This window comes from Protopterus annectens, chromosome 1.part2 (assembly GCF_019279795.1).
Source record: "Protopterus annectens isolate FY-2018-M chromosome 1.part2, PAN1.0, whole genome shotgun sequence".
NCBI lineage: Eukaryota > Metazoa > Chordata > Ceratodontiformes > Protopteridae > Protopterus > Protopterus annectens.
The window spans coordinates 780,079,677-780,151,765 of record NC_056727.1 but is presented as its reverse complement, the minus strand read 5'-3'; positions in this window follow the sequence as shown (position 1 = coordinate 780,151,765).

Below are 72,089 nucleotides of genomic sequence, written 5' to 3'. Positions count from 1 at the left end.
ACAACCTTAAAATACTAAAAGCTGAATTTCTAAGGTACATAAAACTTCAGATCCATTTAAATCCCACTCAGCACAGACTGTGCACAGAACATAATCATGGATCTCTGACTAAGCGTATAGGTAAATCCAGAGATGACACTGGATACATTTCATTCCATTTGTCACTAATGTATATCCCACTCTCTTCACACAAACTTGAATCATAGACTGTACTGTAACGATAATGTCAGCCTCTGTATGTGCATTTTAAAGTATTTGGTTTGGCGTTATATAATACATATAGGTTCATACATCCATAGGTGTCAAATAGGCTAATGACCACAAAGGCCATTTTAAGTCTAGTCATGCATCCCAAATCTCTGACAAGTTCTGATACCCTTGGTAAGTGTAAGCAGAGGCTTGGTAGATGAAACATTTACAGGTTACCTTTGTCCATTAGCGACACAGGTGCCAGACCAGGGATGAATTTCTGGTTTCCCATCCAGTTGTCCAAGTTGCACTTGAATTGGGTTAGGGAGGAACTCTGCTTCACATGGATGGGGAGCCTGTTCCATAGATGGGGTAGCCTCTGGAATGCATACCTATCTCTACAGCAGGTTCTATTTATATCACAGGCATGGTTTAAGTCTTTAAAATGGGTAATTCTAGTGCTGTTTGTTTTGTGGATATGCAGGAGGTTCATCAGAGTGGGGTCTGACAATGCCCTGTATGCCAGGCACAGATCTCCCCTCAAAAGCCTATAGGAGACAGAATACAGGGATAGGGCCTTGAGGCGGTCTGCATAGGACATTTTACTTACAACCTGTATTCTTTTAATGAGGAACCTCTGTGGACATTCCAATTGTTGTATATACTTGGTTAGGTACATACCAAAGGGGGCATTGTACTCAATGATAGGTTTGATGAATGCCAAAAACAGTGGAATGATGACTTCCTTGGACTTAGATGCCATACCTTTGTTTATAAGTTGCTCAACATAGAATGATTTCCTCACCACTGTAGATACATGATGGGCAAAGGCTAGATTGCTATCTATATGTGTCCCTAAGTCCATGACTACTGGGTCAACTCTAAGGGGTGTGTTGCCAATATGATAGTTACCAGGGATGGATGACTTCCCAAAGGATACTATTATGCATTTCTTGGCATTTAGTTTTAGTTCATAGCTCTGACACCAGTTGTTTGTCTGTGTCAGCCCCTCCTGGAGAACATCTGTGTCAGTCTGAGATTCAACAAAAGCTCCTAACTTGCAATCATCTGGAAATTTAGTCAGCCAGAGACCATTGATATTGGCCTTGACTTCTGAGAAGTAAATGCCAAAATGGAGCAGTCCAAGGACTGATCCCTGAAGGACTCCACTTGTGACTGTCCTCTTTGTAGAGGTGGACTCCCCAGTTCTAACTTCCTGGGTCCTGCCTGTGAGCCAGTTGTGATTCTGCACTTTTTAAATGTTAGCAAGCATGATAAACACACTGAAATTGCCCAATCTACCAGTACAAACAATTTCCTATATTTTCAATTCTCCCTGCTAAAATGCTGAACATTTATATTTTAACTATTAAAAGCAGCAAAGACCCTTAATGTCACTAATTCTCAACAGTTTCACAATGAAATTGTCAACATACCATATGTAAGTAATTGCATAAAGTATGCAGCTAGCATTGCACAGTTGTCTCTAAAAATATGTGGCTTTTTCAGTTTGTGAAACTGCATTTTTGAACAAAACCATACAATACCATTTGCTAAGAGCTGGGGACTTGTAGGTGGTACACTGAAAACTGGTGTAAGATGTTAAAGTGTGAAGTATATTGCTGCACTTCTCAGGCATCTTTGTTTTACATTGTAGTGCACCACTGGATGTGCCCAGATATCAGAATTTTTCTTTTAGTATGTCAAAAACACTCTCATTGCTGGTTTGTGCTGCAGAGTGTGCTTTCTTGTATGAATCCTTGGCAGCGGTTAATGGGGGCTCTGTGTGGTGTCATTAGCCAGGGCTACAGTGGATAATCACAGTCACCTGTTTGCAGGAAGGAGTTAATATATATTTAGTCCTTGTGTTTAATGCTGACAGGTCTAGATTCTGCTTACATCATAGGTGTGGTCATGTACTTACCAAAGTGTAGTCTGTTAGGTATTACACCATGTTGGAAGGTGGCTGCCAGACCACTTTCCCTTCATATTGCAGCATCATGAACACTACTGTGGTGTGCTGCTTTGATATTAGTAATGAGGCCATCTGCTGAGTACACCACCTGACAGCTAACCGATGGCCACCACTTTTTCTTGATGTTTCATTTAGCATCAGGTACATCTGGGGTTTTATTTGGGACTTGGGTGCAGTCTATTGCACCAAACACATGTGGAAGTTGGCTTTGGCGTAGAACAACATGACAGTTCTGTGCTCCATAGCAGTTGTTGGGAAGTGCACATTGCTGCCAGGAAATGCGAGAGGGTACAACTGGCAGCTGTCTGAGACACTCCTACTGCATCTCTCTTGTGATGCTGAAATGTCCCAGAGGTCAATATACCTACACTCAGGCACACTTTTGTTCCTAACAATTAGGGGTATACCAGCAGTGATGTCCCAGACAGCTGCTAGTTGTCTAGTAAGGCAGTTCCTAGCAGTTATGTGCCACAATACAGTCAAATTCATCCACTTCCCAGAAACATCCAGGAAACCTCAGTATGCCATGGAGCAGTTCTGTGCAGCTGCTAACTTCCCATATGTCGATGCACCAGTAACAACCCCCTCCCCAGTAGATGTGGTGTGTACATCAACAGAAAGGGTTGGCCATCACTCAATCATCAGCCAGTATGCTCTACAGATGGATAACTAGCTGGCTCACTGATAGGACCCAGAAGGTTAGACTCAGTGAGGTCACCTCCACAAACAGGCCAGTCACCAGTGGAGTCTCCCAGAGGTCTGTGCTAGGCCCACCCCTCTTTAGCATCTACATTTGGATGTCAAAGCCAATGTCAAAGGCCTCTCTAGCCAAGTTCACAGATGACTGCAAACTAGGAGCAGTCATTGAGTCTCCCAAGATGAGAACACCATTTAGGAATGTCTAACCTATACAAAGGGCCAGTTTGCAGAAGGTATTTGTGGATGGTGCAGCACGCCAAAGGAAGACTCCAGCACACCTGCTGTGGACACAATTCCAGAAGACATGCTGAAGGCAGACTGGCTACTTAAGTATTCAGCACAGGATAATTAGGGAATTTGTGCACATCAGTGTTATTCCAAAAGATGTTGTGCACACACAACACAACTCAAATGTGACAAATAGGCACATCAATTCAATTTCTGAAATTGTCGGTGCATGCATTATTGACACCAAGGATTTCAGGTGAATACTATGGATTATAGCAAAATCCATAGGAAAACTGAAAAAATATATAATAATGAAACCTGTTGTTAATATACTGCAACAAGCAGGAGTGATGCAAGCTATAAATGAGGATGTGGGTGTGCATCCTACAAGGCAGCTAACTAGAGTAAGAGCAAGGCTGTAGCTACAGCTAAACCAGTTGTTAAACTAGCAAATAATCAATAGATAACATCTAGACAGACAAATGGTACAAGCTGTCTGTAACATGTGTGTTCCACACATATCTGTGCAGACCCTGCGAGGAATTCCCACCCCCCTTGAAACCAGATTGTGTCTCAGCCTGGGTATACTCACATCTGGGACATTCTAGAGATACAAGGGGGATGCTGTGGGAGTATCACAGACAGCTGCCAGTCATATCCTGCTAAATTCATGGAAACTGTGCAGCAAGGTGGATGACTACCTACACTTTCCATCCACCCCCTTGGAGAGCAGAACTGTAACTCAACAGTTTTATAACATTGCAAACTTCTTACTTGGTGCAATAGATTACACATATATACCTATCAAGACACCAGTACATCCAGAAATAGACCAATACATAAAAAGAAAGGGATGGCCATCCATCAACTGCCAAGTTGTGTTTGCAGCAGATGGCACCAAAACAAACATCACAGAAACACACTCTGGAAGTCTCCATGATGCAGCCATTTGAAAGGAAAGTGGACTCAGGGATGCATTCCAGCAAGGTGAAATTCTGGAGGGCTTTCTGTTGGCTAAGTACAGGAACACAGATAAGATGTAACTGAAGGATCCCCGTTAACAATATCCAGTCTGAACAAAAGGGTTTTAACTCACCCAAGAGGTGACTGTGGTTATCCTCCTTAGCAATGGCTAATGACCCTGTACCATGATCCATCCAACCCTGAACAGGAGGTTTACAATAGAGCTGGACAATCCAGTGGTGCAGTGCAATGCACACTGAAAAAGGCAGCACAGATGATAATGTTGTGTGCCATACTTCACAGCATGCTAACCTGAGCACATGACAGTCTTCCAGCTGCAAACATGGATGAACTACGTCAAGAACCACAAATGTCTGAAGAGGGCATCCTCCAGTTATTGGAGGAGGAACAGGACATCATAGGGGATAGAACTCACAGGCATAGGCAGCATAGGGTGTGACCACAAATGCAGGTCCTTCTACACACCAGTGTCTGACCCAGATATTTGAGTCATGACAAGCCACATGTACATGTGTACACAGGTTAAACATTGATGTTCAGGTGATGCCCCACAAAACCAGTGCACATTGCATCTAATGGAAAGTGCTCACTAGATGTACACACTGAGCATCACACATAACATGAGCTTAACCTTTTCCAACATGAGCATGTACAAATGTGTCAAAAATAAAAAAATCAATACAGGGCACAAGTGACACAGATATGCATATACACTCACTGGATGTTCAACAATATAGGGCACACATCACTTCTGTAGTTACATATTTGTACAATATCATAACATGAAAAAACCAGAAGTCATGCACAGCATCAAGGAGACATTTTCATTTTAGAAACACATATTACAACACAGTTATATCAAACTAGTATGAGTCAACTATGTGCATTACACTGTTAAACACACTCTAACACAGTCTTGGTCACCTTCGCTGATGTCTCACACTAGGGTTCACCCTGCCACGACCATGCACAGACACATCCTGTTTGCTCCACAGAGGAGATAGATGGGTGTATGACACCATGTTCAGGAGCATGACTTCAAGTTGAAGGCTTTGTGACTGGCAGGACCTCAGCAGTTGAAATCTGTGCAAGTTGGACCATGGATACGGATTCCCAATGGCCAATGTTGGTTCATTGGACAGGTGGCCTGCCTCTCACAGGCTGCTATCTTCTGTTCATCCGTGCATAGTCATTGAACTCAGAACCCTGTTAGTAGTATGACACTGCTGCATTACCATGCAGGACAGGTTTGCTTCTGACCATGCCACAGCTAGCAGACTCTCATTCTGAGCACCCAATGCTGTCATAATCTCACTATGGCTGCCCTCTTATCTTGCATACATGACATGTAGTTGGTGTGCCACAATATGTGGAATGGGCAAGTGCATGGACATCTGAAAGATGGTGTAACTGTGCACATTTATTTACCTGCAGCAGAAGGTACACACACTCTGGCACCTGGCCATGTCCAATATCTTGTCGTCTACATCTAAGACAATGAACGGTGTCTGGCTGTTATTTAGATCTACCAGAAGCAGTTCTCTTAACTGTGATGTGTTGATCAACAGCATCACCCTGTTTAATGTACACTGTGTCATCATCCTCTGATTCCATAGACAACTGGGCCTGCACATCTGAGGATATATATGGTGCAACATCCATGTCAACTACACAGATGGACACACCAAAAACAATCAGTCATATTTGTGAGTAGCCATACCACCATGCTGAGACACATCATGAACAATATCATGGCTGCTTGATGGGCTGTTAGATGATAAAGACAGTTGATGTGCTACAAGATACAAAGGCACAGATCAGTACAATGTGCCTACAGCACATGATGAATATAAAATACAATTTGCATATATATATATATATATATATATATATATATATATAATATATATAAATTACTGCAATGTCACAAATGACACTGACTTCATTTGCAGTCTAATGTATGTATGTTTCACAAATTGTACATACCATAAACACATACTCTATTAACATGGACAACATACGTGACATATGTGATTCATAAAAACATAGCAACACACCTGGCAAACACTCATGGGATGTTGTTGTTGCACTGTGCAGGAGTTCTGCCACAAGGCCCTATACCTACAAATTTACTGAGAATTTTGTCAGTGTTTAACAGCCTACTGTCACTACATCTAACTTTGATATTCACCTACAAGTTACTGAGAATTTTGCAAGTGTTTAATAGCCTGCAATCACTACATTTGGCCTTGATATTGCAGGAGCTCTGCCACAAGACCCTACACCTACAAGTTTACTGAGAATTTTGCTAGTTATAAATTGACCTGACAATAGGAAGTTTGCTACACTTGAGTTCACTATGCTCCCTTTTGCTACCCCCGATTCTCACCCACCTCCTCTTACTCTAAAATTATATTTCCTGCATATACATTTCACTTATGACTCGTATTCCAAAACTCTTGCCAAATGACCTTACTACTTTTATATATACATTTCTGTTTCTTGTTTCCTATTTCACAATCTCTAATTTTTAGCCTGATTCCCAATTATCTTTCTCCCTCCCATATTGCTTTGCACTATATCCATTTATAATCACACCCCTCCCTAATAGTACGTGGGAGGAATTTAATAAACCCTACACTTTTTTTTCCATGTAGGTATCATGCAACGCTGTTAACATGGTCGCAAACATTTTTAGATTCACTAAGCACTGCTGAGCGATGAGCATGAGAGTGCCAACTCGGAAACTTCTGTGGCACACAAATCAACTCATAAGCAGGTGAATCTCATGCAAATGAGGCAGGTAAAGTGATCCAGCAAGCAGATAGGCAGCCCTGCAGACCCTGTGTCAGTGTCCATAGAGTACATGGAAAAATTCCATGTACAGGACTGTAGACAGACAATAGGGGCTGTAAAAATGTAGGTAGATAGAAATGGCATAGCACACACAGATATGAGCAAAACTATCCTTTGCGTGTTCCAAAAGTTGCAGTAAATATGTTAAAATAATTTTTTTTAATAATCTTGGCATGTTTGTGCATTTGCCGCAATGTGGAAATTTGCCTTATAAAGAATGTGTAAAAATCAAATATTAATATCATGAGATAGAAATATATTAAAGGACCCTGCGTGCAGTATCTACAATGGTGCATGGGTGCTGTTGCTAACATGGTAGGGCTTGGAAGCATGAGGTATCCCTATGCAAATGAGGTGGAATTACTGAATACCATAATGGGGAAATCGTATCCACAGATCCCATCCGTGTATGCAGAGAACCATGTTGATGTCCACAGAGAAGGTAGCTGACATCTGGAGAGGGTGTGTCCACTAACTTCTGAGCTAATTAGAGCATAGCTGCTCCTGTTTGCGTGGTGCACTGCCATGCTGAGCTTGCAAGTTTGGGGAGTGTGCACTGACTGCTAAGCAGTGTTTACCTACGGGGCATGCATTTGCATGGTGCGCTGCAGTGCTCAGAGTATCTAAAAGGCCAATGATGTATTTATTAGTGTTGATCCTTGCTTAACTTAAACTAGGGCCATTAAATGATGCCACTGATATATTAGGCAGGTGCAATGCATGACAGGTAGCCAAGCACTTCAGTAGCTACAGTAGAATACTATAAATATGCATACAATCTATAATCTGATTTTCCCCCCATATTCTGCACCATTGGAGTACAGACTTGGAAATTTTAACTGAAAGAATGCTAGGTGTTGCTGCAAGTCTGCTACATTTATATGTGTTAGATGCTAAAGTCGGTGCTGTTGCTGCTGCTGCTGCTGTGCGTTTATATCGCGGTATCAAAAGATGAAAATAGCAAATGCTATTCCATTGGCCCCAAAACATCTAAATATAAAAATATCGAACATTCAGAACAGCAAATTTTTTCCCATGGAAAAAATGTGCTGCTCCGAAACACATACACACAACACAAGCACATGAAACAAACAGCAACCACACACATACACTTAAATTCCTACATCTAACGCTACACTACACTAAATATACACTACTATCTACCCACTTATCTTAACCCAAACCCTAACCCTAAGGTCAGTCACTATCGCACACTCAGCTAACCCGCACCCTAACCCTAACTCACTTAACCCGCCCGAACCCTAACAGACAAACAATCACACACTTACCTGAACCCAACCCGTAACTTTCCACCACAGCACTAAGAATAGCAAAGCCACAGAAACAGCCAACCAAATTCTTTCCCGAGGAAAGAATTCGCTGTTCTGCAGCTTTGCTATTCTTAGCATTCACTGAATAGTGTTCGATATCAGAACAGTCGAAGTTTTAATACTTCAATGTTCTGATATAGACCCACTGCTGCTGACAATAGGCACATGCAGAGAAGGAGAAAAGTGTTCAGGCCCAGGGTAACCTTCCAAGGAAAAAAGTGTTCAGGCCCAAGGTAACCTTCCAGGAGCTACATGAGCTGGAGATTGTAGAGGACTACAGGGTGGACAGGGACATACTACAAGAACTCACAAAGCTCTGCCACCTTCAACTCAGGCCCAGAGCTAGCAGAGGGGAACCTATCCCAGTGGAAACAAAGGTATGTGTAGCCCTTAAGGTAATAGCCACAGGTACCCTCCAAAGACCAACCGGGGACACTATGGTTGTCTCACAGGCATGAGCATCCAGTGTACTCTACCATTTCCTGGATGCCATGCTACCACATGCCAATGAGCACATATCTTTTTCCCCTCACCCCTAAGGCAGGGGCCAGCAATGTGCAATACTCCTACCATGTAGGACACTACCCTGAGGTACTGGGTGCCATAGACTGCTCTCATGTACACATCAAGGCACCACCCGGTGAGGAGGCTAGAATCTACATCAACCACAAGGAGTACCACTCCATCAACTGCCAGGTTGTGTGCAATGCCCAGGGCATTATCATGAATGTGCGTACTGGCAGCCCTGGCAGCTATCATGTCTCTCATATCTGGCATGCATCACAGCTGTATCAGTGTTTGGTGGGGGGGCATCCCACACGGCCATTTAGTGGGGGATGCTGGCTATGCACTGGAACCGTGGATGATGACACCCATCAGAAATGCACACACACCCATGGAAGAACACCATAATGAGGCACATGCACAACCTAGGAACATCATAGAGTATGTGTTTGGGTTGCTGAAGTTCCGGTTCCGGTGCCTCAATCTATCTGGTGGAGCCTTGCAGTACTCTTCAGCCACATATGCACATGTACTCACAGTATGTGCCATGCTACACAATATGATCCTGTGGAAGCAGCTGCAGCAGGATCAGCATAGGGAAGGGATACACAGCCCACCTCCACTGCCTAGGTTACCACAGCCACACTTAGAGGAGGACTTGGAGGAGGAGCCCCCAATGATGTCCCTGTAGACAGATGTAGATGTGGCCAGTATGCCCTAGCATTGGCTAAGAGACAACGCATAGCACATTAACTGGCAACCTAAGGCCCTAGGGACTGAAACCTTACCCCTGCTCATATACATATATTAAAATAGCTGATGCTAGGCAACCCACACAACTTGTACCTATCCATGTATTGGCTGTGTGCTGCTTGCATCACACAGAGTCATCCCTGAACTACAGTTCTATCAACTGCTGCATTCTCAAGGTAAGTCTCTAACCTGCACACTAACAGTAAGGATTACTATAATAAGGTGTCATATTTATTTATTTAACATTTGTTTACTGGGAAAGTCCAACTTGGAACAAAGCCAATTTTCAGCAGAGGACTGGGGATAAACACTCCAGATGTATGTCTTTATAACATGGGTAGAAACCGAAGCACCCAGAGAAAACCCACATGAATGCAGGGAGGACATGCAGACTCCACACAGAAGGCACCCCAGCTGAGAACCAAACTGGGGAACCTCTTGCTGTGAGATGACAACACTACCGCTGCACCACTGCTCCATCAACATATGTATGGATCTGCTGCTGTCATGCAAGGAAATATAGTGGGCTATTTGGTCAGTCTTAACATCCAGATGGGACAACTGATTCCCACTCCAATAGTATGTGTTCCTTAATTTTCACTAGGCTTCATGCTGGAATATTCATGACATCAGGCAAGGGAGATGTAAAACAGTGGACACACATGATATTTGGACTTCTGTTTACCCAAACTGATCATGGGCTGTTGTTCCACCATTCCCAACACCACAGTATACCATATAACCACTTTAACAGAAACTCAACTATGGTATATCAGTGGACCAGGCAATCTCAGGGCTGTAACATAGATAGTGCTCGCACATTATATGTCTCTCTCTTCACACAGGATAACAAAGTACATATGTATGCTGTTGATTGTGTGATGAATAATCCCTGTCTGTCTAGTGACCTGTATTAATGGACTAGGAAAGCTAGCACAGGTGATGATGTTGATGGTTCTAATCTGGAATTACTCACATCTTTTGCATGTGAGGTAGTAGTATGTTCGTGTTTTCACAGAAATCCATACCTCCCAACTTCTTAGTGCAAGAAATCTGGACAGAGCCAGAAACACTGGGGAGACAAAGTCCCAAACATAAGGACAGAGTTTAAATACTGCTCACATAAATCTAGACAGTTGCTGGAATTAAAGGTGTTGCAGTAGTACATATTCTCTGGTGAATATAAAGTCTGACACACAGTTGTTTGTCTGTAGTTAGTAGAATGTATTGATGTCAACATTCAATAAAGCACCAGAAGACTACAAATGTGTGAGGAATCGACCAAACATATGAAGCAAAACTCTGGACATTCTGTTTAAATCAGGACAGTTGAGAGGCATGCAGACTGTCAGTCTGTTGGTGGTGTAACATTACCAACCTCATTCACATATAAAGTACAGCAGACAGCTGGGGAATGCTGTGGATATTTTAAGTGAAGTGCAGCACTACAGAAATGAGGGCAGATGTTAATGTCTGCAACATACAAAATCCTGGACTGGAATACAGGTAGGTGTGGCCTGGAGTCACATTATAAGTACTGACAGTCTCACTGGGCATGCCCATACACTTAGTAAAAATAAACACAATTCTGTTGGCCCTTCATTGAAATTACCTGTTATGTATAAATGTCTACACATGTAGACATATATGTATACATATCCATCTGTCAGTATCTCTCTCTCACATGCATAGTATATCTATCGCTATGTAGTCTCAAAAAGATATATACTGATATATATAGCTATATATATTAAAATGATACATAGACTCCCCCCATATATCTACATAACACATATACATGTCATACATATACACACACACACCTCCCCCCATATATCTACATAACACATATACATATCATACAAACACACACACACACACACACACACACACACACACACACACACACACAAACACAACTACATTTATATATGCATCCCTGTTATATACAGAAATATGTGTGTGGATGTCTGTATTGTCTGACATACCCTAATAATGGTGAGTAAACTGCACTATCACACAGCCATAATGCTGATCAAAGGATCCAAACTAAGGGCTCAACACTACAAAATCCACTTACCTACAGACCTCTATGCCTGCTAGATGTCACCACATAGGCAGACACAGGTGAGCAGGTGGTGTAATGTATAATGGTGCCAACGTAGGTATGGACAGGGCACATTGTCCCTGCCACAGTGTTACCTATCTATCCACATATGGCCATACTGGTAACTGTACACACATAGCTAGGATAACAATAGTTATCTCACTGCTAGTTTACTAGATGTAGATAACAGTACAAACCAATATCACTCTGCAGGCCACAGATGCTGTTCAACACAAGCCTAGTTTGTATAATGCACAAGTACTGTGCCTCCAATCACATGTACAACAGACTTAATCTGTGGTACATGCAATAAGTACTGTGATCTATAGTGTATAAACCTAGATAGGTATGGGTTCTAATCTCACTGCAGCCCACATGGTGTGTGTGTGTGTGTGTGTGTGTGTGTGTGTGTGTGTGTGTGTGTGTGTGTGTGTATATACCCCTGAAAAACAATAGACATGCCATCATGAGCTATCCAGCAGCAATGTTTATGCACTTTTTGGGCCCTTAACATGCTCCTGGCTTCCAAACTGCCCTCTTCTACAAGGCCTGATGATGCCAGCCACCTTAAGACTACCAGCTGACAATGCAGAATCAGACATAAGCCATAGTGCCTGTACTGTGATCTATAGTGTATAAACCTGGATAGATAGGGGTTCTGCTCTCACTCTGCCTAGCATGGTGCCTGTGAATATCCATATGGCATATGTATAATAACCTTTGTAACTTAGACGTAGTTAGGGTTTTGCATCATTTTATTTGTAGCAGGTGATGTGACCCACCAAATGACTGACCACAAGAAGGTTAGCTAATGTTCTAAACTGATAGTATTAGCAGACATGAGTTGTATTGCATGCATCAGGTACTATGTTCTGTAGTGTGTACCAGTACATAGTTAAGTGTTCTAATCTACATACAGTCAACTTGCAGTATGTGTGTGCCTTGGCTTGTCCTGTACACAGTGAGTAAAAGTGGTGCTAGCCTGAATGTGGCCATGTTTATGTGTGAGGCTGTTACAGCAGTATACATCATGTTGTGGAGCCATAATACATGTGAAATTAACAAGCATAATGGCCATACAGCCCTCACAATCAGAGACATTTGTATACTCCCGGTACAAGACCAGCACATGTTGCCCATCCAAGAGAGACTCAGGCAGGTGCTGTGTATTGAGATTATGGCTGCCCAGCCAATCAAACAGATAGCATGTGCTGTGGTGCACTGATGTGCTCTGTGTACCATTAAGCAGGGTCTGTTTCAAGGCTGTGCTCATGTCTGCTAGATAAATGTCTCCAACAAGCATGTAGTACTAATGTCACATGGTAGGTTAATGTCTTTCGAGTGAGTCATCCATTTACAGTGCTCCCTACAGATAAGCAACATATGCACTCCAAACAAGGTCACACCTTGCTCTGTAGCAGACCTTATCACAAATTATGAATGCATGAGCATGCTGACTACTGCCATTGTTCTTGGTAGACTATCATACAGAGGTGAACCTATGCAGCCATGCAGGTATACTGCTGTACCTTGCTGAAGTCTTATTTCTGTTGGGCAGCTATGCTATGCTGTGCTGCTTCACTGCCACTGTGTACCCATAGGTCATCCCCTCAGACTCCTGGAACAAAAACATACACAGGTCCATGACATACCTGTCATTGTGTAACAATACCGCCAGTACATCATCATACAACATAAGGTCCACAAAAGTATGTTGCATACTCATGACACATGCCAGCATACAGTGTATGTTGGTGACCACTACAAGTGGCATGGCAAAACAATACTGCATTACACAGGTACATGTCAAGTAATATATTCACCCTGTACATCAGACACATAGCTTCATTCCCCTGCATCGATGGGAAGGATGACAAGGATGTGGCACAGGCATTGTCACTTGCTCAGGGTGATGTGTGGGGGTGCTGGAGGCTTAGGCTGGCTAAAACAGGTGACAGCATGTGTATGAGTCAGGAAGGGGAGCGGGTTAAATGGACCATGGAGAGGTGCCATGTGTGTATGTGGGCGACTTGCATGTGACAGTGGTGTGTGAGTGTACACATCAAGCTCAGTGTTAGCCCTACATATGTGTATGTTGGACAGCTTTGGACCATACATGGTAGATTTGACAGTTCACCATCTCTGGCCCTGAACACGGAAACTGGCTAAGTCAGGAGTTGCACTGGCACCACCGTGTCCAAGGTCAGACATGGTGCTAGTACCTCACTGTGACTGCGGTCTGCTGGGACCGTGTCCCCCATGCGACCATCCAGAACCACATGCCCATGGCCTGCCATGTCATGGTGTGGACAGCACACTCCCCTCTGTAGCAGTGGATGTACTGCCACTACAGGAGTGTAACTGTGCACTGTCACATGAGCAGATAGTGTTGCTGACCTATGTCCATGGGTCCGATCCCCAACTCCAACCACACGTTCCAGCACAGAAAATGTGCAGTCCAAGACAGACATTGTCTCAGCCCATCATCTGTCCAGTGTGTCAGTGAACCGGTCCAGGGTGTTCCCAATGCAGTGGAGGCACTCACGGATGTCAGACTGTGCTGCATCCATAACACTAAGCATACATCTGGTCTTCATTCAGAACATGCCTGTGCCTCCATGATGGCCTGAAACATGTGCCAAGTGACCTGTGATGTGACACCTGCAACAGATGGTGGGCAGACAGTAATACTCCTATGAGCACCTCTATCAATCCACCTGTGTGGGACCTCACCAGCTGTCTGACTATGGCCACTGTCTACACTCACTGAAACCATAATTGCCACTCTGGCCTGTTCAATGTCTCAACTCTCTGACTGTCCAGTATTTGAGGCCTGCGGGGACTGGGTATGTGTGGGCATACTAACTGTGTGCAGTGGCAATGGGGGCAGAAGAGGGATGTCAACCTCTGGGACAGATTCAGCCCCTGACAATGCCAGCTGTGCCTCACTGTGACCACCATCATCAGAGTCCAAAGAGACACTGACATCAGGTTATGTGGGAGAGAGACCCCAACCCCCTGGTTACCTGTGGAAACCAAGACAAAAGCAGTACATTACAACCTACCCTATTATGTATTGAAAATCCACAAAAAGTCATAATAATGAGGCTCCACAATGGCATTACCAGTCTCACATCTTCTCATCTCGGCTTTCATGCACAACAGACTTTCTCACAACAAAATACACATTCAACTCAAGGGTTTTATAACAAACACGTCAGGTAAATCACGTGATACTTGACCAGTACAATGCACCTTTTAGGTATGCAAGTTTCAATGCCTAAAGTATGTACCATCAACCTTTCGGTTTTTACAAGGCATGTCAGATTAATTGCCTCATGTACAGCAGGAAGCTTATTCGATCTGAACTATAACTGCAAAAGTGTTTCTGCTCACTCAACAACACTCCTGTGATTACCCACTCTAGGGAACTTAGGTAACTGTTCCAGAATGGGATATACAAGCATTCTACTCTGGTTATACACAACAGTAAGTGTACATAGGGAATTATCCTGGCCCTTAACCTTAATAGCATATATATGTTCCATAACAAAGCATTATCAAGCTTACCAGGAGCAGGGCCATGGCCTTGGACAACTCCTGATGGAACTGTAAAAAAGTGAGGGTGAGGTAATTTTAGTACCACCACATGTTGCAGCACAATTTAATACCTGCATATATCTCACATGTACAATAGCTACTGTGTTACTTTATGTACTGGTGACATTCTGAGTATGAGTGTACAACTGAGCTTAAACCCCTCCCACAGCACATAGATCTAATACCCACAAAAAGGTATGTACAGCCCTGACAGAATGGCTGCTACAGTATTATAGTTGTGACCACAGTAAGCTTACCTGCACGCTCCTCTGCTGTGGACACTGTGGTACCCACTCCACAATGTATGGTGTGATGGATGCCAGGGAGCTGTTGTGTATCCCTAGGTTCACCAGGAATTCCTCACTGGTCATGAGTGGTTATTCCATTGCAGATCCTCCACCGGTGATGACGCAATCCCTGGCTACATTAGCTGCCCTTCATTGTGCAGCATTCGCCATGTCTGTAGCACAGTGTCGAACCTGCTCATATGTCCTGTCCTAGTGGCCAGTGTCATTCACATCCCGGACAAGATCTGCCCACAATGGAGCCCCCTGTTCCCTGTTAGGCCTCCCCCTGGATAGTAGGATGTGATGATGCTGCCATAGTCCTTGAAGTATTAGTTCATTCTCAGCATCTGAGATGGGGGCATGCCATCTATGATACATTAGTTCTGAAACACACCAAAAGGCAAACACATGAGAGGATCAAATACATGGATGTCCAATATGTACAGATACAGCAAGAACAAAATGGCTGGCACAATCCACTGCTTGCTCACACATGTCATACCACACAGTGTGACAACTTACTATGTGTGTGAATACAACCAAGATAGCATCATTGCTGAAGTAGTTCCCTGTGTGCCATGAGAGATTCTACTGTATGATCATATACCCAACACTCCAGTCCACTGTGGTGTGTCCCCTAAGGCCTGCCACCCAATAATATGTCATAAGACCAGTGCCAGATAAATAGTATTGTGCTATTATGACCACTATATAGGGACAGTCCAACAACACCAGTGTGCCACAATGACAAAAGACAATGCAACCCTGATATATTGTACTTTACCGTGTATGTGTAAGTAAGACAGCAGGGCTTCAATGACATGTCATTACCACAGGTCTAAGAGAGGCTTACTGCTGTATTCCCTATTCCTCATACCTCTATCCTCCCATCTGCATTATGTTATACACAAAAAACAGTCACATACCTGGTGGAGTGCAGTACTCCTCTGTTGAAATGTGCTAATAGTAATGTTTCACAAAGGTGTTCACTGTGTGAGGAAAGTCTCATATAGAATGTTTCCCCATAGCCAGCTGCTTGCATTTTAATATGCTTCTCATTAGCAGGTAATTGACTCTAAACCAATCTGTGACTCTGATATGCTAATTGCAGCCAAAACAGCTGAACAGCTCAGTTGCACTATCATTAGCCAATGACATGCAACCACTGTGCAATATATAAGGCCTTTATGTAGAACAGGGCCCCTTTCTTAGCTCTTGAGATGGACATTACTAAGGTGAGAAGACTACATCATCACAAGTGTAGGTCTGTAGCAGAAACTTTTACATAGAGCTGTGTGTACACAGGCTGCAGCTGCTGCTGCAGGTAATAGACATAGGCAATGAGTGTGGACACTTTGGAGGACAACAAGCTGTAGGTGTATCTTGTGTTAGCTGTGTCAGCCCTGTTGTAGAGGCAGTGCCAGGGCGAGGGTACCCTTTGTACTCCAATTACTGAATGTGTTTAAGGTACATATGATAGGCAACTCTGTCAATAACAACGTACTAGACAGCATACAGTAATCCTATATGGATATATGAAATGTGTCCCTACCTGCAGGCCTGTGACTTCTAGCACTGAAAAGCAGTTATTTAACTTGCAATGCTTTGTGTGGATAATGACTATGAGTCATTCATTAACTGTTGCCTTCACAATAATGTAACTGGAATGCAACACAACACTGGATTTGAACCCAGGACTCTGTGTGGCAAAATGTACTGCATGCAAGGCATTTAACAGATTGAGCTACTGAGTCACTAATACAGCAGGTGTATTTGCAGGATATATGTGCACACATACAGGCTGTGACAAGCATTTTCGACATCCATCAGTATGTGCTTGGCTTTATATGGATGTATTTCTGCACCAGAGTCCCAGTTGAGTATGTATTTTGCCATGAATGCCTTAGCAGGTGACTTTCTAAATGTTGCTGATAAAAGGGCACATTTACCTGCTATCACAAGCCTCAGTTACATCAATTATCATGTCTTTGGCTGTCTAGTGGTGTACTATTGCGCCAGAGTACAAACCCTCATATTTTCCATTACTTTTTATTCCAGTTTGTGTGGTGCGGTGAGGGGTGCAGCTCCTCTGCAACACACCTAATGACTGTAATTAGGTTGGTATTAGGCTATCGGCTCTAGGGCCTATACAAGCCTAACCATAACAATTCCCTGGCTATTTATTCCCACACTATTTACTTCCCTGGACCCATGTCTAGTAGGACGACTGACGTGATCCCCGGGTGAATTTCCTTTCTCCCATCCAATCGTCAAGGTTCCTTTTGAAGAGGAAAAAAGTAAAAACAAACCTCCAACGAGCTTAAATAGGAAGCCTTCACAGACAATAGAACAAAGTAGCAAAAAATGAATGAAATCCCAGTGGCAAGGCTGAAGTAAAGTCCTTTAATAAAACCACACAATGACAAGTATAAAACAGGTGAGCACTTTCGCACAAAGTGCTTCTTCAGACAAACATTTCAAGTAACAGAACCACATTATATACAATTTAAAACTAACAATTAGCCTATGAAATAAAGGCAGTAATTATCTAGGCAAATCATTGGACTTCAACACAGGTTTTAAAGAAACCTTACCATTTAGTTCAGGTTTCTTGTCAGCCAAAAATTTTAAAATCCAATGTAACTCTCTCTCCTCAGTAAAAATCCTGAGGTACTCCCCCCTCCCGTGAGTCCTCTGATATAACTTCTACTGCTTTGAAACCAAAACTATGTATAAAGCCAGACTCTAGTACATGTTTTGCCAAAGCATTAGTGGAATCACCTTTCCTAATTGTATAAATGTGTTCCCTGATCCTTTCATAGAACATCCTATTGGTTTTACCCAGATAAAAACTGGTGCATTCTTTGCAAGTAGCAAGGTAAAACAAGTTCTTAGTTCTACAATCCGCAGTAACTCTAAAAGAAAAAAATCTGTTTAGAGACTGGATGTTTAAATTCATGTGATGTATCTATGTGACTACAAAACTTACAATGCCCACAGGGGCGAGTCCCCATGGGGACCTGTCTAGTAACTACGGCCTTACTATGATCCTTGTAGCACAGACATTGCTTTAAAGACGTTTTATTTTTGTAACTAAATGTGGGACTGTCACCCACTAGATATTTTATACGATCATCTGAGGTCAGGATACCCAAGTTAGAAAAAATGACATCTTTAATATGTCTAATGCCACTAGCATAGGAAAGCATCAGAGGAGTCCACCTCCTACTAGACACAGGGGTCCTGCAACATGTCTATCGTCTGAGAAGTATGGAACAGCTATATCTCTCCTAAGTATCTTGACGTATCTAGTCATTCCCTCTACTTCTTTATGGCAATAATCCCGCTCCAAAAAATCATTGGAGAGTGTCTCAAGGTCACCCAAGAACCCTTCATCTGTGTTGTTTAACCATGACATCCTCATATCTTGACCTCTCAAAATATTGTTGGAAACATGCGATGGATGCATGCTGCTGCACTCCAATACTGCATTCTTCCTACATGGTTTCCTGTAAAGCCTGGTTACCAAGTCACCCAATGCATTCTTAACAATCTTCACATCTAAAAACATCACCTCATTAACTGATGTAAAAGATCTGAACCTTAAAAAAAGAGGTAGTAGTGTTCACATACTCAAGGAACTCACCCAAAGCTAATGCATCCCCACCCCCAAATTAATATCACGTCATCCACAAATCTCCTGTAGAACAAGACAAATTTTGCATGATGACTATTAAATATAAATTGTTCTTCCCAATGAGCCAGAACCATGTTGGCGTAGCTATTGGCACATGAAGTGCCCAAAGCTACGCCTTTTTGCTGCAAAGAATACATGTCCTGAAACATAAAAATGTTTTCTAGAATTACTTCAATGAATAAACAAATCAAATCAACTTGTTTCAAATCATAACCACTATGAACAATCAAGTATTGTTTCACCATGCTTATACCCTCAACATTCGGTATACAGGTGAAGAGGGACTCCACATCCAGTGTTATTAAAAAACAGTCTTTGAAAACATTACTATTCTGTTGTACAAAAATGAACAAATCATACAATAAATGTTTAGTGTCTTCTAATACAGTGTTTGCTCTCAATAATACAGGACATAATTGCGTATCAACATATATGGAAAACGGTTCAGTCAGCCATTTCCTGCCAGACACTATGGGTCTAAACGGGGGGTTAAATGCATCCTTATGAACCTTGGGGAGTCCTTGAAAAATAGGAATTACCAGATGTTCTACATTCAAATAATTAGACAACTCTTCAGTTGTCAAAAAGTTTTGTAGACAATCACGTATAGTGAAATAAATAGTACATTGTGTGTCCCAAATAAAGTCATGTTCATAAACTGTGGCATCCTGTAACATAGACATCAAAGAATTGACATAAAATTCACGATCTAGCACCACAATCCCTCCCCCTTTGTCAGCGCTTTTGATGACTATACTGCCATCATCCTGCAAGCTCTTAAGTGCACATTTCTCCTCATTACTTAAGTTGTGAAAAACACGCCCCTCAATAGTGCCTGACACATTTGAAAATAACTTAGACACATCCTCTGGGGAGTCTCTGGGTCAGGAACCTATCCCTCCAGCATGTTTTATTTATTGTGATGACAAAGTTTAGACCCCTGGAGTGTGTGTCTCTGAGGGATTGGGATTTATTTAAGTGTAGCATGTCTAACAGCTCTGGGTTTGACATGACCTTGCATGTTAAGCAGAGGTCACCTCTGAGTAGACGATATGCGACAGAGTATAGCTGGAGTTTTTTAAGGCGGTCAGCATACGGCATCTGCTTTAGGCCTGTGATAATTTTAGTGAGGTATTTCTGCAGCCTTTCCAGTTGTTGCAGATGTCTTGAGAGGTACATACCAAAAGGGGCATTGTATTCTATAATGGGTCTAATGAGGGAGGAGTACAGTGGGACAATGACCTCCTTTTTTCTGGATGAAAAGCCCTTAGTGATGAGGTGTGCCACATAGAAGGATTTCCTGACTGTTGTGGTGATGTGGTTATCAAAGGTGAGACCACTGTCCACCTTTGTTGCTATGCTTTGTTTAAACCACCTGCTTTAAGTACGAGTTGTGTGGTGTGGTGGTTTAATGCAGTGTGCTGCAGGTGTGATGGGCTCAGTTTGAAACATGGCGGAGGTGTTTATTTTGTACATGTGTCTTACAATGTTAGAAACACATATAGTCATTATATCTCTATTTAGCTGAGCTGATCATCACCAACATAGGGGATCAGTGTTTCACACCAGAGGTAAACCCCTCGCTGGTAAGATCAGACCATAAACTAATCACACTGGACTTCCACATCTTGACCCCACCCCCAGTCAAGGAAACCACTGTAAAAAACTTTTCAAAAGCAAACTTCACACTTCTCAAGACTGAGGTGGAAAGTTTCAAAGCCCTCTTGCTAAAGGATAATGCTGCCCAAACCACAGAATCCTTTACAAATGCATTCTATGAGCACCTACAGGAATGCATGGATCGAGCCATCCCAAGTAAAACCAAGACTCACTCCTCCAAAAAGTGGAAACCAGTCTGGTGATCCCCAGCCATAAATAAGCTATACAACAGAAAGAGGAAACTATTACATGATAGAGCAAAATCCCAAAAAGGAAAGGCATCTCTGATCAGTATTAGCAAGAAACTATGATCCCTCGTAAAATCATCCAAGGCCAGTTTCGAAAGAAAAATTGCCAAAGACTCTAAAGATAATCACAAAGCCTTCTTTAGCTATGTCAAGAATCTAGGTGGCAACTCTCAGATCTGCTCTGAGCTAGTGCAAAATGGCAAAAAATGCACTGAACCAACTGACATTGCCAACATCCTGGCTGACAGGTTCAGTGCAAACTTTACCCCCCACCCCAAAAGGGCCCATGCCCATCCCAGAAGAATGTAGAGCCCCAGACATCACAGACACACAGGTGAAAACAGCCATCTCCAAAGCCAAAAACACAGCACCAATGGGACCGGATGGTATCCCAGGCTGTGTCTTACACGAGCTCCAAAATGAACTAAACCCTCACCTAAATTCACTGTTCAAACTCAGCCTTACCACAGGCTATGTACCCAAAGAATGGTGTACAGAAACAATTATCCCACTCCACAAAGGTTTTTCCACAACAGATCCTTGGAACTATCACCCTATAAGCCTGACTAGTCTGGTCTGAAAAGCTATGGAGTGCATCGTCATGGAACTCATTAACAAAGACATTGGGAACCTCCAGACACTGGACCCTACCCAATTTGGCTTTGTTAAAGGCAGATCTTGCCTCCTAAACCTAGTTGACTTCTTTAAAACAGTTACCAAGGCCATATATGAGGGAAAGGTAGTCCACACAGCCTACCTGGACCTCACAAAGGCCTTCAACACCATTCCCCACTCTGGCATTATAGATAAGCTTACCAGCTTGAACATTAACCCCTATGTCATGAGATGGGTTGCCAACTGGCTCATGGATAGAACTCACATGTCAAATTTGCAGGTGCCATGTCTGACTCTAAACCAGTTACAAGTGGCGTCCCACAGGGCTCAGTCCTGGGACCCCTCCTATTCGGTATATACTTCTCTGAGGTACAGGCAAGCACTAGAGGACTATGGTTGACCAAGTTCACAGATGATTGCAAACTGGGGGCCATAATCAACTCTCCGGCTGACACAGACATCCTCCAGAAGGGTCTCATGGAGACAAATATCTGGTATCAGAACCATGTCCTCAAGCTAAATGCCAAAAAGTGCATAGTCATCCCCTTTGGGAAAAATAAAGTGCCAACGTGCTATCACATAGGTGGTAATCAACTAAGTACGGAAGATGTAATTAAACCTCTCCTTTGGTAATCACATTGCCAAAGTGGTTAGAAAATCCTTCTATGTAGCCCACCTAATCACAAAAGGGTTCACATCTAGATCAAGAGAAGTCATTGTGCCCCTTTACTCATCACTCATCAGGCCCATAATAGAGTACAATGCCCCATTTGGAATGTACTTTACTTGTCACCTGCAACAGCTGGAAAGACCACCAGCGGTACCTCACCAAGAGGATTGTGGGCCTCAAACAGATGCCCTATACAGCTTGACTAAAGAAACTCCAGCTTTACTCAGTTGCTTACCACCTACTCAGAGGTGATCTCTGCCTGACGTACAAGGCCATGTCCAACCCGGAATTAATGGACATGCTCCACCTCAAGAAAACCAAATCTCTTAGAGCCACACGCTCCAGGGATTTAAACCTCAGCACAGCAATAAACAGGACATGCTGAAGGAATAGATTCCAGTCCCAGAGACTTCCCTTACTCTGGAATAGAATCCCAATTTATGTTAGGCAGAGCCCCTCATTGACTCTCTTCAAGAGAAATCTTGATGAGTGGATGGGAACCTGTAAATTTACCCCTGGGATCACTTCAATGGCCCTGCTGGACAGAGGCCTAGGATTTAAAAGGGAGGCGAAAGCCAACACATTCTGGCTAGGCTTATAAATGCCCTTGGGCAGATAGCCTAGTACCTACCTATGAACTTATGAACCTGAGTGAAGCTGTGTGACATGGCGCATTACTCAGCACGGTGCTAAAAATATAAAGAAAAGAAAAACAGGGGAGATATGAAAGTGGTGAAATGGGGCCAAGCAGAGGGAAAAATATAGTGAAAGGCAGGGAGGGATGTGCAGGAAGGGTATAGGCTAGAACTGTAGCTATCCATTTCTTATACAGCAACAACTGTAACTTTCACATAATTTGTAGATAAATTTGGATTCTCAAACCCGAGAGAGAGGGGGGAGGATAACATAACTGTGTTGTCACCCCAACTGGGCCAAATTACATGTGTCCAGTGGACATGTGTGCGAAATGGAGAGCTATGTATGAGGCGAAATTTTTTTTATTTTTTTAAGTTGAGAGTGGAATGTTGGGGAAGGGACATAGGTACATATAGTGGAGGTAAGTTGAGTAGGTGAGGATGCATTTGCAAACAGACAAGACAGCAGACAGAGGTGGTGTGTGACATATGAGGGGTTGAACACCTTGAATAGGGAGAGTGTTGTGAAATTAAGTCCCATGAGCCTCTGGACAGCAGCAGCATGACTCACATCCCCACCCATGGGACTGATGGCACTGATCCTTCACTACCCTGGGTGTGGCAGTGCTGGAGGCTGGGCACCGGGGTGAGGCATCCCCATCAGGTTTGCCACCATATCCTCATTGTGGCACAGGTGGCAGTCATGGCCACAGTGGACTATTCTGCACACCAAGACTGGCAGCTCAGTCCAGGTGACAACTCCCTTTCTACCAACACTCCCAGAAGACGGCCCATCCCTTTCCCATTGGGTGGCACTACCCAACTAGACGAAAATTGCCAGCATCAAGTTCAGTGTAAAGCATCAACAAAACATCCAAAGGCTGATGTATAAAGTATATAAACTTTTAATAATAAACACCCAGACCGGTTTCAGCCAGCAGGCTTTCCTCAGTGGGATAAAAAAGCATTACCTGTAAAGTGACACACACATATTTATATATATATATATATATATATATATATATATATATATATATATATATAGTATGAGTCATCCAGTAGAATTCTTCCCAATGTGTTCCTCCCACATTCAAATTGTTTCCTATATGAGAGGCAAAGAGAAAATGAAAAGTTATACAATAAAATGAAATAAAATAACACATGCTCATTAAAGTGAAACACATAAGTTTATAAATGATCATTCAAACCTGGTGAGAACAAAGCTCCCAGTTTAATGATCCAATACTTCTCTTTTTTAGTGAGAATAGAATGCCATCCCTGTTTGTTGGATCTGTTCCCAAGGATTCTGATGGTAAACTGGAACCTGGCTGAATTATGTTGTGTACTGTGTTGAAATAAGGCATTAGTCTCCCTCTTAGTTCATATGTCACTGTGATGTTCAGACATATGTAATCGAAGTGGTCGTGAAGTCTGTCCAACATCGAACGAACCACATGTGTATGTAGCAAGGTATACCACCCAATCACTGTTACAATTGCCAAAAAATTTGATATCAAATATTCTGTCGGTATTTTTATTGGTAAAATGTTTTGATCTGAAAATGAAAGGACATGATGAACAATGACCACAATGGTATGTACCCCAATAGTTTGTCACCTGTCATGGTTAATTGGTGGTGTATTGCTCCGGCTGAACTGACCCTTTTGTAATGTGAAAAAAATGATCCCAATGTCCTGCCCCTTCTATATCCATACCTGCATATATCACCAATCCATGGTTTGATCTCCTCATTGGCAATGAGAATATTCCAATGCTTGGATATAACATTCCTCATAAGGTTAATGTTACGTCCAAATGTGGTGATGAACCGGATAGGTTCATCCTATTCAGTGTGAACCTTGTCAGAATATTGGAGAAGAGAGGTTCTGGTGGAATTAAGAGCAACTTGTTGAGCACCCCGGATGACAAGCTCCTGGTAGCCCCTGGCTCTAAATCTGTTAGCTAAATCTTGTTGAGATGCATCATAGTCATTATTTGAGGAACAGATTCTGTGAATCCTGAGAAACTGAAACTTGGGTATGTTTCGGATAATGTGGTTGGGATGCATACTAGTTGCATGTAATAGACTGTTATACTGGGGTTAGTTACGAAATGTTTTACTATGTAAAGTGTCATCAGAATTCCTGGTTATAGTTACATCCAGGAAATTGATCTCATTTTTATCATAAGCAGATGAAAACTCAATACCCCATTTGTTATGATTGAGATATTAGACAAATTCTGCTAAATATTGTTCATCAGAACACCAAACCAACCAACAATCATCCAAATATCGATGCCATATGTCCAGTTCATCTAAATACAAATTATGTGAGGTGTCATAAATAAGTTGTTCCTCAACATATCCCATGAATAGGTCTGCATATATGGGGGCAAAAGATGCCCCCATTGCAGTGCCCTTAAGCTGCCAATAACATTCTCCTTAAAAATAGAAAACATTTTTGTTGAGAACATGTTCAGCCATGCAGACCAAGAGTGTGTTGAAACCTACTGGATATAGTTGTGATTTGTCCAACCAAAATTTAAGGGCTTCCAATCCAGCCCAACGTGGAATGTTTGCATATAGCGCCTTGACATCCAAGGTGCAAAGTAACCAATCTGGTTCCAGTTGGTTCTCAGCAATGATTTGCAAAAATTGTGTGGTATCCTGTAATCTGGCATGAATCAAGCCCAATAATGGTTTGAGATATAAAGTAAGGAATTCTGATAATGGTTCTGTTAGGGATCCCATGCCAGATAGAATTGGTCTTCCAGGGGGTTTATTAAGACATTTGTGTATCTTGGATAACAGATAAAGTGTTTGTTTCTGTGGGTCCTGCACCATAAGATGTGCCTTTACTGTGTCAGATATGATACCCTCAGAGACTGCTAAATCCAGAAAGTTGTCAATCTCTTGTTTGAAATTAACGGTGGGGTCAATGGGCATCTTCATGTAATGGGAAGGGTTGGAAAGTTGGCCATTTCCCTCCCCCAAGTTAATAATCTGTATCCATGATGACTACCGCTCCACCCTTGTCGGCCTGTGTAATGACAATATTTGTGTTGTCCCTAAGTTTCTGCAATGCTAGTTGTTCAGTATTGGTTAAATTGTGTTTCAAGGGTGAAAATTGATCCAACTTGAAATGTATGTCTCTAAGAAGTGCTTGTTGAATGACTGCTACATTTTGATTCATAGGTGGTACAAAATTAAATTTGTGAAATTTAAATTCGTTGGATCTTTGAGAGTCAGTTTTAGACCCAAAAAATAGCTTGAGATTGATCCTGTGACAAAAATCATTGATGTCATTCACTAAATCAGACTCATCAACAAAAAACCTTGGGACAAAATTCAAACCTTTATTTAAAAGTTTCTTTTGATCTTCAGTTAAAGTAGTTTGAGAGATGTTCAATATATTGCCATCTATTGTCTCATAAGTGTTTGAATGAGGCCCTCGATTGACTCTATTTCTGTATTTCCTATGTTTTCTCCCAACCCTCCTCCTGATATGTTTAAAGGGTGGACCTGGCTTTTAGCTTTTTTTTAGGAACCGGGGATTCTCCAGTGTTAGTCCCTTCAGTGTCTGTAGTGGAGGAATCATCAACTGATGTACTGCTGTATGTGTGCAACCCTTTCAATATAGATCTGGGTCTCTTTTTGAAATTCCTGCCAGGATTCTGTCTGGTATCTATAAATCTAACATTTTTGGTGGTATCAAAGGGTCGTCCCCTCTGATAGTCAGTTAAATCCCTATTAAATTTCTTTCTTTTTTTATCATTTGTCTGTTTTTCAAAAACTAACAATTCTTTTGACAACTTGTTGAGACATATGGAGAATTGTGAATGTCCCTCACAGTTTTTAACTTCACTACGCAGGTCACCAACCTCCTTAATGTTTGTCTCAATAGTTCGTTCATAATATGAACTCAATATCCGGACAAAGTTCATGGATGCCTGTTGTTGGGCTAGATACCATTCTTTGGACAGTGTTTCATCAATTTTGCTTACAAGTGGTTGAGTTTTAATTCTCAAACCCCTAGGGGTTATTTCCTTGTTCAAATAAGCTTTAAAAAGCCTCAAATGCCAAATATTGGATCTCAAACTTTTCATGCTTTTACCAAGTTTCTGAAAAGCACTGTTACAGCCGTCAACTGGATCTATAGATTGTATAATACCATTCTCATCTGGTATACCAAAGACACCAATATCATTCTTATCAGCACAAAGCCATTGAAGAATTTTTTCAAGATCCATGACAATAAGCTGTAAGTAGGTGGGTTTGAACAGACCAATCAAAAATAGTGTTATAAGTTGTCAGAAGAACTGGTCAACACTTGTTATGTATTCAGTCTGGGAAAACAACTGCTTATCAGAGGGGGCGATCCCTATGTCCATCAAAAGGTAGTAACAATATCCAATTCTGAATGTTCATAAAAATTAACTATATTGGGGAACTTAACTACAGTTAGAATCCTGATAGGAAACGATATCAATGTAGTTGTACATTATGCTGTAAATTGTTAATATAGTAACCCATAAGGCTACAAAATAGGGCCTTGTGTGTATTGAAGCCCTCTAAAAATGTGATGGTCAATAATGTATTTAAAACAATAATCCAGGTATAGTAACTTGGCCCTGTAAACATAAGTCACACTAATAGAATGTTACAGTATAACAATGACTGTATCACCATTGTATGTTCAACTTATAAAAGTTGTATGCAGAACAAATAGAGATAGAAATGAATAGATCTCAGGACAACCATCAAGATTCAAAAACCTGTTTGGCTAGTCTACCAATTAGTTGGTCCCAGCTTGATAAAAGCACTACCCAACACCATAGGTATTACAGGGGCAGCAGAGAGGGCACTACCAGTCTGGATCCCAGTCGCGCTGGGACCCAGTGCCATGGTCAGTTGAGGCAAGGTGGGGAGATCAGATGGGAGCGGCCTGCCTTGATGTGCTGTGGTAATTGATATATAGCAATAAGTTGAGGTTAGTTATGAACAAATCATTGTTAGTATTAACAGCATGGAACATCATATTAATTAATCCAAATACATAGCAATGTATATTATGTATGACACAACATGAAGTAACAGAACAGTCAGTATGTTAACAGTATGCCAGTAAAATGTAAAGCATAAGGGCAATCACATGGTTAATTTAACAAGATATGTTAATATGACAACATAACAACACATAACAATAATAAACCACATAAGGCAAACAAAATGGTTAATTTAACAAGATTGTCAATATGAAACCATAATAACACATAACAATAATAAACCACATTTCCCAAAATATAGTTATTTTAACAAAATATGTTAATAGTAAACCATAATAATACATACAAATATTAAATACATGCAAATAAGGAATGAAGAGAGAGAGAAAAACAGTCCATTAGTGACATTTCAGATTATATCCCAGAAAACAGTGGTAATATTAACTCTACAGGTGTGTATTGTCAGTTTTGTGTACAGTAACTACAAGTCTGCTATAGGTGATGTAGCTTGTACATACCTCTCAAGCTGTTTCATGGGACAGTATGGGCCTTGTGTGTTTTGAAGCCCTCTAAAAATGTGATGGTCAATAATGTATTTAAAACAATAATCCAGGTATAGTAACTTGGGCCTGTAAACATAAGTCACACTAATAGAATGTTACAGTATAACAATGACTGTATCACCATTGTATGTTCAACCTATAAAAGTTGTATGCAGAACAAATAGAGATAGAAATGAATAGATCTCAGAACAATCATCAAGATTCAAAAACCTGTTTGGCTAGTCTACCAATTAGTTGGTCCCAGCTTGATAAAAGCACTACCCAACACCATAGGTATTACAGGGGCAGCAGAGAGGGCACTACCAGTCTGGATCCCAGTCGCGCTGGGACCCAGTGCCATGGTCAGTTGAGGCAAGGTGGGGGGATCAGACGGGAGTGGCCTGCCCTGATGTGCTGTGGTAATTGATATATAGCAATAAGTTGAGGTTAGTTATGAACAAATCATTGTTAGTATTAACAGCATGAAACATCATATTAATTAATCCAAATACATAGCAATGTATATTATGTATGACACAACATGAAATAACAGAACAGTCAGTATGTTAACAGTATGCCAGTAAAATGTAAAGCATAAGGGCAATCACATAGTTAATTTAACAAGATATGTTAATATGACAACATAACAACACATAACAATAATAAACCACATAAGGCAAACAAAATGGTTAATTTAACAAGATATGTCAATATGAAACCATAATAACACATAACAATAATAAACCACATTTCCCAAAATATAGTTATTTTAACAAAATATGTTAATAGTAAACCATAACAATACATACAAATATTAAATACATGCAAATAAGGAATGAGGAGAGAGAGAAAAACATTCCATTAGTGACATTTCAGATTATTTCCCAGAAGACAGTGGTAATATTAACTCTACAGGTGTGTATTGTCAGTTTTGTGTACAGTGACTACAAGTCTGCTATAGGTGATGTAGCTAGTACATACCTCTCAAGCTGTTTCATGGGACAGTATGGGCCAAGCAGTTACACAACTAGACAGAACACTTGCACACCAAATGGACTTATATAAATACCAAGGTGTTCTGTAAGCAGATTTGGTAAGACTTTGTGTTCCAAGTAATAATGTCTGTGATAATCCTGTGACAGATGGATTATGGAATATTAATTACAGTATGAGATATGGTGACACTTGAGAGGCATGTTTGTGTACAGTTCATAAACTAGATAGCCGTCATGACTGCAGGGGACATATGTAAATAATATAATAAGTGACTGCAGCAACTTAGTGCAGACATGCAAGGAATACAGCCATACTGGAAGCTTGACAGATTTATTTATGAATCAACAATGCTGATGAACATGTTATTCTTATTGATTTTAGAACTTTGTGAAATCTAAACACAATATCTACTCATATACCTTTTGTTCCTGGGGAGAGATAAAATGTGAGAATTAAGTGACTGATACTGTGCTGGACATAACCTTGACCCATACTATGAGTTGAGCAATACAAGTTACAGGACATTCTTTTTGCATTCTAGAACTATTACAGTGTTATAATTGATTACATTGACAGTTAAACACACATGCATGGAATACATCTGGTGAACAGTTTGTATTGCTATTGCTTTGAAATATCTGTGAAGTACACACACAACATCTGCCTATGAAGTGGGCTACCTCACCCATATACCTTTATTACCTGAAGAAGGAGGAACAAAGAGCATTATGTGACTGAAAGTGGCCTGGAGACAGCCTTGGACAGTACCATGAGTTAAGCAATGCAGCTTGCAGGCCATTAGTTTTGCATTCCGCAGCTATTGCAGTGTTACACTTGAATGCAGCAACTTTACCATAGACAAGCAATGCCTACAGCTCTACTTCCATGGTTATGACAATACAATCCTGCTGAATACCATTTGCTTACTGTTATTGGTATTGCTTATTGTTTATTGAACATTGGTATTGTTCATGTTTTGCACTACAGCTCTAATTGCCCATTTATTGCACTACAGGTCTACCTGTCCATTTATTGCACTACAGTTTTTCTTGTGTATACTTTATTGCAGTAACTGCTTTAGTCTTTCTTGCTTATTGCACTACAGTTAACGTACTACATCTGTACATACCATGCTCATGGCGCAACCTGGCCAAACGCCCGGCATGGGACTCGACATTGTGAGCCTTCTCAGTTACAGCTGTTGGGACAGAAGCACACCATTATGTATACTAGTTTTGCAGGCATTCAGCCTGAATATTAGTAAAGCAGAGGACAAATTACTTACATATCTCTGGGGCATTTCCTGCTCTTGCCTCTTGGACCCAGGTGTCCAAGGTTCCTCTCTTTCTCCTTTTTAGGCCATCATAATGGTGATGACACTGCTCACCTGTGTGGGGGATACCAGTAACACTAGTGAATCCACTCTGTATCAGCTGGTGTTCATGGTTTTAATGAGAAGCCAGACCATGACCCTGGACTCCTGAATATCCCATCTCTGTACCCAAAAGTGCACACCTTTGCCAACACCTCCAGCCATACCAACAGTTGGTTGAACTTCAATGACTGTTGCAGAATTCTTACCTATTGGGATTAATATAGGCTGTTTTTCCACCCTTACACATCATTGAGCAACATTCAAAAAAGTACCGCATCACTTAGCAGCACACAAACCAACTAAGGAAAGCCAAGCAGCATGAAAACTTGCATAACCGTGGTTTTAGCGAGGCTTAGCACTGCACAGACATTGGTAGCTGTTATCATGTTTATGCACTGCTTAGCATGAATGAGCAGTGCTTAGCAGAGTGCAGCAGTCCCAAAATTCACAATCATTTCATAAAATTACAAAAAATATTACATTCAATTATAGACATTTTTAGCTGTTATGGATTCAAACCCAGGGCCTACTACACATAAGACCATAACTCTACCCATGTAACTAGTTGGATGTTATAAAAACTGGTATACCTTCACATATACTACTAGGCTACCTGTTAGCATTGCTGAGCATCACACCACGCAAACATGCTTAAACACACCTATAAATAAATAATTAATTGCATCCAGTTTTATTTTTAGATGTCTGGCAGGTATTGGCCATGTATGTGTGTGCTCCAATTGGCTCTGCTGCTCTCTGCACCATGCAAACAAAAATTAAAAAAAAAAGAAAGAAAGAAAAAATTAATTATGATAATTAATTACATATGGTTTCTATTTTTAGATGTCTGCCAGGTGTCAGCTGTCTATATGTGAGCACAGCTTGGCATTGCTGCGGTCCATACCATGCCACTTAAACATGCAGTAATACAGTAAAAAAGGATTTAAAAATAACATACATCATAAACATGACATATTATACAGCTGACACGCTTCACAACATTACAACGGTGGTGGGGAGCATTACAAGGAGCCTCACTCTCATCTGCAGCCTGGGTAGCCACTACACCTCTACCTACACTAATTCAGTATCCATGTTCCTTGGCTCTCCTTCAGCAGTGCGCAATCATTAATATGTGTGGTGTGCTGCTGAGGGGGACCCATGGCTGTGTACATGGATACATTCCATATAGGCTCTACACTGTGCCTACATGGATTTTATTAAATCTTGGGTCTATCTATTATACATTGTATCTTTTTCTTTTCCCAAATAAACCCACATTTCTTCTTATTTTGACTAGATTATTATACTCTACCCTTTAATACCCCTCTATTCCTTACATTCTAGGGAAGATATAAAGACAACTTACCTCTCTTCTTTTATACAAAATACTTCTTTGTTTACCTATCCTCTTCCAGCTTTCAGAATCCACCATCACTGGATATCCTACTGTACTAAAACGTCTTGCTTCCTTCATCAATGCTACTTCTCCACTACCTGACATCTATAAAATAAAGATTCCTCTTCAGCTCATCTCTATTGTTCTCCTCCTACTGTGTCATCTTTCATCCTACCATGACAAAATAATGTCTCACAACATCTCTCCAACACTGTTCCAACCACCTATCCATACTTCCTCTTTACACTCTCCACACATTGCACCAAACCTATTTAATATTACCCCTCAACTTAATTCCAGATATAGGCTGATTAATTGCACTTCAGCTCAAACCAAAACAAAACTAATTGCAAGAATCCTCTCCAAAAAAACAAGTATGATTAATTCCAATATACTAAAATCTTTCAGGGAGGAGATATAACCCCTAATACTGGCCTCACCTATCACAATGAACATAAAGATAATTATCTCCCAAACACTTCTGTAACCAAACAGCAACCAATCCCCAACCCTGGTAATCTAATTTTTGCTGCAATAAATGTTAGAAGTATAAGAAATAAAACTGCTGAAATACATGCCTGGATTACCCAACATAACCCTGATATTCTCACTGTAACTGAAACTTAGCTTAAACCAGGTGATGTGAATATCAACTGGTTGGACATAAACTCTAACTCCCCTACATGTAGCATGAACTTATATGATTTCACACAACTGATTAATAGCCCCACACATTATAGCATAGGCATCAAATTCTCTATTAGACTGGATCCTATTATCAGACCTTAGCAAATACTCTGCCACAGGTGCAATGTCTCTCTCTCAGTGATCATCTCACAGTCTATATGACTAGACATCTCACACATCCAGTTAAACTGCATATTTATAAAACATGTAACCTTTCCAAGTTTAACCCAGAAATGTTCATTACTACTCTGTCATCTATTAACTGAAACTTCCTAAAATTCCTCCCCTTAGATGATGCTGTAATTGAATTCAATACAACTTTTCTAAATGTCATAAATAGCCATGCACCTCCTAGAAGGAAAAGACTGAAAACAATTAATGCAATTTAGCTATCCAAAATGAGTAGAATGCTAATGCAGCATACAGAAAAAAACATGGAAAGAATGTCAAACGTACAAAACACTGTAATGTCTTGAAAACATAAGAATGCTTTGCAATTGTACTAAAAAGCAAACAAATGAAGACAAAAAGTATACTATAATAACTTTCAAAATAATACTAAACACAACCCTAAAAAATTTTGGACATACGTTAAAACAAATCTTACATCCCATCCAAAAATTCAACCCAAATCCTCTCCTGATAACTCCCCACTTGAAGCTGCAATAGAGCTCAACTCTTATTTTATAGATAGTATAGCATCTCTAACCAAGAATTCCTCAACATGTAATCCCAACCCTGCCCAACAGCCATATATCACCACATCCACTTTCTTCTTCAAACCTGTGCCCACATCCTATATAAAACTACTGTTAAACTTAAACTGTGCTCTTCTTCAGCTGATGACCTTCCAAATGAGTACCTAAATATAGCAGCCAATTGCATTGCCTATCCTGTTTCAATCCTTATAAATAGGTTAATGTAGGAATCCCATGTTCCCTCTCTCTGCAAAAAGTCACACATTATCTCTTTGCATGAAGGAGGAAATTCAACAGACATTAATAACTTTAGACCTATAGCAATCTTATCTGCCTTCTACAAAATACTTGAAAATGTATTTAAAAACAATTCCTAGATTTTCTACTGCAAGAAGAACTATCACCTACACAACATGGATTCCATCCTTCCCATAGTGCTAGCACTGCCCTTCTAACCTATATAGATATTATTAATAAAGCTAAAGATAATGGCAAACTAGTCTCTTCCTTATTTCTAGATTTGTCTAAAGCCTTTGACACAGTTTATCACAGCAAACTTCTACTTCAAATGTCCTCACTAGGTCTGTCTCAGCCCACTTTTCTGTGGATCAAGAGCTACCTGTCCAATAGGTATCAGTCAGTAAAATGGCATTCCACACTCTCTGCTTACCTCCCAGTCACCACCAATGAAGAAGAAGGTTCTCTCCTTGGTAGTTTCCTCTTTAACATTTTCACCAACATCATCTAATCTATACTTCCACACAACAGGCTACCCTAATACAATACGCAGATGATTCCACTCTCATTTGCACATCTGAAAACATGATACACCTCCAAAGAATTACTCAGGAAACTTTAACAGACACTGAAACATGGCTTCATAACTCACAATTCATGCTCAATCCAGAAAAGACCAAACTGCTACTTTTTTCCCCAAATCCCTGTCTCTTGAAAAAAACAATTATTTAAAGTCCTTTCTCTTGATTATACAGCCATTGAAGTAACTTCTCATAGCAAACTATTAGGGGTGATAGTGGATGATAATCTTACATTTGACCCGCATATACAAAATTTTATAAGAAAAACTCATGAAAAACTAGGGATGCTTAACAGAGCCAAAACTTTCTCACTGGTGCAAGTAAAACTACACTTGCCACTACTTATCTGTTCCCCACTCTTCTTTATGGTGCTCCCATCCTTACTAACTTCCATGCTTCACAAAAATTATAACTTGAAGAATGCTATAACAAAGTTGCTAAATTTGCAACAGATACCCTTTTCAGAATCTACCATTGTATAGCACTGAAAAGCCTTAACTGGTTAGAACTGCCACATCAACTAGCATATACACAGCTTCATAGAACCTATAAAATTATCCAGCATCCACCTGCCTGTCCAGCACCAAAACAAATTCTATGCAAGTATGTTCCCAGTTGCTCATTGTGTTCCAGTGACCAAAAACAATGGTCTGTCTACAGACCTATCAAATCTGCTGGGCATTGTCTATACTCATACAAGGTTGCTAAGGCCTGGAACAGCTTACCTGTATCCATCAGGTCTATACCCTCCCTGCCATCTTTCAAAACTATTCTGAAAGACTTCCTAGCTAAAATCTGGCTCTGTTCTTACTTAAAGCCAAGATGAACAATATCCCTACATGTGAACAAGTACCTTTCCATTTCTTATACTGCCTTACTCTCAGTTCTTCACTTACTTCCTTACTACTATCTAATTTTCTTCCCTGCCTTTCTGTCTAAATATATCACAAGCCTGTTTTTCCCTCACTTTATATTGAAATTCATATTTGTATTAGACTAACTTACCATTAATTTCTCTACAAACTGTCTAAAATGTCTCTAAATATTAAATGATTGTCACATACCTTGTATCAATTCTTAACCAATGTTTTTATGTGATGTCTAATTTGTTATAATTATTTAAACTGCAGATTTTTTTGTTTTATGTTTGAAAATTGTAAAATTATTGTTCTTAAAATGTTTTGCAATAATTTGGAGCTTTTCTCCATGGGCCTCCTTTGAAAATGGGCTTCTACCCAGTTGGACTTTCCCAGTAATTAAATGTCAATAAATACATTAAATAAATAAATAAATAAATAAGACAGAATGTGTGACATACACATACCACTCATATCTGCACTTGAGAACTCCTGCAATGTAAAGACCATGGTTTGTACTGTGGATCCTGCAATGGGAAAGTAAACAGAAGGCAGCAACAGTCATGTATTTCTCAACACTAATACTGACATCACGTATACAATACAGTAATATGGGCTACAAATACTCACATGATGTATGTTGCTACCATACACCAGAAGAGCCTGTAATGACAAATATTGACAAAGATGTCAGTCATCACTCATGCTAAACGTTGTTGAAAGTTCAGACTGTAACATGACTGGTCTTTCTTCACTTGATAATCCATGGCTGTCCCCCCACTGGATGCACTTGCAGTGTTCAAGGTTATCGAAACAATAATGTAACGGTAAACAGCAGTGCCATTGCATGAGGTGGGGGCAACAACAAGGAAGTGTGCACAGCAACAGTATAGACACTCACCTGCTATTCCCTGCTGTAGGCCTGAAGTGGATGGACCTGTGAATATTAATGCAAGAAACATTACAACTGCAGTTTGCACTGCTCTGCCCCTAATTCAGATCTACCAATACATGTAACTATACTTAAGTTCATCATCCTCACTTTGTGTGGACGTTTGCTCATGGCTCAACTCTACTGCTGTAAATCAAACACAGAATTGCATAAATGTGCATGCTTAAGCAATATGCAGTGATTGTCAAATGACTCATCCCCGTACTGAACAAGGATACATACATGTCCATCCTAGAATGCCTGCTTCAATTCCACCACCAAGGATGCATCACTATCCTTTTGCTGTATGCAGTGAGGCCAAAATGATTGTCATTTCATCATGGGGGTCAGTGGTGGTTCACCACCAGTGACGTCCCTTGTCCCCTCACAACATGTGACTCTGTTGACTGCAGGGAGAATCATGTCTGAACATTGACATCTATAGGTCTCATAGGAGTGGCTTTGGCCTCCAACAACATTGATCATGTTGGTGAAGTCTGTCCATATTTCATTTCACCAAACAGTAACCCCTGAATGGCCTAGAGCATCAATAATGATGTCATTTCCTGGGGAGGGTTGTCACCCCAGGATGATAGGTCATCTAGGTAACATTGATACACACATGATAAGACTCATGGATGAGCATATTTATGCATCTGAGTCAATGAACAGCATATGTTAAAATGTACAGTATGCATTCCTGTGCAGTGCAAACATTTGTATAAAGTAAAAGTCAAGGTAAACATTTTTGTCATTCAGATATCACACAAGTGCAAAAACTGAACGAAATGCTGTATCTCCAGACTCAATGTGCAGACAACATATAGACTATTTTCACAGACATTTACACATGTAACACCTAGCTATTACATCATAGGCATGCAGGTAGACAGACTAATATTGCACATAATTAGAAACACATTTTAACACTTTTTAAACTGAACACTTACTTACATGAGACTTTAGTATTGCATAGGTACTTGGTTAAGACATTGCATTGATCCTTGCACAGAAAGAGACATTGAGTATTGCACTGTGAACATTAAGAGTATTGCACTATGGACATTAGAGTATTGCACTATGGTTAATTTATGAATTTGCATGTATTGCACTGAAAGAAGAGATATCTTACTGCATTGCTACTGCCCTAGATGGCCTATAAGTTACAGTCATTGTGAATATTTCACTAAGTATTAGGTGAGACTGGTAACCAGTTTCCTGCACAAATTGAGACAGTTTCTACTGACCCAGTTGGACATCATAGAGTGTAGTGATTATTAGAGTTCAGCAGACTGATGACATTAGGGAAGAAGCTGTAACTGAATCTCGTAGTTCTACAACATATGCTTCGGAAGCACTTTCTGGATGATAGATGCAAGAACAGTCTGCAAGCAGGGTGAGTGCAGTCTTTAATGTATAACACTATCTGTGAGAAGTAATGACATAACATGTGAAAAGTATCAATAATGGCATCATACAACATCTGTAGAAACAACATAACATGCAATATCTGTACACTTCATGACCAGGATTACAACCCCTCACTTTATATATATGCTGAATACAGTCCTAAATACAACAGCACCATGCCACCGCAGTCTGTGTGCATTTCATCTTACAATGCTAAATCACTTAACAATTAAATGACTTACAGAAAGCAGTGGCATACCTTTGGATCCATAGGTACTACAAATCCATACTAAATTGACACAGTACTGATAATTCCTTTGTTATGAAACATCATTGAAAAAATATCTGTAACAACATAAGAATATGGTATAACACCTTTTTAGGAGTCATGATTTAATAAATATCCATGACATCAGTATCACATACTAGATGCATATGCTGTCATTATCCATAGGTTTCTGTAGTTAGACCTCAGAGAGCAAGGAATTAACAATTAGAATTATGGATGATCTGTAAATCCTCCTCTGTTATCATTTACATTGGAAGTCTATAGAACTGCCTATGGGACTGAAGTAAACAATTTAGAAGAGCAATACCTGTATACATAAATTGCAAGACAACATCACTCTAGGAACTTATGACAACTTCTGTAAACCTTAACATTTGGATTAAATATAACTTTAAACATGTACCTTTTGAAATGATTAATTTTAACAGATGTACTAATTACCACTACAGAAATTCCCCCAGTTGCCAATGTACCTCTCACTCAAATTCAGAGAATTAAAGTACACCTTGTGTGCACACAGCATAAAGTACCATTGGGGCCATGCATAATTAATGAAGTTAATTACAATTCAAGTTTTATGAATCCCATTCATGCACGTCTGCATAAAATACCATTCTGCTCTGAAAAAAACAGGTATTCCATGTAAACATCTAATAGGTATCGATAAATGATAGCATGTGTGGCACATGCCCGTTATCTTCCAGTAATCTTCGAACATGACATCAGTGCCACTTTTAAATACTGATTTTGATACATTTACTGATCAGACCATTGTTAATTGCAAACTGAGAGCTACCTCAGTGAGCATTTCTCTGTGTTTCTGTTTTTCAGATTTGAAAGTCTTGCAAATCAAGATGATGACTTTGAGGAGGCTGTGACATGTCTGTGCATCCAAGTGGACTGAGGAGGAGACAATCCAGATGTTGATGGTCTATGTTGGATTGGAGCAGAGAATGAAAGCCAGGCCCAGGAACTTCACTATGATCAATGTGTGGAACCAAATCATGAGGAAGCACTGATGGAGGATGAGGATCTTCCCAACTGGAATGCAGATTCGTCACCACTATGATGACCTGCATTGGAGCGATGCAGCCAAGCTTCAAAGGAGGGTTGAGAAGGTGTGGAGGCAACCCATAGATCCCTACAGTAAGTACCAATATTATCCATATTGCTAATATTCCTGTGGATTTTGAAAATATTTATTTGACCCATATGTGTCATACAAGTTTTGTTATAAACACATTATAGCTGCTGTGTGAATTAGCTCATGGGGAATAATTAATTGCACTTTGTATTCCCTGTCCTCTTGACTTGGATTTGATACCCATGTTGTTATTTTTTTGAATAATTAAGTAATAATAGTGACTATGTTCTTTGAAGTTGTACATACGTTTCACAACATTTAAATACAAAATTTCACATAGCCACTGTCCTCATGTATCACTGACACCTATAGCATCTAGGCCATGGATGAATGTGCATTTTGTAGTTTTCCATTATAGCCCCACTATTTGACCTTTATATAGATATTATACAGATGTTTTTATACCCATGTTTTAGCTGCTGTGGGAATTAGCTTGTGTGGATAATTCAGTGGACTTTGTAATTACTGCCCTCGTGACTGTGGGTTTGACTCCCATGCTCTTGTCTTACTGAATAATTAAATAATAACCATAACTATATCCTTTGAAGATGTACATGGTTTACTAACTACAAAATTTCACATAACCACTGTCCTTGTGTGTCACTGATGCCTATAGCTCTAAGGCCATGGATGACTACGGATTTCATAGTTTTCCATTATATTTTCACTGTATCTCCTATTTAACCATTACAAGGTGGAAGACATACAAGTATAAAACTTACTTACATCATTCTTCCTACACAAGCACACAGACACATTTAATTAATGTACAAATTAATGTCTGTAACATTGGCTAAACATATTTGGTTACATATGTGTTGATAGCTGTTATGTCCTCCCTATTTGAAGTGCAAAAATTGTATGCATTTTTCATATTCTGTCATTCATCACAGGATTTCTAATAAACAGCTGCAGGAGCTGTTGTCTACAATAAAAGCCTAGTGCAATTTAGCTCAGCTTGTTAAAAAAATGGTCTGTATGTCTGCATTTTGGTGTGTTGTGGGTTCAAAACCACATAGGAAAATGTTACCTTGGTTAACTTCATCCATAAAAAATTTTCAAGAATCATATTGCAATAGTTTATATTACGTTTTATGTTGTGCATGGTAACGACACCCTGGTCTAGGTTATCTTGGAGTAACACTGTAATCCATAATGGCCTAACAACGTCATTATTGAACAACTGTATTTAAAGAGCAGTACCTGGTTACTTAAGACAAGCATGTGTTGAATGTTAGCGCAGCTTGTAAAGACAGAGCCCAACATGTCTACATTTTGTACTCTGTGTGTTCTAGTCTTGAAAGGGGACACATATATCTTAAACTGTTATACTGATGCCACACACTTATAGCATTAATTTTGCAAAGCATTTTCACTTACTGAAATAAATGTATAATTTGAGAGTTGCTGTGAATAACTCAGTTATTTGTTGAATTATTACTGGCATATCCGTAATCTGTAACATTCTGTTAACATCAGCTATTTAACAGCAGTGCTAGTCCATCTTAGGTTCATAGGTTCATACTAGGCTATCTGCCCTAGGGCATTTATAAGCCTAGCAAGAATGTGTTTGACTTTCACCACCCATTTTAACTTTATTTTGCTATGCCCTTTTTCGAGGTTAGTATACTGTGCCTCTGTATAACAATGACACAGAAGTGATACCCGGGGTAAACCTACGATCTCCCATCCACTCATCAAGATTCCTCTTGAAGCGAGTCAATGAGGGACTCTGCCTAACCTGGACTGGGATTTTATTCCAGAGTGAAGGGAGCCTCTGGGTTATGAATCTGTCCCTCCAGCATGTCCTATTTATTTCAGTGTTGAGGTTCAAGTCTCTTGAGCGCGTAGCTCGATGGGATTTGGATTTTCTGAGGTGCAGCATGTCCATTAATTCTGGGTTGGACATGGCTTTATACATCAGGCACAGATCGCCTCTGAGCAGGCGGTATGCCACTGAGTAGAGCTGGAGTTTCTTTAACCGGGCAGCATATGGCATCTGTTTGAGCCCTTTGATCCTCTTGGTGAAGTACTTTTGGGGTCTTTCCAGTTGCTGCAGGTGTCTGGTAAGGTACATTCCAAAAGGGGCATTGTACTCAATTATGGGCCTGATGAGGGATGAGTCAAGAGGCACGATGACCTCCCCTGATCTAGATGTGAATCCCTTCATGATTAGGTGGGCTATATAAAATGTTATTCTAACCACTTTGGCCACATGGTTGTCAAATGAGAGATTGCTATCAACTTGGGTCCCCAGATCCCTAATTACTTCTTCTGTACTTAATGGATTACCACCTATGTAGTAATTTGTGGGCACTTTGTTTTTGCCAAAGGGGATGACTATACACTTTTTGGCATTTAGCTTGAGGCCATGGCTCTGGCACCAGTTGTCTGTTTCTATGAGGCCCTTTTGGAGGATGCTTGTGTCAGCTGGAGAGTCGATTATGGTGCCCAGTTTGCAGTCATCTGCGAACTTGGTCAGCCACAGTCCTTCCGTGTTGGTCTGTACCTCCGAGAAATATATACCGAACAAGAGAGGTCCCAGGACTGAGCCTTGTGGGACACCACTTGTAACTGGTTTGGAGTCTGACATGGCTCCAGCAATTCTAACCATGTGGGTTCTGTCCTTGAGCCAGTTTGCAATCCATCTAGTGACATAGGGGTTTATATTTAAGCTGGTGAACTTATCTATAATGCCCGAGTGGGGTATTGTATCGAAGGCTTTTGCGAAGTCCATGTAGGCTGTGTGGACCACCTTCCCCTCGTCAATGGCCTTGGTGACTGTTTCAAAGAAATCAACCAGGTTTAAGAGGCAGGATATGCCCTTAACAAAGCCGAACTGGATAGGATCCAGTGTCTGTAGGTCCCCAATATCTTTATTTATGAGGTCCATGATGATCCTTTCCATAGCTTTGCAGACCAAGCTAGTCAGGCTTATGGGGCAATAGTTTCTAGGATCCGTTGAGGCACCACCTTTATGGAGAGGGACCACTGTTGCTGTACGCCACTCTTTGGGCACATATCCTGTAGTAAGGCTGAGATTGAACAGTAGTTTTATGTTTGGGTTTAGCTCTTCTTGGAGTTCATGTAGGATGCAGCCCGGGACACCGTCTGGTCCCATTGATGCTGTGTTTTTTGCTTTGGAGAGCGGCTCTTACCTGAGCATCTGAGATGTCAGGGGCAGCACTCTGCTGGGATAGATATTTGCCCTTTTGGTGGGGGGGGGAGAAGTTTGCACTGAACCTGTCAGCTAGGATGTTGGCAATGTCTATGGGTTCGGTGTATTTTTGTCATTTTGGACTAATTCTGAGCATATCTGGGAATTACCACCCAGGTTCCTAACATAACTAAAGAAAGCCTTGTGATTATTCTTAGTGTCCTGTGCAATTTTTCTCTCGAAGCTGGCCTTAGACAATTTTATGAGTGCCCATAGTTTTTTGCTAATACTGATCAGTGATGCCTTCCTTTTTTGGGATTTTTCTCTATCATTTAGTAGCTTCCTCCTTCTATTGTATAGTTTGTTTATGGCTGGGGTCCACCAGACAGGACATCTGCCTTTGGAGGATTGGGTCTTGGTTTTATTTGGGATCGCATGATCCATGCATTCCTGAAGGAGTTCATAGAATGCATTTATAAAGGATTCTGCGGTCTGGGCCATATTTTCCACAGGCCCAGGGGCTTTGAAGGATTCCACCTCGGTTTTGAGGAGTGTGAAATTTGCTTTAGAGAAGTTTTTCACTGTGGTTTTCTGGGCAGGGGGTGGGGTCGGGATGTGAATATCCAGTGAGATTAGTTTATGGTCTGATCTTACCAGTGAGGGATACACTTCTGGTCTGGAGCATAGAGTCCCCATGTTGGTGATGATCATGTCCAGTATGTTTTCCCCTCTTGTGGGAGTGGTAACAAGTTGTTCCATAGCATTTGAGTTTATAAATTCTAGGAACCTTTGGGCTAGGGTGTTGGAGCTAGAGTAATGCTCCCAGTCTATGTTTGGATAGTTGAAGTCGTCCAATATAATGGTGTTTGGAGAGACCTTCATATTTTCCAGTGTTCTCAGGAAGGCCAAGTGGGGTTCCTGGGTTTGGGAGGGTGGTCTGTAGCAGGCTATAAACTGGAAGGCAGTTTTACCCACTGTTAGTTGCACATGGATAGTCTCTGATGCTTCGTGCTTTGCCACCAACCTGGAGGTGTGGGTATCTTTGATGAATATCGATACTCCCCCTCCTTTTGTGGTTTGGTCCAAGTTTTGGGGCCGAAAAGCATGGTATGAGGTATAACCTGGTAGTGCTGGGGTGCTCTCGGGAGCCCTGAACCAGGTTTCTGTTACTGCACAGATATCGATGTTCTCCATGCTAAGGAGAGTTTCGAGTGCGTGCATCTTGAGGTTTAGACTTCTGGCGTTGAGTAGCATTACTCTTAGTTTCTTATCCCTTGTGATACCTATGGAGGTGGGTTTGTCTTTTGAGCCTTGCCTAACAAAGGCACTATGGGGGTAGCAAGAGCCTTTGCCAATATCCGAAAGCCCAGGGGTGACAGGTGCAAGCCGTCCCTAGTGAAGCATCGTGGCTTGTCGAGCATATCATGCCAAGCTGACAGGCATTGGATCCCCTTTGAATGACACCAGTACTTAAGCCAATTGTTGAAATTGATCATCTTGTCTTCATATTGTGGCATCATTCTAGGTGAGGGTAAGATGCTACTCAAGGTCAGGGTCATACCGGCCTGGGCTACATGCTCAGAGAGCTCCTCTATGTCTCTTTTCATGTAGTCCAGGGAGGTACGTCTCAGGTCATCTTGATAAGTACTTTTATGTCTGAGGAATCTATTAGGTTAATATTGTTTTCTGTTTACAATGTTGTGAAGAACTGCTTTGTCATGAAATACTGAAGTCAGTTGTGCAACAGGCGCAAACTGTAATTTTGAGTGACAGTGATCATCCTCACATATATCTTTCTGTGTCCATAATGTACTGCAACATGTATGGGTCTTTTCACACAAGCTGGATGTTACAACACTGTATGAGGAATGTATTATCTCAATTACTGTTATTTTTTCAGAACAAAGCACTGACATGAATGTAATTTGAAAGCAGTTTAGCTACACGAGCACCACATGTTCATAGTTTGCAATCTTAAGCCTCAATAACTCTTAGTATACCATCCCCCATCAGGGTGATGTCATAACATTAACTCTTTTTAATACCAGGAAAAAATGTGCTTTCAGTTAAGATGTGTTAGATAGGCAGATAGGTATCAAGTTTATATTTTAGATGTAGGTTACGTCTCCAGGATTGAAGCTCATGTCCTCTAATCTGTGCTCAAATTTGTTAGTACCTGAATGTTATAATGTAAACTGAGTATTGTGCTAAACTAAGATTCCTTGGGTCTATATTAGGTAATTGAATCTTTCAAAAGTTCGACTGTCATATGGTCGACATCATATGATCGAACTTTTAAAAGTTTGAACATCTAATAAAAAAAAATAAACTACACAAATAACCTACCTGAACATTTTAAGCAGGGGGGCAAGCCCCCCTACATCCCACATGGGGGTCTGTGCCCGCCACCCCCCACTCTTTAAATATACCAACTCTGAGATTGTACTCCAGTACAGAAATCTCCGTTAAAACATTCAAACTTTCAAAAATTCCATCATATGGTGTCGACCATAGGACAGTCAAACTTTTGAAAGTTGGATTATCTAATACAGATCCGATTCCTCAGAACAGCAGTCTACAGAGCTTGCTATGAAATATTTAGTCTTGTTATTTAATTAATTATTTTTTTTAATTTTTATTTCAGATGACAAGGACCACAGCTGAAACAGAATGATGTGCATTGAGTGGATGCACAGGCTTGAAGAGCAGTGGAGAGAGAGAGGTATGTGGAATATTTCCTGTATATTAAGAACTGAAATGCATATTCCACTGCTTTCAGGCTTGTCATTTTCAAAAATACATGTTTATTGATTACAATACAGGAATTCCCATCATGTATTAGTAAGGTAAGTAAAATCAGCAAATGGTAGCTGTCATTACAACTGTGTATAAAACTTGTAGTATAGATGAATTTTGTATTTTTGATCCATTTTGTCACTGCACATTTTTAGAAATACATCCACAGCATAAAGAACAGTTTGTTGTGTGTATCTGACACACAGGCCATAAGGTGAATGGTTTACCTACAAGTTTAAGTGTTGTGACTATTGCTTATGGTGTATGGTTTGAACTAATTGTATGTTTGTTTGTCTGTGTTTTTTGATGTTGTATCCGTTGTGCGTAGCCTGTCTATTCACACAGTGAATAAGTGTCTGAGGTGACAGTAGTAGGACAGCTGTTTGCAGATTGTGTCACATGGACTTCAGTTCAACTTTGTTATGGCACTTGTCTCAGACAACATTTGTGTGTTTGCCAAAATGTTGCTATAGCCTTGAGAAGGTACACATTTGACAGCAGCAGTTCATAATGAGCACACCCTGCAGGTCAACATTGGTATTGTTATTGTCTGCAAATTGTTTTTTTTTTTTTATTTTTTTTTTGAAAAAAAAAACACTGCTATAGCCTAGGTTGACTGACACTTGAGCAGGTACCCATTTGATAACAGCAGGTCATAATCAACAATCATATTGCAAAATATTTGATTTGTAAGCCTTTTGACTCCTGATTGTTTTGGAAGAGAATGCATACAGTTGTACACATGCAATACTACTATTAACAGGCATTACATTCTGCTATGTGTACAGATGTTTTTATTGAACATATCACATTGTTTTTAGTGTTTTACTCATCCTACCAAATATCATGATGCCCCTCTCAGAAGGTTGTCATATGTTGTGCCTATCATCCACAATAGTCTCCAGTATCTTTAATATTATTTAGAAATTGGTATTTTGTGTCCACTCATATTCATCATTGAATGCAGACAGTGAAATATGTTTTTTGACCATTTATACATTTCTGCAATGCTAGTGACACATGTCTGTGTGTGCCTAAGCATATAGAATTGACCAAGAAAGAATACTGTTGTCCTTTTTATGAGTATGATATATCAGGCTATAGCTAACTCTGTCCATATTGGCTGTATCTCTGTCCCTGTGTAAACTGTCACCATAATAATATTGTGTTACACTCTGTTTATCATGGGATTGTTCTGTGTGATAGACATTCCTTTCCTTTCTGTTGTGTTTTCTGATTGATCTTTACAGAGAATGGTACCCGAGGGCATTCACCAACCCGATGACAATGATGTACATGTGCGAGGCCACTGCCTGAATCAACCGAAGAAGATGGTGTTGATGATGAGGAGGAGGAGGCTGGACCTGCCCCTGCTTGAACCATCCTGCCTGCACCATTGAGGAGATGTCATCAAGGCAATGACAAAGACAATTTGTGGGAGGAGATCAGGGAGGTTATTACTGACGTACTCCAAACACATGAGGGACATGATGGGGACATTCTTTGAGGAGATGGCACAGGCTATGTGGGATTCATTCAAGATGATAGCTCATGAGATCATTCGGGAGTCTGATCCACATCAGCCTGGTCACTCCAGTTGGTAGTTATTGTCTGTGTGCTCCACTTGTGTTCTGCTGCCAACATGGTGATTGCAATTTAATTGCTTGGACTGTATATGCACTCTTGTGCATGCATACTATGCATCTGTCATGCTTATGTGTTATTATCGTGCAACATTTACTTTGATTTCAATGTGTGCATGACACACGTTAAGACATTACACTGTCCACACACATTTAACGGTGCATGCATTGTGGCAGTTAACCTGTTGATAGTGTTGCAATAGTCAGCCTGTAAACATCTGTCTTACTGTCATGAATGACAGACAACATATGTTGTCCATAGTCCAGCACTAACACTTGTCACATGCCTTGGATGTCTGTTTTGCCATATCAGGTATGTGCAACATAGAGACATGTCATCCCACATGGTTTTGGATGACAGATGTCATGATGTTCCACTCTCATGACATGGTGTTTGACAATACTGATGGTGGGATCAGATACAGGTATTTCTTTTATTTGACATTTGTATGACAGTATATGTGCATGTGATTGAAATGTTTAACTTGTTTACCCATACATCTTGATTTGACATGATTGCACTTTAGCCTGTATGTCTCTTCTATACATGCCAGTTTTGTGGGCATCAGCAGTCTATCTGTTCATTTGACATATATTTTCCATTTCTTTAAATGGTTGTATGTGTGCCTTCTACAGCGCCCTCTGTGCTTTACATGTGCATTTACATTGTGTCAGCTTCCCATGTCCTGTTTTTCCATTATGTGGTCCCAGGCTGTCCACTCCCTACAACTTTAATATGTCCCTGGTGTTTATAACAGGTATATTGCCTTTGTCAAAACTACTGTCCATTGCCAGTTCTTAATTTGAGATGGTGAACATGTGCCAGATGTATGGGCATTTTACAATGTGGGACATGTGCACACAAGCTGCTGGCTAATGCTTGCATTAAATCCTTGTTCTCATTCCACTTGTGTGTAATCCACTGTATTTTTTCACATCCATGTGCACAGCCTGCTATATTCAATATTCTGTCCTGTTAGATTTTGTAACATATTATTACATGCCAATGCATAGCTCTCAACCTTCCATATACTGGAGGCTGAACTCTCTCAACTCAGGACTGGCAAGACCAGACAGGAGGAGAAGGTAACCATACACACAACAAACCCAGTCACACATAGACCTACCCCAACTGCAAATCAAGCACATAATAACACAAAAACATACTCGGAGGCTCTATTAAAAAATTTACCAAAACAACAGAGGCTCCCAAAGCAGACACCCAAAAATCCACCACCTCAAAACATAACACATGCAACACATACTCCAATAAATCGGTGTGTCAATAAATCACAGCCCTTAAGGCCAAACACTATGCCTGATACACTAATGATAGGTGACTCTATAGTCAGACACACTGATGTCCCACTTACCAGGCTGAGCAAGGAGAGGGTAACGGTAAGCTGCCTATCGGGGGCTAGGATCCGCCATATAACACACGCACTCAGGTCACTCAAAAGCACGTACAAATATGACTCTGTCATTGTCCATGCCGGTATGAATGACCTGAGACGTACCTCCTTGGACTACATGAAAAGAGACATAGAGGAGCTCTCTGATTATGTAGCCCAGGCTGGTATGACCCTGACCCTGATCAGCATCCTGCCCTCACCAAGAATGATGCCACAATACAAAGACAAGATGATCTGCTTTAATAATTGGCTCAATTACTGGTGTCATTCTAGGGGGATCCAATGTCTGTCTGCTTGGGATGACATGCTGGACAAGCCACGCTGCTTCGCAAGGAACGGCTTGCACCTGTCACCACTGGGCTTCCAGATATTGGCTTAGGCTCTTGCCACCCCCATAGTGCCTTTTTTAGGCAAGGCTCAAAAGATGAACCCACCTCCTTAGAAAACAAAAATGGAAAAAAATTAAGGGTAATGCTGCTCAACGCCAGAAGTCTAAATCTCAAGATGCAGGCTCTCGAAGCACTCCTCAGTATGGAGAACATCGATGTCTGCACTGTAACCAAGACCTGGTTCAAGGCTCCTGAGACCACCCCAGCGCTACCAGGCTTTACCTCGTATCATGCTTTTCGGCCCCAAAACCCGGGCCGAACCACAAAGGGAGGGGGAGTGTCCATATTCATCAAGGATACCCACACTTCCAGGTTAGTGGCAACTCATGAAGCATTGGAGACCATCCAGGTGCAGCTAACCATAGGCAAAACTGCTATACAACTGGTTGCATGTTACAGACCACCCTCCCAATCTCAAGAACCCCACTCAGCCTTCCTGAAGACATTGGAAGATATGAATGTCTCACCACATACCATCATATTGGGAGACTTCAACTACCCTAACATAGACTGGGTGCACTACTCTAGCCCTAACACCCTAGCCCAAAGGTTCCTGGAATTCATAAACTCAAATGCAATGGAACAGCTAGTCACCTCTCCCACAAGGGGGGGATAATATACTAGACCTGATCATCACAAACATGGGGACAAAATGCTCCACACCGGAAGTATTGCCCTCACTGGTGAGATCTGACCACAAACTAATCACCCTGGATATACATTTACCACCTCCACCCCAGCACATAAGACTACAGTGAGAAACTTCTCAAAAGCCGACTTTACACTTTTCAAGACTGAGATGGTATCATTTAAGCCCACAGGGCCAATGGAAACCACATCCCACAATGCTGAATCCTACACAAATGCTTTCTACGGACATCTCCAAGAATGCATGGATCGTGCAATCCCAAATAAAACCAAGACCTTCTCCACCAAAGGAAAGCGTCCTGTCTGGTGGACCCTAGCCATAAACAAATTGTATAACAAAAGAAGGAAGCTACTGCAAGACAGAGCAAAATCCCATAAAGGGAAGGCATCTCTGATCAGCACTAGTAGAAAGCTACATTCTCTCATAAAAATATCCAAGGCCAACTTTTAGAGAAAAATCGCCAAGGACACTAAAGATAACCACAAGGCATTCTTCAGTTATGTTAGAAACCTGGGCGGAAACACTCAGATATGCTCAGAGTTAGTACACAATGACAAAAAATTTACCGAACCCACAGATATTGCCAACATTCTGGCAGACATGTTCAGTGCAAATTTCTCCCCTCCCTCACCTCCAAAAGAAGAAATACTCATCCCAGCTGAATGTAACCTCCCTGTCATCTCTGATGTCCAGGTGAGAACCGCCCTCAGCAAAGCAAAAAACACAGCATCTATGGGACCTGATGGTATCCCCGGCTGCGTGATACGTGAACTCCAAGAGTAGCTAAACCCGCATATAAAAATGTCATTTAACCTTAGCCTTACTACAGGATATGTACCTGAACACTGGCATACAGCAACAGTGGTCCCACTCCACAAGGGAGGCTCCACTACAGACCCTGGGAACTACCACCCCATAAGCTTGACCAGCCTTGTTTGCAAAGCTATGGAAAGAATTATTATGGAACTCATAAACAACGACATTGGGGACCTACAGACACTTGATCCCATCCAGTTCGGCTTTGTAAAGGGTAGATCCTGCCTTTTGAATCTGGTTGACTTTTTCAAAACAGTCACTAGAGCCATTGATGAGGGCAAGGTAGTCCATACAGCCTACCTGGACTTGGCTAAAGCCTTCGACACAATACCCCACTCGGGGATCATAGATAAGCTAAACAGCTTAAATGTAAATCCATATGTCACAAGATGGGTTGCAAACTGGCTAAAGAACAGAACCCATAAAGTCAAGATTGCGGGAGCCATGTCAGACTCAAAGCCAGTCACAAGTGGTGTCCCACAGGGCTCTGTCCTGGGACCCCTCTTGTTCGGCATTTACTTCTCAGATGTGAAAGCAAACATGGGAGGGTTGTGGCTGACAAAGTTCGCAGATGACTGCAAACTAGGAGCCATAGTCGATACACTGACACATACATCCTACAGAATGGCCTCACCGAAACGGACAACTGGTGCCGGAATCATGGCCTTAAACTGAATGCAAAGAAATGTATAGTCATCCCCTTTGGGAAAAACAAAGTACCCACAAATTATCACATAGACAGTAACCCACTGAGTACCAAAAAAGTAATCAGAGACCTGGGGACCCAAGTTGATAGTGACCTCTCATTTGACACCCACATTGCCAAAGTGGTTAGAAAGACTTTCTACCTTGCCCACCTTATCATGAAGGGGTTCACATCCAGATCAAAGGAGGTCATCGTGCCCCTGTACTCCTCCCTTATCAGGCCCATGATTGAGTACAATGCCCCATTTGGTATGTACCTCACCCGGCACTTACAACAGCTGGAGAGACCCCAGAAGTACCTCACCAAGAGGATCAAGGGTCTCCAACATATGTCATATGCTGCCAGGCTAAAGAAACTCCAGCTCTATTCAGTAGCATACCGCCTGCTCAGAGGTGATCTGTGCCTGACGTACAAGGCCATGTCCAACCAGGAATTGATGGACATGCTCCACCTCAAAAAATCAAAATCCATAAGAACCACGAGAGCCATAGATTTAAACCTCAGTACAAACATGAATAGAACATGCTGGAGGGACAGATTCATAACTCAGAGGCTTCCCATACTCTGGAACAAAATCCCAGTCCATGTTAGGCAGAGCCCCTCACTGACTCTCTTCAAGAGAAATCTTGATGAGTGGATGGGAGATTGTAGGTTTATCCCGGGGGTCACCCCTGTGTCGCTACTTAACAGAGGTACAGTAAACTAATTTTAATAAGTAAGGGGGTCTTCAATGTGTCACTACTAGACAAAGGCACAGTATTCTAAATTTATTCTATACACCTTAGTACCACTACATGGGGTGGCGAAAGCCACATCTCTAGCGCTAGGCTTGCAAATGCCCCAGGGCAGATAGCCTAGTACTAAACTATGAAACTATGTCCAAAATGAGGAACACTAGCTCTCATAATGTGGAACAAATGGGCAAAATATGGAACACATACTAATGGCTTACTAACAACTTCAACTAGGAAGGTCATAGGATGGTTAAATATGCTGGTTTTACTTATAAAGAATATCTTTTAATGACTTAATATGATTAATTTCTATTTACAATGGATTTCACCTAAAAAATTCCTAACACTGAATGTGTGTGATAGTCTTTCAATGTGAAACTTTGATGAACTTCGAGGAACAAGAACTTTTTAAGACCCCAAATGAGGTACGTTCCTCATAATGAGGTACACTTGAGAGGTATGTGCCAATGGTGTATATATGTGTATTGACCTTTATTTCATGTACATTTCATTAATGGCACTGACACATACATACACATGTACACCTGTGTGTTGCCTTTGACATGGCATATGTGTGTAACATGCACACCTTTGTTTGTGTACAACTACTTGCATATGTAGCTGCCTTGGCTGATCTTCTGCAGTATTTTGGTTTGGCGCTGTGCTTGGCTGTTTGTCTTTCATATGCATGGTCATAGGTTTGGTTCTGTCCTCTGGAGATATGCACCATTGCTTGACCTGCATTTGCTTATCTGTGATGTGGCTTAGCTAACACCTGCACTGCTAATGGACTAATTTGATATAAGTAAATTTAACCAACATGCACTGAGATCCTTCTGTATTATCCTGAGACACCCACTTGTACAATTGATCATACACATCCAGGTAAAACTGTTGCACATTATACAACCATGGCTGGCATGCATCCCTACCCTGTTTGACAACTTTCCATTGCTCATGTTGTGCAGTGTGCTATCTGTGTAATTCACCTGTCCATACTGTTTTTTTTTCAGCCTTTGTCTATCTTGTGTTGTGCTATTTGGTCTATGATTATATCCACTGTGCTTAACTTCACCTCCTCTTTCCCTATGTTTGCCTTTCCTTTCACTCTTTAAAAACAATAATGAAAGGAGCTTATTCCCACCAAAAAATATTGCCCATGCCCCTTTGACTTTCCCTCAGATTTTCCTATTCCAACATTCCTCGTTTGCCCCTCTTCTTCACCCATGCCCTACATATTCTCTTCTGTCTCCCACTTTCCTTGGGTGTGTGCATTACTTGTGTTCCCCAGACAAGTCCAACCCAGTGTTAACAACTGTTAACTATGATGAAGTGGCTGTGAATGCCCTTCATCTTTATTTATTTTTTTATTACAATTCCATTCAAGTCAATATTTTTTTATGATACATGTACTTTGTAGATATCCATAGTTGTCTCTGATTTTAATGGAATGAGTGACTTGAATATATAGGTATCACAAATAGCCTTGCAGCTTTGGAGCACATATTATAAGTTGGTGGATGGCATATGAACATATCTGTGATTGTCTAATATGTTTCTGTGTGTACTCCTGCAAATTTCTGATATGATTAATATGCTGATTAATTTGGGATACTTTACATTTTTAATGTGTGTGTTTTTTGGGGTTATCACTATGGAGTCAGTAACATTCTGTAGTTGTTCATAAAGTTATGTTACAGATTTTGTTATCTTATTAAACAACTACAGGGATTCATGATTTGTGATATCTTTCCATTTGTCTGGTAATGTACAATGTTATTGGGCAACTATTTCCTATATTAAAAGATTACTTGCTCATTGACATAGTGCACAGCTGGAACTGTGGTACTCCATTGTATACTTAGGTATTCTGAGTTTCTTGTTGTATATCAGCATATTAAAATGCTATCCACAAGTTTCTCACTGATATTGGAGTAATGCTCAAGATTCCACAAGCTTTATGGAATCCGGTCCTTACACTTGGTGCCAAAGCCATGGCCTAAAACTCAGTACCAAGAAATGCATAATACTATCTTTTGGGGATTCAGCAACGTCAGATAATTAGGCAAGGAATAATTCTCAACAGGCTGTGTGTTGTCATGGAAACAAAGCCTGCTCAGTGGTGTTCTGAGGCCCCTGGAAGAAAGTTATTTCCACAATAACACACAACCTGGTGGGCATTATTGCACTTGGAGAATGGGCTGTCTGTAAAATTGTTGTGTTTTACTTACCTATTATTTTTTGTTACTATATTTTTTATATATGTTTGATTTAAAATAGTTCCTCTGCCTAATGTTCATTGTTGCTGTAGTATATGTAAATGGTGTTGAAGGATGCATTTATAATATTTTAAAAAAGAAATCTAGATATTTACTTTATTTTTGGTCCCTTACTCCTAAAATGTGTGGTTTTCTGCCACTCATTGGGACAGAAGTCACTAAATAATGACTTAATTTGACTTTCAGACTTATTTCCTTCAGAAAAGTCATGCTAACTCAAATCCTGTCATTTAAGCATCTTCGTAATTTTATAAGAGCAATAATTAAAATCTATTTCTATTTTGGAGACTTTGTTCCTCCATTATATATGCTTTATCCATATTTCTTGAGCTAACTGCTGCTGCTGCCAGTGATCGATCTCACTGTCTCACTCTGTCACACACACCCACACCTCTGCTTTAGAAAATGTATGCTAACACAAATCCTAATATTAAAGTAACTTTGTGATATTGTAACAGCAATATTTAAAACATGTTCCTATTCTGAGCCGTTGTCCCTCATTTATTTTAGGTTTATCCAGATACCTTGAACTAAGAGGCCAAGAGGTACTCAAACCTTTTAACTGCTGCTGCCAGGACTTGATCGCTGTCATTTTTCACTCTCTCTCTCTCTGTCTCACACACACACACACACACACACACACACACACACACACACACACACACACACACACACACACATACATACACTTTTTTTTCTGTTTCATTTGTTTGTTTACACTCACAAAACAGCAAAAGGGCTGCTTAGTGAGTGTAAAATAATAACTCGATTGATCTCTCTTACTCTCATACACCTGTACACTCTCACACACAGACATAAACACATACACGCACATTTGTTTCGTATTTTTTTTACACTTACCTAACAGTACAGCAGCTTGATATGCTGCCTGCCATGAAGCAGTAGAATTGTTTTTTTAGTGGGCATTGTGTGTAGATTAACACCCTGCTAGAGAACATTCCTTCTCTAATCAGGGTGCAATCTACAGGTTGCTCATTCCCTACATCATTAATAAAACACCCCTAAAAGTTGATTCATAATTCAGGGATGTGGAAACATACATCATACAATGACTTCTGGATTGAACGTTTCTTAAATAATTGAGCCTTGATGGTCTTTTTATTGTTGGCTTTAGGCTTTAGTAGATTGGTAGTCATAGGTAGCATAGTTCTTGTTTGCCTGGAAAGAAGTCATTGAGCTGGAAATCCGAGAACATCATCACATGGTACATTCCTAAGGTTAAGGAGATTTAAGAAAACATCTGAATTGTCACGTCTTGACTTTTCAAGTAGATGTTTCACACTCTGCACAGGTCGCTCCACTATGCCATTTGACTGAGGATACTCAGGACTGCTGGTAATATGTAGACAGTCCCATTCTCTTGCAAATTTCTGAAAACAACTGGCTAGTAAATTGAGTACCATTGTTAGAAATAACTTTGTGGGGGTGCAATGGACTGAGGAATGATGTTTCAACTTAGTAATAACATTAGTAGATGTTTGATTAGGTAGTAGATCAATCTCAAACTAATTTGAATAAGAGTCTATCAATACCAAGCAGTATTGATTGTTCATCTCAAAGATATCAGTGGCTACTGTCGACCAAGGTAGTTCAGTAACTGGATGTCGCTGAAGCGGTTCTTTTTGCAAGTGTAATCTAGTAGGTTCATAGGTTCATAGGTTCATAGATTAGTATTTTTAGTAATGAAGCCCAAAATACTAACTGTCTCACTCGCCTCTTAGTGGAAGCAGAACTTGGGTGACCACAATGCAAAATCTGGATGTATTCATGCTGTAAGGAAGCAAAACAACAATTTTAGGACTTTTGAAAATAATGCCATTTTCTATCAACATTTCATTTCTGTAGGGAAAACGCGTTTGCACTTCTGGTTATACACTAGATTGCTTTGACGGCCATCCAACATTAAGGTAGTGCTTGAGCTTTTGCAAAATTAGATCATTCTTAATGTGATCTCTCAACTCATTAAGCCTAGTGGTGGAAAAATTATGCATTCCTATCACATTAAAGTGAAAAGTCTCACTGTCAGGCTGTTCCGTTTTACTCCTGGGCGATCTGGATAAGGTATCAGCCAGATAGAGTCGTTTTCCTTTAGTATAGACCATTTTGAAGTTGTACTTTTGCAATTTGAGCATCATTCTCTGTAATCCCGCTGACGTGGAAAGCATAGGTTTCTTTAGAATAGTAACTAGAGGTTGGTGGTCAGTTTCAATCTGAATAGCTCGACCATAAATCACAATAAATAATCATGAAACTTGGAACATGCAAATACTATTGCCAAAATTCTTTCTCAACTTGAGCATACTGCATCTCAGTTTGGGTATGTATTCTAGATGCATAGGCTACTGGTCTGCCCTCTTGAAGTATAACTGTGCCTAGACCAAATTTTGGAGCATCACAGGAAAGAGTAAATGGTTTGTTCACATCATAGTAGCTTAATGTATGCGGGGTGGCAATTTTCTGCTTGAGTTCTTCAAATGCCTTCTGGTGCTGTTCTAACCATGACCATGCAACATTTTTGCACATTAGCTCTCTTAAAGGTGTTGTCAACTCACTAATATAAACTTGCCTAAATAGTTGATCATGCCTAAGAAACATTGTAGAGCCTGAACATTGCCTGGTGCTGACATCTCAAGAATGACTGCTTTCTTGATTGGGCCTGGTCTCAAACCAGTACTGGTAAACAAATGACCTACATATGTAACTTCTGGGAGTCTGAATTTATACTTCAGGGGATTGAGCTTCAAGTTCACTTCACATGCTCTGTCTAGAACTCTCTTTAGGTTTCTGTCATGCTCTGCTTCACCATTGCCTCCAACCAATAAATCATCTACTATTACGGGACAAGGATAACCTAAAAAAATGTACTCCATTGCACTCTAAAAGACTTCACTTGCAGAATTTATTCCAAATGGTATCCTTAGAAATCTGTATTTGTCAAACAGAGTACCAAAAGTGGTTAGTAATGAGTATTTGCCATCAAGCATCACTTGCCAAAATGAAATCTTTGCATCCAAGACTGAAAAAGCAGTGGCATTTCGTATTAGGGCTGCAACCTCTTCGACTGTGCACATTGGATTATATGGTCTTTTCAATGCTTTATTCAAATCTCTTGGGTCAATACATATTCTGATTTTTTTCTGAGCCTTTTTTGTGAGCTGCTACCATAGATGATACCCATTCAGTTGGTTCTGTAACTGGACAAATTACACCTTGCTATATAATTTTGTCCAGCTGAGCCTTAACTTTATCCTGCATAGCTATCGGAGCTCTTCTTGCTGGTCTGACTACTGGAGTGACCTCTGGTTCTAACTTCATGGAATACACTACTGGAAGTTTGCCCAACCTGTCCTCAAAAACATCAGCATACTCTGAGAAAAAGGACTTCAGAAACTTTAGAACTAGGAGATGCACTTGTGTGATGATCTTTGGTAAAAGAAAGCAGATTCATTCTCAAACTATCTTTGAGACCCAATAAAGACTGTGCTGGTCTTCTGACTACATAGAATAACAAGTTGTAACAGTTCTTGGCCAAATAACATGAAAGCATCACTGAGCCTCTGGTTTGAATCTCTTCACCTCCATAAGTAACAAGTTTCGCACTACTGGTCACATTGAGTCATTCATTAGTTCTGACTCTAGCAAATGTGTCTGCTGATATAACATTACACTTTGAACCTGTGTCTACATTAACTCATTAACCCCGAGTACCTTCTCAGGGTACCTTAGTGCTTACATCTGAACACTCTGTAAGGCACTTGAAAATGTAAGTTGTTTCACCCAAGTGCCTTCCACAAGCGCCAGTAAATTCACAGTCCCTTTTTAGCCCCACTGTTAGAAATTAAGTTGTAAAAGTACCTGAACTTTGTCAGGTACCTTCTCAACTTCATTTTCATGGTGGAGTAACATCATGTTTGTATTTAACATTTTGGAGAAAATCGGCTTGCCATGCACTGTGTATCTGCAAGCAGATTCTGTATGTTTTCCATGAAGCAAGTGGTGGCACCCAATCGGATTCTTGGAATCCAAGCTGCCACTTGCCAAACAACTCCACCCCCAGATTGTTCTGTGACAATAAATAGCAGGTCCTCCAGTACCAATTCCCTTTCTTTTTCTCGGATCTGCTATATTGCTACCGGAGCCGTCTATCTATTATAACAGAACATTTTCTGTGCACTGTTTGCGAAAACCAGCAATAACTCATCGGCCCACCAGCAAGAAACCCTGAAAAGCAAGTACCCTACAGCTGCAACTGAGATCTTCCTGTCCACAATAAGATAAGTGTTCACTGCATTGCACTCCGGTTTGCAGTTTCAGTATACTGGCATTTGACAGATTTTTTTTTTTTGGCTAGTTGAGTATGAAGGGGAGGTCAGGGTACTTGTGAGTACAGTAGTGACATACCAGCATTCTGCCAAGATCTCTCTCCCTCTTTGTTCCCTGCAGTACTGTCTAACTTTGGATTTTAAAGTACTGCCACTAGATTCTTTATCTCCTTCTTTTGTTTTACATTGGTTTGTTTTACCCAGATGCCTTTGTTTGAAGAGTAGGACTGTATTAAAAGGATGGTGAATTTTGTAGGATTACTGAGGAAGGGTAGGACTGGACAAGGGAGTGTGAGTGACAGAGAAAAAAATACAGCTATTAAGAATTCAGATAGGACACTACCTGGGGTTAGCAGCGATCATAGGTAATGGGTAACTCAGTGACTGAAAACATGGAAGGATTTTTAGCTAGGCAGTCAAAAATACATCCAGCTATATACAAACAAGTGTACAAAAGGGTAAATTTCAGTAATTGCTGCAGGTAGTTTACTTCGCTCATGAACTACTGGGTTCTGTTGGGTATACATTTGTTACAGTTTCTAGCCCGCGGCTCCGATTTCAGCACCTTGAATGGCTGCTGTTAACGGCAGCTCTAACTGTCTCGAGTGCTTCACTTTCAACAGTTACAAATTTAAACACTTGAAACCAAGTGCTTCACAATTGTCTCCCCTGTTTTGAAAAAAATATTTTACCCCTTTCTGTCATAAACTCTGCAAGTTCAAATTGAAATTACTGTTACAGTTGTTACAGTTTCCAGCCCGTGGCTCTGATTACAGCACCTTGAGTAGCTCTAACTGCCTTGACTGCCTCACTTTCAACAGTTATAAATTTAAGATGCCTTTCACTGACTTCGTTAACATGAAGCATTTGTTACTGAATGACTAGTTTTCAACTTTCTACTGAAAATAGTGACAGAAGTAATCAGCTGTCATTCATACCTAGTTAGATAAGTAAATATGCAAGATAGTTCTGAGTTAACTCAAAATGCTTTCCCAAAAGTAAGTAAGAGCTTCAGCTAGCCATAAAGGTAAGAAAGAAATGTTTTCATTTGCCTTTACAAATCTCAGACATATTCTCTTGTACTAAGAGGTGTAAAAGAGAGTTATCAAGGATCATAGGCTCATGGGAAATTCAACCAGCTGAAGTCTTGTGATCATTTACATTTTGTCAGTGCCCACACTTTTACTGTGCCCTCTATCTCAAGGAAGAGTTAGGCTGATTAAGCCCAGGGGTGAATTTGCAAGTACCCATCCAGTTACCTCCAGATCCTGATGGAAGGAAGATGGTCTATCACACTGCTTAATTTGCAGAAGAGGTCTGTTCCAAAGGTGAAATAGTATTACATTGCATGTGTGACAGCCCTTTTGATTGAAGAGCTGTCCTTAATCACTACCAGGTAGGGACAGAGAATATTTTTTTTTTGTTCATGCCTGCATCCATAAAAGGCACAGATTTTACAGAACTTCTGTTTGCCTAACTTTACTTTTGGGACTATTTTTTCTTAGAATTGAAAAAACATCCAAAACGAAAAAGGCAAATCCATCATAGCACATTGAAAACTGTTCTAATTCTAATAAATTATTGCTGTAGCCTTTTTTCTAAGTGCATTAATTCCTTTCAGGGTTGCTGTTGTAAGAAATAATAGACCTTCCCGGGTTAAGGATGTCCTCTTCCTGCTTTAATTTACTTCACAGCACTCTTTCTCTGTATGTCCATTATTTTCCTGTGTCACCCACCCACCCTATCAGGCTTTATTTGCTCACTTGTCATCAATCTGTAAGACAGTTGCACTAATTTTACATTTGTGCGTACTTGCCATGAACATTTAATGAAAGCTGAATGGTATTTTTTGAAGTTGACCTTGGCTAGGTCATTTGGCATCCCAGTCAGCCCCCTTAACCTCAATGTTCAGGGTATTGCATTGCCAAAAGCTATTTGTGGTGATAAATATATATGCACTTTGCACAATCTTTTTCCTTTCTTCTCAGAAAATAAGATGGCGTATTAAACACTTCAGACCAAGTGTTTCACAATTGTCTCCCCTGTTTTGAAAAACTTCTTTTACCCCTTTCTCCCATAAACTCTGCAAGTTCAAACTAGAATTACTGTTGCTGAAAATGTTCTGCTTTTAGAATGCACCTTTGCAGTACGAGACATAGAATAATGTTTAAAACAGAATGAAAGCTTCTTCATTGGTTATTTTCACTTTTCTTTTCTCAAAAAATGTAATTAATTAATTAATTAATTAGTTAATTAATAAAACAACAACCCAATGCACATACAATCCTAGCATTTTCTAGACATTTCTGTTCAGCTGATAGCGACGCCATACCAAAATCAAGGAGGAGAACGGGTTGCGCTAGTTTAGTAGCATAATTTGGTTTGTAGGATTACCGAGGCTTTATAACAAGAAGTGTCTGTTATATAGCAGTTACAAAATAAGTGGAAATAGAAGACCATAGAAATGTTGGATCACAAGCTCAGAAGTAGAGAAAAGGTGTTGAATTAAACAGCCATTATTTTTTGTATGTAAAAAGCTGCATGTTTATTTTAATTCACTTCCGAAGAATACATTCTAATAACTTCACGGTTGAAAGGAAGTGGATGTTGCTCAGGGAAATGCTTCATTGTGCATAGGTTCATAGGTGTGTACTAGGCTAATGACCTTGGGCCTTTATAAGCCTACCCCATATAAGTGCCCTGGTATTGTGCCACCCATCATTAGTTCCCAGTGCCTCTATCAAGTGCAGCCACTGGAGTGATCCCTGGGGTGAACTTTCTATTTCCCATCCACTCATCAAGATTTCTCTTGAAGAGGGCTAGTGAGGTGTTCTGCTTTACATGTATGGGAAGTCTACTCTGGAGCATGGGCAGTCTCTGGGTTATGAACCTGTCCCTCCAGCATGTTCTGTTCATTGTGGTAATGAGGCTGAGGTCTGTGGAGCTTGTGGTGTGGAGGGATTGGGATTTCTTTAGATATTGCATTTCTAACAGAGTTGGGTCAGACATGGCTTTGTAAGTCATGCATCAGGGAAGTGTGTGTGCATATACAGTCAGACTGCTGAAGTGAACACTGGGCAGCATAGTTTACTGTGTCAAAAAGTTATGTAGAGCAATTGACACCTTTCTAAGAGCATACGTAATCTTGCAGTCAAGACAGGAAGGTGATTATCACATTGTTTGTGCAGTTACAGTATTATAACAGTGAGTCATTAGCACTTGTCAGGTAAAATCAATGGCAGCTGTCACTGTTATTCACATTACTAAAAGTTATTATCACATTGCAAACACAGGTGTGGGACACTCCATATGTTTGAGTGTTACAGATATTTTTCATATTTAGTTTTAAAAGTATGGAACTTGTCTTCCTGAAGACAGTTTTAGCACTTACAAGATGGAATACTAACTTTGTCTGTATGGTGTACACATATCACAGTTTGGTTACAATTATGGTTATGAGAGTTGATTTATTTTCCTATTTTGCTACATAAGTTTGCCAGGGAACATGTCATCAGGGTAAATAATACCTCATTTTGAAGAGAGTATTATTACTTACAGGATGGGAAAAGAACTGTGTTTGTATGTTGGACAAATGTACAGATATATTTTGTTTAAAACTTTGGTTATAAGAATTATGATATTGTTTCATATTTGGTGGATAACTTTGTCAGGGAACAAGTCAGCATGCTAAGTTGTAGCTAATTTTGAAGACAATATTAGTACTTGCATGATATAAAAAGAACTGTATCGGTATACTGTGCACATGTCCAGATATGGCAGTTTGTTTGGGACCATGGTAATGAAAATTTGAATTTTTCCATATTTTGCTAAATAACTTTGTCAGGGAACATGTCAACAGGTTAAGTAAGACCTCATTTTTAAGACAGTATTAGTAGCTACAGGATGGGAAATGAACTGTGTCTGTATGCTGGGCAAATGTAAAGATATATTTCATTTAGGGCTTTGGTTATGGAAATTATGATTTATTTAATATTTTGGTAAATAACTTTGATAGAGAGCATGTAATTATGCCAAGTAATACCTCATTTTGAAGACAGTGTTAGTCCTTACAACATGATAAAATAACTGTGTCTGTATGCTGCACACATATGCAGATATGAAACTTTGTTTCAGACTAAGGTTATGAAAATTATGATTTTTTTTCATACTTTGGTAAATAACTTTGCAAGGGAGCATGTCAATGTGCTAATTAACACCTAATTTTGAAGACAGTATTAATAGTTACAATATGGTAAATGAACTGTGTCTGTCTGCTGTACACATGTACAGATATCAAAGTTTGTTTAGGACTTAGTTTATGGTAATTATGATCTTTTACATATTTTGGTTAATAACTTTGCAAGGGAGCATGTCAATGTCCCAAGTAATACCTAATTGTGAAGACAGCATTACTCCTTACAACATGGTAAAAGAACTTTGTCTGTATGCTGTACACATGCACAGATATCACAGCTTGCTTAGTCTTGTAGGATTATGAAAATTATACATTTCCAATACTTTTCATTATTATGCCCATGTCTTTGCGAGGGAGTATGGTGATGACACAAATGATGCATCATTTTGAAGCTGACATTGAGCCACACAACTTGTGCACTGATATGTAGTCTCTGTATTTTACAGGTGATGAGATATTATGCTTGTTTAGTTATTAATTATGAGAAATAATATGTTAATCATATTTCTGTGAATATCTCCTTAACAAAGCATCACACAGTAATGGTTAATGTATCATTTTAAAGCTAACATTCATACAAACTAATTACAAATTGTATGGGTCTATATGGTACATTCACCAAGATATTGTGATTTGTTGTACCAAAAAGGTACTTCCTGTCTTACCTGCAACTGTCTCACTTCCTATCCCCACCCTTTCCTCCATTCATGCTCTAAGTCTCCTATTGCAATCTCTATACACTCACTTTCCCTTTCCTAAAAGCCACCCTCCTTCCCCCTTAGCCAGATTTACAATGCACTACCTAATCATCCCCGCCTCTTTTCTCTTTCTTCTAGCTAACATAACGTCATACCACATCCACCTTCATTCCCCACTGCCATACTCTTCCACCTCCTTCACCCTTGACACACTACCCTCACCTTCTTTCTTTTCTGTCTCCCCAGCCCTATTTAACCTCCCCTACACATGTCTCCACAAACCGACCAGACTCAAAATGCTTCCTCCTTCCCATGCATCTAAACACAAGTTCTATAAATTAGATCTACCTATCACTTTACTCTCCCTATATAAAAATAACTTACTTTTATCTGGGAACATCCAACCTAACCCCGGCCCTTCCTCCTCCTCAACACAACACATCTCTCCCTTATCCTTTTCCTCCCCCTCTACTCCTTCTGCCTCTGTCCACCATCAGTCTAACATACATACATCACCCACATCTAAACATCTTGCCATTTACTCTCTAAATATTCAAAGCTTAGCAAACAAAATTACTGAGTTCCATGCCTGGATTGCTCATACAACCCCTCACATCCTCTGCCTATCTGAAACCTGGCTTAAGCCACACATCTCTAACAATGAAATCCTCCCACCAGGATATAACATCTACCGTGCGGATAGACTGCACAAAAAAGGGGGTGATGTAGCCATCCTACACAGTAATAGTCTCAGCCTCACACCTTTTACTGCCCCCATCCCTGCCTTCCAACCAGCTGAACTCATTATCGCTATCACCTCAGTTCACACAAAAATTAGCTGTTGCCTCCATCTACATCCCTCCTGGAAACAATTTACCAATCCTTGAGAAAATCCTTTCCTGGTTCACTCACAATATACCCTATGAGACGCTTATCTTAGGAGATGTCAACCTAGACTAGATAAAACTTAAAACTGACTCTCCACAAAACAGTATTAATCTCCACAGCTACCATCAACTAATAACTTCTCCCACCCGAATCCATAAAAACACCTCTTCTAGCTCTATAATTGACTGGATACTGACCAACACCCCTAAGCTATATCACAACCCCACTACCCTACCAGATCAACTAAGTGACCACCTACCCACTCTTTTCCTTAGATACAGCTCTCAACCCCCCCAAATCTAACCACTATAGATACTGCCGCAAACTCTCTAACTTTGACTCAACTCAATTCAACACAATTCTCTCTTCCACTGACTGGACATTCCTGAAACAAATCACCTTAAATGATGCAGTAAATAGTTTCAACAGTATCTTCGTAAATACCCACAACTCCCTCGCTCCCTCTAGAAAGGTTAGAATAAAAGTTAACTATTCTCATTGGCTTTCCAAAGAGACTAAGTCCCTTATGCTTCAAAGAGATAAAATGTGGAAAGCCTGGACCAAAACTAAAGAATTATCCCTGCTTCACAAGTATAGACATCTCAAGAACCTTACCAAGAAACAAACCGATTTTGACAAAAAGTCCTTCATTAACTCTACTCCACTTGATAGCAAAACCAAGCCTCAGAAATTCTGGTCAACCATTGAAATAATTCTTTCTCCTGGATGCCCCTCAAACCCCTCCCCCTACCTAGACACATCCCCTCTAGATACAGCTACCTTGCTCAACAAATACTTTATTGATACTATTCAGTCACTCTTACCCACTACTGGCAATGCTACTCCTCAACACATCCCCTCCTACCCACCCAACAATAATCCCTTCTCCCTACAGCCTGTTCCCACTTCCTATATTCGATCTCTTCTACTTAAGCTCAAACCCTGCTTACCATCTATAGATATTCTACCCCCCACTTTCCTCAAATTAGCTGCTGACTCTATAGCTTACCCAGTGTCTATCTTAATCAATAGGTCCATTCAGGAATCTACAGTACCTAGCCTCTGGAAACCCTTTTTCACAATTCCCCTACACAAACGGGTAACTCCACTGACCCATCTAATTACCGTCCCATAGCCATCCTATCCCCCCTCACCAAAATACTTGAAAGATGTATCCACTCACAACTGCTAAAATACCTACTCCAACAAAATCTTCTCACCCCTACTCAACACGATTTTGTCCCTACCATAGTACAAGTACTGCCCTCCTATCCTTTGCCCGTACCATTGCAGAAGCCCTAGATAATAATAAACTTACCTCATGCCTCTTCCTAGAACTTTCCAAAGCTTTTGATACTGTCTCCCATCCTCTGCTGCTATCTAAACTTGCTAGTCTCAATCTATCTGCTTCTACCCTTTCCTGGTTCTGCAGTTACTTATCCTCCAGGCAGCAGTCTGTCAAATGGCTCTCCTCCACTTCTCCATTCCTGTCACAACAGGAGTACCCCAAGACTCCATCCTAGGTCCTCTCCTCTTTAACATCTTCACTAATGACCTACACACATCATGCAAACAATCCTCCCTCATCCAATACACAGATGATTCTACCCTCATCTCCATCTCTGACAACATCTCTGAGCTCCATACTCTCTCAACATACTTTCTCATCTACTTAACAGTGGCTGTCTAAAAACCTGCTCATCTTTAACCCCAAAAAAACCAAACTCCTACAATTCCTCCCCTGGTCACATACTCACCACAAATCTTCCTTCTATATCACCTCCTGAAATAACACAATTATTAAACCTGATGCTCATACTAAACTTTTAGGAGTCATCATAGATGATAAACTCAAATTTAATATACACCTCCTCCACAGTATAAAAAAGACTAACCAGAAACTTGGATTGCTCTATTGTAACAAGGAATGTCTAACTCCAAATGCTAGGCTCTCCCTTGCTCAAGCCTTCCTGTTACCCTCCCTTCTGTATGCTGCTCCTATTTTCATCAATATCCATGCCACAACTCTAAACAAACTCCAACAAACTTATCATAAGATCTCCTTACAAATCCCACCACTGCCTACCCCTCACATCCCTACAATGGCTAGAATTCCCCCACACTTTACTTTCACAACTACAAATGCTACATTTCATTCACTACAAACCTTCATCTTGCCCAGCTCTTTCTTCCCTCATTTCCATCTACACACCTTCTCGCACTCTCCGTACCTCTAATCAGCAACTTCTCAACACCTACCAGCCAAAAAAAGCAGTAGGCAAATTATATAAATACTCAATAGCCCAAAACTGGAACAAACTTCCTCACAAAATAAGCTCCACCATTCACCCATCCCACTTTAAGGAGAAACTAAAACTCCATCTGCTTAACACCAGCATCTGCCCTTGCACAGCCCCAACCTAACCTCATCTCTCCCTCCAAGGGCTACCCCCTCCTCACTTTCCTCCATCACCTCATACATGTGATACCTCAACTAAGGGTTACAAACTGAGCTATACTCTTCTCATTTGATCAATGAATCTGCATGTAAATATGTACAAAATCTCTAATCTGTAAACATATAGTTTACATAATGTAAATAGTTTGCATGTTTTCACGTGTATCTGTAGTGTTCTTGTATTATTATTTTTTTTTCTTCTTTTTTTTTTTTCATATCTCATCATACGTCAGTTGAAATTGTTACCTTTTTATGTCTGTATATATGTGTATTGGAGCTTTTCTCCTCGGGTCTCCATTGAAAATGGACCAAAAACCCAGCTGGACCAACCCAGTTACAAATGTCAATAAATAAATAAATATAGGTAAAACATATGCACAATATCAGTATTCCTTGGCAAATATTTAATAATAACTTAGATATGCAGTATCAGCATTTACACTGCTGGAAAGGTCAGTGTCTGGTGAACAACTTTTGCTTTTACATTTTTAGTCTAGCTCTTATGGTTAAAGAGTTATGAACATTTGTTTTTTGCATGATATTACAAATGTATTTTCTGAAAATGAGCTCAGGCTGCACTGTTCCTATGATGGAAGTAAGCATGCAGCATTTTCTGAGCTGCTCCAGAGTGAATGAGTTAAGCTCTGTGGATTTACCATATTTCTGGACAATACAGAACACTTTGCTCTTTGCCCATAAATTCACTGCATCAACTTTTTCCCCAATTACTGATACACCTTCCACATAGAAAGCTGACGGCTGCGTCTCTACTTGATCACCCTGCTTTTTTGTGTGACCTTTCTTTACAACTGTGCAAGGTTTACCTGACTTGCAAACTTTTTGGAAATGGTTCCATTTGTCACACTTGTGACATTGCTGACCAAATGCTAAGCAATTTTCTCTTTTAGATTCATGATTTGCACCACAATTGCGACAGTTAACAATAAAGCTGGACTTCAGTTTTGCTGATTAATGCTTGTCCTGCACTGAGGAACATGCTCCTTTAACTGAACTGGTCTTAGAACTTACTGGAAAACAAAGTAATTTTCTTGATGAGCCAACAGGTTTGCGGCTGCCATGTGCTTAGTAGGCCTATTTCTGTTTACTATGTACTGCATGTTGTCTACATTTGCTCTGTAGCCTGCCGAAAGAATGCTCGTTACTTGCATGCATACTTGTGTGTTTTTCTGTCACTTCATGGATTTGGCAAATCTCTATGGCTTTACTCAATGTTAAATCACTATCACGAAGCAAGATCTTTCTCACAGCAGCACTATTAATACCACACATGAGCCTGTCCTTTATTAACTCATCTTTTAAGTCACCAAACCGACACGTTTTAGCCTTGTTTCTCAGATCAGTTACATAAGCTGCAAAAGTTTCCCTGGTTTATGATCTCTCATGTAAAACAAATGCCTCTCCACTGTAATATTTATCTGGGGGGGGGGGTTACACATTTCTCTGAACTTGCACTTTAAACACTCGGGTCTTCCCTTGACTCAGCCTGTACAGCAATACAATGGTTTTCACCTTCTCCTTCATACTATGCTGGTGCACACAAATGAACGGTCTCTTTCTGTGGCCTCTACCCCAGCTAAGTTTAGCAAAATGAATGCCTTGGTATATGCATCTTTATCTGAATAAGCTGCTTGTATAAAAATATCATACTCTTGCTCAAATATTCTCCAATTCTCTGCAATATTCTGATCAAATACAAGAGGTAAGGGCTTTTGAAATCCATCTGCCATATTAACACATGCCAGTGAAGGGTTTTGCACATAAGCATGAACACATACACATATATACACATATGCCAGAAATTTATGCCAGTACTTGTAACTTTACTCAATAGCACAACGAGCCTCTGTATAACTGAACTTTATGAAATAAGTCTCTCTTGGGCACTGTAATACTCTTGAAATTACTGTATTGCACAAAATCACCTCATCAGTATAAGAAACATGTCAAATAACTGCACTATGCAAGCCTCTATGTAACTTGACTTTGCAGAATAAGCTTCTAGGGCACTGTAATACTTTTGAAATTATTGTATGGCTAAAGTAATTTATCATTTTAAGAAACATTTCAAATAACTGCGTAATGTGAATGAACTGGGCAGCAGAAGTTCAGAGTCAATACCATTTCGAAGTAATGGCACTTTGTGAATAAACAGTACACAACACACTGAAAATTCCCCAAAATGGTGGTACCTTTCTATTCGATTCAATACAGTGCAAGGAACACTCTGTAATGGTGGCACTTTGCAAACAGACACACCCAGCACAAGAAACTTTTCAAAATGACTATACCTTGACTGCACTTCGCAAAATAGTTGTACTTTGCACACAAATGAATTTTTGAAATGCATGCACAGTAATAAGCACACACTCCAAGCACTTTTAGACACTTTGAGACACTTCTAATAACTTTAGTTATGCTCGTGATGCAATACGAAGTCATAGTTATGCCAAAACACAGTACTTTGCCAAAAAAATATGCAGTCGCCTTGCTTAATTTACACTTAATGTGCCCTTTTTGGCCCGTATTATATTTGTTTTGCTTGTTTAATCTCTTTTCATGCCCATTGTACTTTTCTTGTGCTCCTTTTACTTTAAACATGCCCATTTTGCCATAAGCATGCTTGTTTTACTTTTAAACATGCTCATTTCACTTTTCTGTTAATTGTTTCATCAAACACCTTTACTTTAAACATTTCCTTTAGTTAATAAGCCTTTTATGCCTCCCTCTTGTTTAATAGGTTCATATGTTAATAGGTGTGTACTAGGCTAATGGCCCTGGAGCCTTTACAAGCCTAGCCCATAGGATTACCCTGGCATCATGCCACCCGACCTTAGTTGCCAGTGCCTCTGTTGCGTAGAGCCACTGGAGTGATCCCTGGGGTAAATTTTCTATTTCCCAACCACTCATCAAGATTTCTGTTGAAGATGGCCAGTGAGGTGCTCTGTTTGACATGTATGGGAAGTCTATTCCATAGCATGGGCAGTCTCTGGGTTATAAACCTGTCCCTCCAGCACGTTCTGTTGATTGTGGTAATGAGGATGAGGTCTCTGGAGTGTGTGGTGTGGAGGGTTTGGGATTTCTTTAGATGTAGCATTTCTAACAGAGCTGGGTCAGGCATGGCTTTGTAATTCAAGCAGAGATTGCCTCTAAGTAGGCAATATGAGACAGAGAATATTTGGAGTTTTTTGAGTCTGTCCATACAGGACAAATGTTTAAGGCCTAGGATCCTCTTTGTGAGATACTGTTGTGGCCTCTCCAGTTGTTGCAGGTGTCTAGTGAGTTACATGCCAAATGGGGAACTGTAGTCGATGATTGGTCTAATGAGGGAAGAGTAGAGGGAGACAATGACCTCTTTCTTCCTGGATGCAAAACCCTTAGTAATGAGATGTGCCACATAGAAGGACTTTCTGACCACTGTGGCAATGCAATGGTCAAAAGAGAGGTTACTGTCAACCTGTGTTCCCAGATGTCTTATAATGCCTTCTGTGTTCAGTGGACTACCATCGATGTGGTAATTCATGGGAACCGGGTTTTTCCCAAAGGGGATGACAATACATTTTTTGGCACTGAGCTTAAGGCCATGGTTATGACACCAGTCGTTGGTCTCAGTGAGGCCTTTCTGTAGGATGTCAACATCACTTGGGGAGTTAATAATGGCTCCCAACTTGCAATTGTCTGTGAACTTTGTCAGCCAGAGTCTCTTCATGTTGGCCTAGACTTCTGAGAACTGAAAGTAGATATCAAACAGGAGAGGGCCCAGGACCGATCCCTGTGGGACTCCACTCGTGACTGGTCGGCAGTCTGACATGGAGTCAGCTACTTTCACACCGTGGGTTCTATCTGTGAGCCAGTTTGCAACCCACCTAGTGATATGAGGTTGATGCCTAGCTTAGTGAGTTTTTCTATGATTCCTGAGTGGGGAGTGGTATCAAAGGCCTTGGCCAGATCAAGGTAGGCTGCATGAATCACCTTGCCTTCATCCACAGCTCTGGTGACTGACTCAAAGAAGTCGACCAAGTTAAGCAGGCATGATCTACCCTTCACAAAACCAAACTGTGTGGGATCCAGAGTTTGGAGATTCACTATATCCTTGTTTATTAGGTCAGTGATGATGCATTCCATAGCTTTGTATATCAGACATGTCAGGCTAATGGGGCAATAGAACACAGCCAGGGATATTGTCAGGTCCCATAGAAGCTGTATTCTTGGCCTTTGACAGTGCTGTTTTAACCTGTGCAGCAGTAATACTGGGTACCTGGCAATCTACTGATATTATGATTGGTCCATTGGGGGGAGAGGGGTAAAGTTGGCACTGAATCTGTAGGCCAGTATATTGGCAATATCTGTTGGCTCAGTATAGGAGGCACCATTGTGCAGTAGCTCAGAGCAAATCTGGGTATTGCCGTGGAGATTCTTTACATAACTATAGAAGGCCTTGTGGTTGTCTTTACTATCTTCTGCAATTCCTTTTTCATAGCTAGCTTTAGAGGATTTGATGAGGGATCTCAACTTTTTGTTGAGGTTGATAAGGGAGTTTTTCCAGTCTTCGGACTTCACCTTATTCTGCATCAGTTTCCTCCTTCTGTTGTAGAGTTTGTTTATGACAGGGAATCTCCAGATTGGCTTCCTTTATTTGGAGGAGGGCATCTTGCTTCTATTGGGTATGGCGAGATCCATGCATTTGTGTATGTGTTCGTACAGTGCATTGGTTTATGATTCGGTGGTCATGCAACTATTCTCCATTTGCGTGGGTACTGTGAAGTTAGCCGCCTCTATTTTTAGGAGCCCAAAGTTAGTTTTGTGCCCTTGTAATTTCCTGTTTTGTCCTTTTTATGAAATAGGTAGTTTGTGCATATTCTCATTACCTTTGCTTCTTTTCTGGCTCTTTTTCATGCTTGTTTCTTTTAGTTTACCTTCACGGTCATCTCTGCACCTCATGGCTCTGAATCTTATTCTCTTCTATCCCAGTTCTGATACCATGTCACTCTTCTACTTTGGACACAATAGAAGAGTCCTCATGGGTTCTGTTCAAGCAGCTTTATTTTATACAAACACACCATGACAGAAGTTTACTAACTTTAACTTAAGTAACTTATATACAAATTAACTGCTATAATCATACATGCTTACTGTCTGGCTGCACTCTCAAAATGGCACTAGGAATGGCACATGCTTAACATTTATACATGCATGCTCAGTCCTTGACATGCTTCTAAAATATATAGCACATAGCATGTGCTCTCTGATCTACAAAAATTAAGCAAAATGTATAAAGCAATAATGACAAAACTATCCATTACAGAACATTTCAATCACAAAAGGCCACTCAAACATCTATCATTACAATACAACAATATCAGTCAATATACAGTCTTAGGGCTTTCCCCGGTTAGGGGCCGCCACAGCGGATTGCCGGTCCTGTCATGATTGGCAGTGAATTTTACGGTGCCAAGTTGCCAGCCCGATGCCCAACCTTCAAAGAAGGCATGCCCATCATGCAAACTCCACACAGAAGGCGCTCCAGCTGAGAATCAAACAGGAGAACCTCTTGCTGTGAGGTGACAATTCTAACCGCTGCACCACCGAGACTATCAGTCAATATACAGTATCTCTAGAGAAGTAAAGGTCACCTGAATAATTCCACATTAAAGAGAACTGTAACTAATGAAGAAGTTTCTGCTGGCAAACAACTGTACATTTCAGTGTTTCATGTAC